The sequence below is a fragment of the Macadamia integrifolia genome, chromosome 6, assembly GCF_013358625.1.
Source record: "Macadamia integrifolia cultivar HAES 741 chromosome 6, SCU_Mint_v3, whole genome shotgun sequence".
In the NCBI taxonomy this organism is placed as follows: domain Eukaryota; kingdom Viridiplantae; phylum Streptophyta; class Magnoliopsida; order Proteales; family Proteaceae; genus Macadamia; species Macadamia integrifolia.
In genome coordinates, this window is record NC_056562.1 from 14527794 (window position 1) to 14599882 (window position 72089).

At 40.3% G+C, this 72089-nt stretch overlaps 1 protein-coding gene and 1 non-coding gene across 2 annotated transcripts; both read left to right on the forward strand.

Annotated features, from left to right (window-relative positions):
• The first annotated feature begins 12865 nt into the window (after positions 1–12865).
• Positions 12866–57860, forward strand: LOC122080810 (trafficking protein particle complex subunit 3). Its single transcript, XM_042647664.1, has 5 exons — positions 12866–13114; positions 13246–13343; positions 14563–14662; positions 30967–31149; positions 57467–57860. The coding sequence occupies exons 1-5, from the start codon at positions 13058–13060 to the stop codon at positions 57587–57589; spliced, it is 561 nt and encodes a 186-aa protein (XP_042503598.1). The 5' UTR covers positions 12866–13057; the 3' UTR covers positions 57590–57860.
• LOC122082906 lies at positions 47638–47744 on the forward strand. The gene has a single exon (XR_006141447.1). It is a non-coding gene; the product is annotated as a small nucleolar RNA R71 (small nucleolar RNA).
• Positions 57861–72089: the final 14229 nt, after the last annotated feature.

Here is a 72089-nt window from a genome sequence, read left to right on the forward strand (position 1 = left end):
GCATATTCTAGATTGTAGAATGATGGTATTTCATCCATGAACATGTAAGACCTTGCACATTGAGAATTGGGGTTTTTTCCTATCATTCCTTACTTGCCATGCTTAATATGCCTTCTATCACATTTCTGTTTTGTCACTTACCATGAATTCCATCCAGAGACTTTCTATCATTCCTCGCTTGTCACATTTTTTATTTGCACGACTTGGGTTTTGGGGCTTCCTCTTATTGCTCACCCATCTATTTATTCCCTTTGTTATTCCTTTTTCCTGACTCACCATTCTTTCCTCTTTTCTTGCCAGGATGTCTTCTCGCAAGGGCAAAGAACCCGTATCCTCTGGCACTCGGCGTAAGACCACCGCTTCCAAACGGAAGAGTGCGGGGACTAGTTCCCCAGCCCCTCGTGCAAGGCGACCAGGACCTGCCCCTATTGATCCTTCTGACTACGACGATGAACTCTTCCACTGTTCAGAGGCAGCAACCAACTGGCAGGCCTTCCTGAAGAGGTCTGTGATGATGGAGAAGACTGTGGTAGTTGACGACTTCCACAAGGTTCAACTTCAGGAGAGGTTCACCTCACTGGGTTGGCAATCTATCCTCCACCTAGACCGTCCATGCTACTAGCAGCTGGTTCGTAGATTCTACTGCAACCTGGAGGTTTCCTACCAGTACGGAGAGTATGCGATAACTAGTATGGTGAAGGGGGTGGATATTCATTTGACTGTGGACACCCTGCCTAGCATTTTGGGTATTTCTTCAGCTGGGCACCGTTTCTACAGTCCTCCCAGGAGTAAGCCCATGGGCCCGTTCTTGAGTTCGGAGATACCAGACCACATTTATGAGACCATCTGTGGCAGTAGAGAGCGTCTAGATTCCGAGACATCATTTTACCCAGAGGTTCGTGTATTTTCCTGTTTGGTCCAGTTCAACTTGCTCCCCAGAGGAGGTCATCGGAACCAGGTGGGCTTCATGCAGCCTTCTTAGCCTTCTGCATTTATATGACCTTAGAGGGAGGTGCCGAGCACTTGTGCTTGCCTTACGTCATCCTCAAGATGATGGAGCACCATACCTCACACCCCGAGGACGGAGGGTTTCCATATGGTAGGATCCTCACTAGGATCTTTGAGTTCTTTGGGGTGGACCTGAGCGGTGAGGAGGGGAAGACTCTAGTGGACAAGTTCGACAGGGGAAACCTACTGAGGATGGGTCTCCACACACTCATGGATGTACCTCAGAGAGCAGGGGCTCAGAGAGGCAGGGACAGGGGGAATGCCCATAGGGAGGATGTTCCCATGGAGGAGTCTAGTGAGGAGGATGAGGACTATGTTCCTCAGTGAGAGGAGGAGCCTCTTGACTCGAGAGGTGCTGATCCTGGCTTCACGAGAGCTGCAAGCCCACAGCACAGGGCCCCACCACCTGAGAGCAGTACCTTTGATTTTGAGGGCATGATGACTACCATAAAGGCCCTGAAGGAAGGGCAAGATCAACTGCTAAGGAGACTGGATGAGAGTGCTTCTAGGGAGGAAAACATCCTAGAGAGGCAGGCTACTTTAGAGAATTCCTTTCTCAGATTGGCTAGGACTTGAATACAACGGCCAATGCCATTTCAGTAGATTTTGCCCGACTTCGGAGAGATGTACAGCTGGTGAACTCGAGGTTTGACTACTATGACCATCGACTCAACGTTAACTCTAGACCTCAGGTGAACGGAGTAGTAGTATTGGACAATGACGATGATCTTTGAGGACTTAGCTAGCCCGTCGTCGCCAGCTTCTCATTTGTTTCTATGTTGCTGATTATGTATTTCTTTCTTTTCTCATTCCTTGTACTTTATCTGTAATTGGACTTATTTGTGGGGTGTTATATTTTGTTGGTGGTTTGTGGCGAATTTGTATGTTTGATAACTTGTGTAGTTTAGTGATGGTGTCATTTGTTAATTATGATCATTGATATATATATATATATATATGTTATTTATCAGGTGTTTGTGTGAAAAAATTTTGGAAATATCGTTTTGTGCCATTATGCCGCCGAAATTTCATTAAATTCGTACTCGATGGGTTATGACATCAATTAATTAATCTTTCATTTTCTCTCATGCATGCCATGAATGCAATAACTAACTACAACAATTATTATTCCTTTCTTTCTTTGGCTTTTAACTCTTTAAAGTTTTTACATTAACCCAATCCCATTTCCTATTATAGATTCTATGGGGTCTAAATGGTATGCTATGACTGAATAGAGCATCACGCTCTAATACCACCGTTGTTACACTCCGTTCACACAAAATCGGACCGGTGACAGGGTTAACTCCGGTTAACCCAAACCTGCCAGGATCATCTGACACAGTATCCAACCACATCATACACACAACTAAGAAAATGTTCAACAGTTCAGCGGAAGACTTAATTTACCTGTAAATATCCCCAATATACTTGATACCCAAATTGTAATACATATCTAAATACATGTGGGCCCGTAGGCATGATATTTACACAAAAAGAATATAATTTACATATCAAGTACACAAAAGGGATCATCAAAAGAATAAAAAAGTAACCCTGTATGGAGTCACTGTTGTGGTCCCACAGCACAACCCTCGCACGTGCAATCTGTGCCGTGCTTATAGTCCTTGGGGACCCACCAATCCTCCTCGGGGAATTCCACTGTGGGGCCCGACCCTTGATCCTTAGGCTGATGACCTCCAAAATCATATAAAAGAGGTGCACACGTGGGATGAGCTCACTAGCTCAGTAAGTGAAAAGAAGGACCACACAGCAGTCCACACAACAATCACAACTATATGCACTATATGCTATACAATTTATTTTTAATCACATCCACCTAACAACATTACTAAGTCTTTGGTTTAGTGCTACTACAACCACAGTGCGCATATACTCTGGGTACAAGCCGAGAACTCCATCCCGCGATACGCCTATAGGGCTGTCGAAGAAGGCCCACTGTGAGTACTCGAAAAATTAAAGCACGCCGACCACTGGCTCTCAACATAAAAGTAAATGATAGAAAATAAAGGTGTTGACTCCAGCAATTTAAAAGCAGTACGATTGGCCCTCTTGAATATACCACCGGGGTTGCCAACTGTCCTAATGACCAGCCAGGCGTATGTCTAACCACCACAGTGACCCAACAACCGAGACCACTGCTTCCCCCCAAATGGTAACCCAACACCTCAACCCCTGTTAGGAAGGGTCGTAGCACGGGAAGATGATAATCCTACACCGTATGCTCCTAAATGACATAGTATGATTGCATAGTGCCTCTGCATCCCATTCCACTGGCCACCAATGCACTCGTTTCCAAGCCGACTATGGCATCTAGTTTATTAATGCATTACGCACAATGATGTCATCATTCATCATATAATCACATCATCATTTGACATTGAGAAAATAAACACAACACACAAGTCATAATAATATGAGGATGGCTAAGTTACACAAGGTTTGCATGATGACATAACTAGTCTAGATACAATTAAATGAATGCCAAACAAGCCTTAAAACAAGGTCAAACATCCTCTCCCCACTTACCTGAAGTGTACAAAGACTCACGCCTGGTACGGGTGAGATCCGGTGCGAGAAGCGTAAGTTTTGGTGAACCTATCATGAGTGAATGGGGTTAGCATTTCAGCACTTTGGGGTCAAAACTAACAAGATTTGATGACAAAATCATGTTTAGAATCCTAAAAGAAGGTCGCACGTCCGTTTTGGGTCCATTCGGACGTAAAAATCACGTCGGGAGCCTCTCGGATGGGTCAAACAGCCCACCTGTCATGACCCACCAGTCATAACCGGTGGGTAGGTCGACCCACCGGTCCCGACCCACTGGTCATGACTGGTGGACAGGTCAGCCCGCCTGGCGGCCCACCTGTTGGGCCCGCCGATTGGCCCCGAGGGCCTGCTAAGATCGGCAGGCAAGTTGGCCCATCGGTCGGCCCATCGATAGGGCCCACCGATTGGCCCTGCTAAGATCGGTGGATAGGTTGGCCCGCCGATCGGCCCGTCGATTGGCCCCGAGGGCCTGCCCTCTCAGGCGGGCCATTTGGCCCACTGGTCTTGGCCCACCGGTCTTGGCGGGAAAATACCATTTTCCCCAAACCTTCCCTAACCTTTGGGGAATCAAATGGGGCTTTTCCAAATCCATTATCCACACATTCAAGGTCTCATAAGATGGTTCTAACCTAGATCTAGGTTAGATATAAGGAATGGAAGCCATCTTACCTTCTTTGCTCAAAAACTCTTTCAAAAACCCCAAAATCACCTCAAATCACCAATGCTCCTCCAACCGTGGAAACACTTCTTCAAATCCTTCAAAGTCAACACATAAACCATCTATTAAACCTTAGATTCATCATCTCAAGGGGGATTTACAAGACCTCAAGAAACACTACCCAAATCAAGGGTTTTACTTGGGTATGGTGAAAGTTTAGGGAATATAGCCTTCGGTCACCTCTAAACGCAGATCTCGCGTTGGGGATCACTCTTCCGGCGTCGGAATGGAAAGATCAAGCCTTGACGCCGCTTAAATCCATTCCTTCTTCCTCTTCCTCCCCTTTCTTCTTCTCTGTTCTCTTTCTCCCTCCTTTTCTCTCTCCTCTTTACTCTTCTCACCGAACGCCCGAGTGTCATAAATGAGAAAATAAAAACATAATAATAGCTATTTATACTTTTTGAAAACTATTAGTAACACATGGGTGGGTCACTCAGGTGGGCGGATGCGCCCACCTGTGACCGCCCACCTGAGGGCCGAAAATTGGCCAACAAGTGGGATTTTTGATGGAATTCGACTCTCGACACGAATCTCACTCTCGGCATAAGGTATATTATACGTATGCGCTTTAGGATACGGCTACATACCTACATTATCCATACATGGCCTTATGATAGGTGCATGTACACGGCTTGGGTACACCCGTCTCCTTTGGGACTGACTCGGACTTGTCTGGCCAACCGGTGTTCAAAGTTACCCTTGCCATCATGGTCCATAAGGAACCCGTCGTAACCCTCTCCGGTTCGGGTCTTGCATGGTTAAACCGGGTCAATCATGTAATTAGACCGGGTTTAAAAAGTAGGGTATCACATTGCCCCTCTAGCATACCCTATGCCACTACTTCCTATTGGCCCAAAAAGGCATCTTTTTACCTTATTGGCCAAAAAAAAATTACTTTTCCCCCCATTGGCTAAAGAAATTTACCTTTCACCCCATTGGTCCAAATATTCATATTTTCACCCGATTGGTTTAGAAAAATCACCTTTTTACCCCGTTGGCTAAGGAAATTTCTCTTTCATCCCCATTAGTTCAAAAATTCTATAAATACCCCCTTCCTTTGGTTTTACACACAACAAACACTCAAGCCTCCTAGGAGCATCCATAGTAGAGAAGCTCTACCCTCTCTCCTCCCCTCCCCCTTGAGGTTTTTCAAGTCTTCGAAGAGATCTTCATAAGATCCGAAGAGTTCTTCAGATATTCGAAGTGTTCTTTGAGCCTTCGAAATTCTTCAATCCTTTGCTTTCTTTGAGTGAGTTTTTTGTGTAGGAAAAGTTTCTCCTTAATCTCCCACCCCCCTTTGAGGTTTGTCTAGTCTTCGAAGAGATCTTCATATTCTTTGGATCTTCAAAGAGTTCTTCGGGAGTTCGAAGTTCCTCAATCCTTAGAGTTTAACCTATTCCTAGCGAAAGCTCTACCCGAGTGCCACCTCAGCCTAGCCCTCCCATAGCCTATCCCCAGTGGAAGCTCTATTAGAGTGCCACCTCAACCTAGCCCTCCTATGGCCTATCCCCAGTCGAAGCTCTATTAGTGTGCCACCTCAACCAAAACCCGGAAGTAACCCATCCCTAGCTGAAGCTCTGTCGAATCAATACCGCAGTCAAAATCTGAAAGTAATCATTCCCAGTCAGAACTCTATCCAATCAATATCTCTCGAGAAAGGAAGTTTGAAGTCAAGACCATCTTCCCCTGAGCCAGGAGAATCCAAAAGACAGTCCGTGCCAGTACTGATCAGGGGTCCACCCCTCTTGACCCAGAATAGGGGTTAAGCTTAGGTATAATTTCTCAATCGAATCGTCATAATGTAGACTTTAAATTGATTTTGTTTTAGTGTGTATAGTTATTTAAATTCAGTCCATGTATATATGTATGATAACTTAGCCATGCATACGGAATAGGAATAGTCATGGAAAATGTTCGTTCTTAAGTATCTAATGGGAAGACCGGTTGAACCGGGTAGATTGGGTGCGTAACACCTTCCCAATTCTACAACCTGACACTTACCCTAGATCTCTAGACCAGACCAACTTTTGGGCCCACTTCGCAGGAATTGGGCTCACCCTCAGGTCTTAGGCCCATAATTCTAGGTGGCGACTCCAAACCCTTTTTATATGATCCCAATCCCCCGTATTAGACCATCATCAAAACCCCATCTCAATGACGAACTTTACACTCCTACAAAATAGGCCTCCACGTATCTCCAAGCGGTGATACGGTGCTGCGGGGCCCACGGGTAAGCACATATGACACTCCCCTCCCTAAGAAAGAGAAAGTGAGGAGAGAGGGTTGAATGCAAAGTCCTTTCCCCCCCTAAAAGGGAAGAGAGAGGATCTTTGACCACTACCTCAAACTCGTGTGATACTCGATTGACTGGTCCTATAGTCCCGCACGACTCTGGCCAACTAATTCACCTTGGATGGAATGATCTCCCACCCAAAATTTAAGATTCAGAATTCAAAATTCAAAAACAAGATTTGCTCGGTTTAGGAGCCCTAGGAGGCCCAGACCATATTTGATTACCTAGTCCCACAGCCCTAGGAGGCCTAGACCAGATTCAATTTCCTGATCCCGCGATCCTAGGATGCCCATACTAAATTTGATTGTCCAGTCCTGCGGTCTAATAGACCTAGACCAGATTTGCCCAATCCTATAAACCTAGGAGGCCTGGACAAAATTTACTTGGTCTCATGGCCCCAGGAGGCCTAGACTAGATTTTCCCGATCACGTAACCCTAGGAGGTCTAGACTAGATTTGATTGCCTTGTCCCACAATCCTAGGAGGCTCAGACCAAATTTGATTACCCGATCCCATAACCCTAGAAGGCCCAAATCAAACTTGATTAATTGGTCCCATGGTACTAGGAGACCTAGGCTAGGAAGATTGAATTGTATGTTTGCTAACATCTTTTGCAGGATTGAAGCATCACAAGTTTCCATCTCACGGCCAATGATCTAGGTAAAATTTTTTTCTTTCTATAGTTATAAGATTTAGCTAATCATGTATGCATTTGAACCTCTATCACCTCTAAGCAAGGTGATAGCAGTACATGCTTCGGGTGACAAAAAGTGATCATTCTTTTCTTTTTCCTTCGGTTGTGGCATAGGCCTTGGCCAAAGAGGGGCATTTTGTAGACATCTAGGTTTTTCACTCTCCCCTGGCATGATGACTCACAGATTGTGGATGAAGCCTTTGCTTTCGATCAATAGAGAAGATGGCTTTCTAAGGTGGTCCGGGCTAAAAAAAAACCCCCCACACCCAAACCCAGAAACCCTAGAACCAGGGGAAAGGGGTCTGGTTATGGCATGACATATACGAAGGAATCAAGTCTAAGTAATCATACGGATGGATAATTCTCAAAACCACGATTCCGACAATATATGGTACGCTAAAATCGGACCATCGAATCTCTCGTAATCCCCTCCAGAAGATAGAAATCCTGCAGATAACCAAATCAGAATCTAGGATATCCCAAGAATATTCACTTGCCGCCTCATGAAAAAATTCGTAAGGCCACGAGCCCCGCGACCCCGCACCAAAACTTTGTAAGACCGCGAAGCCTATAGCCCCATAAAGAATTTGGTGGTCTCACGGACAACCCTTAGCCAATAGGTGACCAAATTCGGCAAGGTTGGAAATAGCCTTCTCCAGCCGACGCTTTGCTGAAGTCTTAGTCCAAGAACTAGCCTTCTCAAGCCGAAGCTCTGTCGAAGTCTTAGTCCAAGAGATAGCATTCCCTAGCAGAAGCTCTACCCAAGTCTTATTCCAAGAAATAGCCTTCACAAACCGAAGCTCAACTGTAAGTCCTAGTCCATTAGCTGGCCTTCAAAAACCAAATCTGTATCTGAGCATCTGGAGGACCACTGAAGTCAGAATATCTGAAGAAAGGAAGTTAGTGGCCAAAGCCACTTTCCCCTGAGCTGGGAAAACCAGAGAGACAGCCCGCATCCATTTTAGTAAGGGCCCTCCCCTCTTGACCTGAATCAAGGGTCAAGCTCATAATCATATCACTCAGCTAGCAAAATGTAGACCTTTTATTCATCCTGTGGTATGGGTGCCTAGCAACACATGGTGGCAAGCAGCAGTGTGCGGTAGAGGGGTTGACCATCGGGACAGACGCGCCATGTACTTGTTTTCACATGCCAAGCCTTTGTTGGGCTTTTTGTGCAGCTACAGGCGCATGTGGTAGTAGCTGTCAAGGCATCGCAGCACATGGTAGGCAGCCATGCGCGCCAAGCAGCACTTCCTTGTGGTATGATTTCCTGTGGTGTAGAGCTAGACAAGTAGCTGCCTGTGGCTGTACTGGTGTGGGAGGTCCTACAAATGGGTCACCTGGTCTCCTTTGTGGGCAAATCCTGGCAATGTGACTGGTCTGTTGACATATGGAGCACTTATAGGGTAGCACTTGTGGTTGTGCTATAACAGGTCTAGGTGGTTGTGAAGCTTGACCTGCCTCTAGCCTTCAGAATTGGTTAGGAGCTACATTGGGATAAGCTCCCCTACCAAACCTACTAGGTTTTGCTGCCCTTCTCCATTGTTGTGCTAAATAGTTGTCTCTCTATCTATCCTCAATGACTTGGTTGCCTGAACAACTTGGGCATAGCTCTGAAGATATTGTGCTGCCAACATGGCACCAATCTCTAGCCTTAACCCCTTCTCAAATCTCTTGTCTTTAGCCCTATCTTCACTTAGATGGTCAGGTGCAAAGAAAAACAACTTCTCAAACTCTTGTTGTTATTCTAACATTGATCTTGACCCTTGCTTTAGGTCTATGAATTCTATCTCTTTCCTTTCCTTCACACTATTAGGAAAATAATTGTTATAGAGTATAGTCTTCAATTGCTCTCATGTTGGATTTGGGTGCAATGCTATTAACACAGGCTTGGTGGCCTTCCACTATGCATTGGCCTCATTTTGGAGTTGATAGTTAGCACATATCAACTTTTGTTCATCTGTGCTGGCCAGCACCTCAAATGCTTTCTCCATTCCCTCAACCCATTTGGTAAGTTCCAAGGGATCTTGTGCAATCCCACTAAAATAGGGAGGCTTAAACCTTGAAACTTCTCCATCAGTTTTTGCAGTGTCCATCACTAGAGGCAATGTGATCTAGCTCTGTTGTGTCAATTTCCCTTTGTGGTACTGGTGAATTTGGCTATGGAGCTAAGTGTGCATTGGATGTTACTGGCTATACTATTGGGAGAATTTTCGGTTCAAGAACTTGATGCACTTGGGGAGGAGCTTTTTGTGCAGTAGTAGGTCATTGTTGCACCTATGAAGGAGCAGTCTGAACCTCATGAGCCTGAATCATAACATAAATATATGCGTTTAAACCCACCGTAAAGTTCATCTGTTAATGTTGTAGCCCTTGCAATATGATATTTTTTTGCTGCTACAACCCCAACAACATATTACCCATTATTGAGGTCACACCTTGAGCATTCATAAAACTGGTGGGGCAGGAGGAGCATTAGGCACTATATTATCGGGCATTACTTCCCAATCAGGTTCAGGAGATGGTGACTGGTTAGCAATGGATATAGTGACACGGCATTGCCTTTTAAGCGATTGTCCCGCTTGTGTTCACGCTTTCCTTGCTGCCGTCAGAGTTTCTTGTTTTGAGAAAATACAATCAATTCCATCCCACATTACATCATATTATCATTAAATCGGCATGCATGGGAACAACCCATCCAATCATGCATATAGGATCGAAACAACTAAATAGTAGTAAGAAATACCCCCACTGGTAGATTGTCTAAATTCACCGGCTGGGCGGTGGGTGAAAATGCTGCATATTTATAGCATCTCGAGATTCACCCCTTTAATTCAAAAATTTGATCTTTCCCACCAAGAACGACAGGAGAATCTCCAAGAACTTGAGGAACTTCAACTGGTGATATTTTACCACAATTATTCGACATTCTACGCAAGAGGTATGCTCCAATCACTACTTTTGTATTAGTCCTTAATTTTCCCCAATTTCATTCTCTATGAAACCCTAACTAGCAACTCCGTGTCAAAAATTTGAATTTCTTCAAAATTTATAATTCTAATTGCATGCATTCACTTAATATAATATATACATATATATTATGCATGCGTGTGTGTAGCTATGGGTTCCAGGAGAAGCACAAGCAGTTAGAATACTGTCGGGCAAGGTCAGGCACCTATCAGTGACCATCTACCGGTGGAGTTGAGTTTTGTGCTTTTGCCCATATTCATTTTCTTTGCCATTTGGGTTCTTTCGGGTGTCTATGTATGTTCCTAGTTCCCATCCATGGTGCTGATCACACCCTCACTTCATAAACCTATTTAGGTATGTTTGCATGTTAGGGTTATTTTGCACATGTGTAGTTCATGTACAACCTAGGCAACTTAGGAATGACATGGTTAGCCTTCTAAGTTGCATGCATTCTAGTGGTTTGTCTTAATTCTCCAATTTAGGGTTTAGGTTACTCAAATTTAGAACTTGAGTTGCTGTTTTCATACCTTGGGTTCCCAATTTAACTCGTGAGTAGTTCAACTCCCTAATCTAGGTATTCTATATAAAATCCCCCAATTAATTGGTTAATAAAGAAAGTAGGTTGTGGGGATTTTGGTGGGTTATCCCAATTTAGCTTAGTATGAGACATTGAGAGCAAGAGGGGAAAAGAGTAAGAGAGTATGAGAGAGATGCACTCACCTTGATTTGTGTGAGTGTGTAGATGTGCTCCCCTCCCCTTGATCTAACCCTCCTTCTCCTCCTTGCCTTCCCTTTTTCTTTCTTTCTTCTTTCTCCCTTCTCTTCTTCCCTTGCATTCAATATGGTAGTTATGAAATAAATGAGGTAATAGCTTCTTATATAGTAACTTTAGTTTACTAAGGCCTGTTTGGGAAATAAATGTGTTTCTCTCATTACTAGGTTAATTCCCTAATCAACACCAGTGGGCCCACCTCTAGGTGATCTAACAGATTAATCTACTAGTTGGTAGGTTGTATAAGCTAGTGAAGGTGGTATGAGGTGCACGGGTGAGACGGCTCGGGCCTCATGGGCAATTAACCTTGCTGTCAAAACATTCTTACCAGTGGGTCTCACCGGTTGGTGGTGACCCACCAGTGGGCATCAACTGGTGCGGGTAAAATGTTCCCAATGTAGTTGGGACATCTCCACTTTGGTGCATTGATGGTCTCTAGGGTCTATACAAGCTTGTAGCCCAAACCTCAGTGTGTTTCACTACTTGAGTTTAGGTGAATCTTCTTAAAGGTAGAAGATTGGCATTGGCTTCTTTAGTGGTTTGCAACCTTTGTTCCGACATGAGTAAGATTTGCAGGTAAGGTCATTTCTTCCCTCATGGCAGAAAACTGCTGCTACCTAGTAGTCATTGATACTGTTCCCCTTTTGTGGTTCATCTATAGTCAATCATACGAGGAATGACTAGGGCTTGGGTATAACACATAGTCATACCACAGAAAACTTTCTCCCAAAAAAGAAAGGAAAGTGTTTTCTATCCATGAGAGGCCCCTTCACCTAGAAACAAGGGCACACACCCCTAGAAAGGGCACGGTGGTCATTGTGCATCCCCTATGTCTGTGGCATAGGGTCCTCTTCCAGATAACGAAATATAATTAAGTCTCCCAAATATAATAAATAAATGGATATAGAACATGCTATCAACTTGCATTCCCCCACACCCAGACACAATAAGGTGTGGAAAGATCATACTGCCCCAACCCCAACCCCAACACATGTTGAAGATGCTCCCGTGTTTCTTCCCATTGATCCATGCGCGAGTGTGCGGGCATCAACAGAGTAGCATTTTTTTTCCCATGTTTTCAAACACGATGTACTTCTTTTTGGTGTAAGAACATGAGGCACCCCAACAATAGTTTCTCTAATGTTGGGCTTGTACTTTCCTCTATAATTTTTGTTTTAAATGACCAGAATGCCCTTAATCGCCGCTCGTGCTACTGTATTCACGAGTCACAACCATTGTTAGTTAAAACGGGAACGACAAAAAAAACAGAAACGAACGGTATGGGTTTTAAACAGATAAAAACGATGAACGGTACGGTTAAAAAAACGGTTAAAAAAATAGGGAACGGAAAACGGACGAAAACGAACAGTACGAGTATTAAACGTGTAGTTTTAAAAAAACGAAACCAAAAAAAAGGGTAGTATACTCATGCAATTTGAGAAATTATTACCTGTATACATGCATCTAATATTCCAAAAGCTCTAGGAGTCCCAAGATAAAATAGCCCAATGGGCTACAAGAAAATGAGATTTTGCTAGCTTTAGCTTCTCCTTACTCATTGGGTTATAAGAAGATGAGATTTTTTTTCTATAAATAGTATGGAAGTTAAAAACCAAAAACCAAGTACCAAGTACCATATTGTCTTCACTCTTCACTTTTACAAATAGATATATATATATATATATATTTTTTTTTTTCTTTTTAAATTAATTATTTTTTAATAAAATTACTATTTTACTCTTAAAAAACGGATACGCGTTTAAAATGGCCGTTTAAAACGCATTTAAAACGGATTCTTTTGCCGTTTCCATTTTTTTCGTATTGTATAATAGCATACGAAAATGCGTTTTAACTAACAGTGTCTCACGACTAGGATGTACATCTTCGTTTTTTGGTCAGCTGCAACCCAGCAAGAGTTCGATGTGCATAACCCCAGAAAAATTTCCCACTTGGTCTGCCACTGTTCTTTGAGGAGCTTATAAACCGTCGAGCAGAGGAGAAACTATATAAGTATTCACAACTGATTCTAAATTCAATGGCCCCTGTCGCTCCGAGGTCTGGAGATGCGGTCTTTGCCAATGTCGAGCGAGTGGTGAGAAGCCCTAATTCTTATTTTTCCCAAGTCATTGTGAAGTTTGATCGATAAGCTATTATGATTTCTGTAGTGGTCTTCTATCCTTCACCTGCTGCAATTGATTGCTTCATTTGTTTCTGTGCATTTAGAATGCTGAACTGTTTACTCTCACATATGGGGCGATCGTACGGCAACTTCTTACGGATTTGGAGGAGGTCGAGGAAGTCAATAAGCAGCTGGATCAGATGTAATGGTGTCTTGTCTCTTGCTTCTTATTCACTTTCTGTTCGTACTTCTGACTGTGCTTGTTACCTGATTGATTCATTGTATCTCAATCATTTTATTACCATTTCAGCCTTCTTCACTTAAGCTCTCGTTTTCTTTGAGCCATACCCTTGACATTGTTATGCGTTTGCTGTGGACGTATGAGTTTTCTTTTTGTTGGGGGTTGGGGTTTCAGATTTTATTTCTGTTTTTGGATTGGTGAAGTATCAGTTGTGGTAATTGTTAGCAACAATGAACTGGGAGGCCATGCTTCAGATGTGATTGGGGAATTGCTGTAAAAAATTTAATTTACTTCATGTCTGTGGTGTGCCTGAAATATATATTTTTCTTTTGTTCTCCAATATGTAAAGTTGGAAGGAAACAACAATCACATTATGATTGAGATCATAAAAAAGAAGAGCATTAGATGCAGGCACTCTTATAGTTTCTCTATGTTTTTTGGTTTGTTGTTGGCAAAGAGCCTATTGGTGCTAATCTGCATTTGAAATTATGTCCCTTTTCTTCTCCTTAACTCTCTCGATAAAGTTTCCCTTGAAAAAGTAACTATACACTATTGGTTGTAGCATTATATAAGAGCTGGGGAACACCAGAACAATATTATGATGATCGTGATTTCTATGGTCAATCTTTAAAGGAATATATTGTCCAAAAAAAGAAAAGAAAAAAAGATGATATACCTACTCCTCAATTTAGACTATTCAATTTGAAGGAAACGTCCTTTATGGGCATTTCAAAATTTGATTGATGGCAGGTCTTTTGCCCTTAGCTTCCTGATCATGATGCTAAAACATGCATAGGCAAAGAAAGAACATGTATTAATTGGTTAGAGAAATTTTATTCTCGAGGTACTGAAGTGTACTTCGAATTTGATTGTTGAGCTAGAAATCCCCCTACCGGTTGAAGCATCTACTTTTCACAATTAAGGGGCATTGAGCCAGCAAATGGTGTTGGACTTTGGGTCGCCTGTAAACAGTTTGTTTCTGATTGGTTCTCTAATATTTTGCTCTTTTCTTCCTAGATATACTGATATTCTTCTTGTTTCTAAAGTGCCTCCATGAGTCACAATCACGATAATCTCCATAAACGTTCATGAACTGTTTCTCCTTAGTTATAGTCAGCTATATAAAATCATGTACAGTTAATCACTCTTAGTGTCTATTGGTTTCTTGCATCTTCTACAGGGGTTACAATATTGGAGTTCGATTGATTGATGAATTTCTTGCAAAGTCTGGTGTTTCCAGATGCATTGAATTCAAGGAGACAGCTGAAGTGATAGCAAAGGTCTCTTGATCTCTCTTGTTTCATTTTGTCAACATTTCTTAAAATTGAAGTCATTTTTTAAGATTTGTTCTATTATTTGGATATTAATAGATCATATATGTAGCGGGGTTGTTTATATATGTGTGGTTTTGGGTTCGACTCCTCTTACCTCCTTGGGGACACTCACACAGGGGTGTTTAGTGCTCTTCATTGCTTTCAATGAAAGTTGAGTGGTTCCTCATTCAACCTCGGTATGATCCAATCCATGCGGCTGTAGGGGCAATATGGGCCTGCGGGGCTAGTCAGGCAGAAGGCCTGGATATCCGTCGTTAGAAGAAAAAAAAAATTACCAAGGAATCCCTCCCTAGGCCTCTAGGTTCTTTCTTGGGTCCAAGGCGATAGCATGCCTTAATTTACAAGTTTATGCCGACTTATGTTTGTTTGTTTTTTTTTTTTTAAATGAATATGGTTATATTAATATCTGATGCAGATTAATCACCAAATTAAGCTTGTTTTATTAGGAATAAACCTAGGGTTGGATTCCATGCATGTTGGGCCTTTGATCCCATGTGTTTTGAGTGTAATAGACCACTTTTATGGGTCTAAAAGAAGGGCTCTAAGGTTGCATACGGGATTGCTAGTTTGTTTCCTTTTTTATTAGTTTCATTTTTAGTTGGGTTTGATTTTTGTTGTATTTGTTTCCTTAGGAGTTAAGTTATTAGTTGAGTCAAATCATTAGTAGTTAGTTTCCTTTTTCAACTAGTTTCTAATTTCAGTTTTTAGTAACTATTGTATTAGGAGAATATTTGGTTTCCTTTTTGAGGAACCTTCTATTTGTAATTCCCTCTCCCATCAACATTATAAATAAAGAGGAGGAGGCTCCTAAAGGAAGGATGATTTTGATAAAATTAATGGCTGCTGGTGCTATTGTCTTCTCCATGAAGAATTTTATTGTGTTTGATCAAGGCTGACGGAATTGGTGTTTGATCCAATTGACCCTCTACGGCGGGAAGCCCGAGGGGTTATTTCTCCTTTATTATCTTCTTCTTCTTTATTGTCCAAGGTGTTCAAGACCTGGAACTTTTACCTCAATCCATCACAGGTAACTGAATCTGGTCCTTTCTCAGTTCTGCCCAGAAATTCTAGAATTTCTTGCTCTCCATTCGTTCTCTCTCCTGGACAGAGCAACCATCTGATTAGGCTCAAATTTGGATCAAAGATGCACCTCTCCTAGTGTGAGACTCAACAAAAATTGCAACTCTATTGGACCACCTGATTTTGAGTTATTAAAATCCCCCCAATTCTGTCCTAGTGACTGTTATTCCTTTTTCAGACCTAAGACCAGAATCGATGGAACTAATCTGTTTGCTTCTGATTCTATGGATGTGTGTTCATGATTTATGATCTAATATGACCCTGTACCTATATCTGATTAGTCCTTTCTGCTGGTTTATGTTCTGATCTCCTAAGCTCCAGTTTCTGAATCTGAAATTCTGATTACAAATCTGATTTTCTTAGTTCTGATCTATTTGTTTTGCTATTCTGTTGTGGTTATATAGTTGTTCTTCTGATAAAAAAATCATGAAGTTGAAGGCTTGGTTAGTCTACCTATCCTAACCTACATTAATATCATATGCTTTGTTTGTTATATGTTGGTTTTTTCATATTAAGTCATTACTACCATAATTATATCACTTCTATGTTGCATATAAGCATACTTATATAAAACTATCATTACTATAGTAGATGTAGTCATATACAGCACGCCTAGGTGCTGCCCTTGTCGCCTAGGTGCCTCTCCAATGCCTTGGGTCGCCTAGTTGCCGTGACAACTATGGTGCACAGCCAACTAGCATTAAGTTTCTTCTTAATTTTTTTTTTTTTTGGGGGGGTTTGAAGGAAGAAAAATTTTCTGAAGGAGAGGGATCAAATGGATGAATAGAGCTGGGAACACTTTCCCATGTGGATGCAAACACAATGATATATTACATGAGAGAATGATACAAGACTTGGCTGCTTTTCAACTTACGTTTCAATGTAAAGGAATCAAATTTGTTCCTAGTTTGAGATTTCTTTCTTCAGGGGTTCGTAGGCTTTTGTCTTACAAAATATAAACTCAAAACATGTTTCTGGGATGCTTCACTTCATGAAAGAAGGGAAATTAAACTTGTTCATAAACCCTGAAAAGAAAAGGGAAATTTATCCCCATTAAACTGAGGGAACTGTGTGAAATCTTCCTGGAACTCTGTATATTAGGTGGAAGAGTCTGGTTTGTTATATAGCATTGAGTTAATAACTCCGCTAGCTTTTGTAATGTCAAATTACGTGTAAAATGAACTAATCTATGAACAACTATCTGCCATTAATGCTAGTTCACAATAAATAGAATTAGAGGAATGCTAAATCTTATTGCAGCTGTATATAATGACACATTCAGTCATATCAAATGGCACATGGTCTCCATTTTGAATGGGAAAGTCTTAAGATTGGTGTTGCAACATCATCCCGTCTTTACTTTCCATTATGCTCCTCCTTTCACTTTCCATGAGCTCATCTCCAAATTGGATCCTCAGTATGCTGTGTCTAACTTGTTTTCCTTGTCTTTGGATCTTTACAAAAGGGATCTGGCTATTGTCCTGGGTGAAAGATAATATCATCAATCCATAGATTGTTCAAGTTGAACTTGTTGGAGATTGCTTATTTTTCTTTGAAGGGAGAAAAATGTTCACTCCAAGTAAACATCATAGTTTGTTTTGTGTGAAAAGTGACGGTTCTACATGTAGAAACTATTTAAACACAATAGCTCTGATCATTGCCCCTCACTAACTCCTGGTTTCTTAGTTTTTCAAGAGAGATCTAACTCTGTTTCAAATCGAACTGCACATCTGAATTCTATGTCGAACCCCTTCCATACATGTGCTTTCCTTATCTTATTGATAAAGTGTCCCAAAAAAAGGTAGGGAATGGAAAGAAATGTTATCCTCTTCATCATGGTAAACACCAATTTCAAAATTCTGAAGGCTTGTGGATTGATCTTGCTTGGGCACATTATATTCCTTAGACTAATTAGATATTCAACTTTCTCATATATTCTTCAATAATCACCCCCCAATCGAGAAAGGAAAAAGAAAAAAACACATTTTTTTTGTGTGCTTTAGGAAGCATGTAATGAAGCTCATCCCAAAGTGTCGTATTAGGTCAACATATTGGAACATAGGAACTTTAACAGGAAAGAATTTAGAATTGATAGATATAGTGAAAAGAAGAAGAATTAATGTAGCTTGTATACAAAAATTATATGTATGGTTAAAAAAGCGAAGGAATTAGATGACTATAAACTTTGGCACATTGGGGATATTATAAAAATAATAGGACCGTATGAATAGTAGTAGATAAATATTTTTAAAATGATGTTGTAGATGTTAAAAGAATTGGTGATAGGATTTTGTTTATCAAACTTGTGTTATGAAAAGTGTAATCTATATAATTAGTGCTTGTGCACCCCAAATCGGATTGGATGAAAATACACGTAAAGAATTTTGGGAATACATGTCATAGTTTTCAAGGCATTGCTTAGGTGACTGCCTTGGTATCCAGGTGCCTTGACAGCTAGTGCTGCCTCGGTCGCCTAGGCGGGTGTTTTGGTCAACTTGGTCACCTTGTGTCTAGACCCCCTCCAATGTCTTGGTTCGCTTAGACTCCGTGACAACTATGATACATGGATAGATTACTATGAGGAACTAGTCAAGGAGAACAATTTTTAATAAGGGGGTCTAAATGGACATGTTGGAAGAGATTGTAGAGGTTGTGAAAGAATTAATGGAAGACATAGTTTTGGAGATAGAAATGAGATGCGGAATTCAGAATTAGAATTTGGTGTGGCTTATAATTTGTTAGTAGTAAACACATGCTTTGAAAGGAGAGGATTATTTAATAACCTTCAAAAGGTGGGCAAACTAGTAGCCAAGTCCACTTTTTTCTAACTAGAAGTTATGATAGATTATTATGTAAATATTGTTAGGTTATACTAGGGAGAGCTTAACCACGCAATATAGATTAGTAGTGGGTTGTACTGGTGATCTGTAGAGCGCCAAATTATCTTTGCAATGCAACTGGAATCGCATCAATCCGACTTTGGATAAGGGAGATATTGCCGTTTCGGTATAGTTAGTCAAGAAGGCTTCAATGTTTGACTAATTGCCTCAATGAGGTGCTATGGTGATGTGGGCCCCTCTTGATGAAGTGGCCACATTGGTTTGGCATGTGGCACAACTAGGTGTCAATATGCTGAGGTGTTCTGTGGAATGCTGACATGGTAGAATGATAGGTGAGGTGGGAGTTGAAGGGGCATAGATGGTAGCCCAGCTGGCTTGGTGGTGGCTGTGTAATGTAGAAATAGATTACAAAGTAACTACCCCCAATGTATGATACCCCAAACAAGACAAATAAGACTCACTAGCTGCGGTTGGCTTTATGGAGCTCCGATGGAGTTCCAATTCTGGTCGATTACAGGCCTTAGTATGAAGGATAAAACCTCCAAAGTGATCGGCTTCTGATGGCTGTGTTGAAAGTTACACAGTTTCTTGAATTCTGACCTTGGAGAGAGAAATAAGAACTCTTCAAGAACCGAGGCTGAACTGCTTGGGCAGTACTGAGATGATGATCGAGTGATCCTTGGACTGTTTAGAACACCCTCTGAAAAGGGTTTTCGAAACTGAATTCAGATGTGAGTAATGTAAGGAATTAATAATATAAGGAATTAAGGATCGACTGTCTTCAATTATGGTCGGTTCTTGACTGGTTGGTTCTAGTCTTTGAAGGCTTTAAACAGATCTGAAACTCTTCTCTGGATTCTCAGAAAAACCGTAAACAGTAAACAGAAATCAATATCAGAAAATCAAGAGGACAGACAAGAGGAATGTGGGTGGGGGTGGCTATCTTGGACCGGGCATCTCACCCACAGCTATCTCGGCTGTTTAGAGGCAATTGACTGCAAATTTTGTTTTTTCCAGTATGAAATTCTGAGTACAAGAGCTCCTCTATAAATAGAGGGCAGAAACTATGCTATTAGCAGTCACATTAGAACTAGGAGTTGTACTCCTACTAGGACTAGCATTAGAAACCTAGTTAACTGAGGGAACTAATTAGTCCCTAACTACTAGCCACTAATGGGCTTCATTACGTAAATCGATGGCCACTATGGGCCTTATTGACTAACTTAAATTGATGGGCCCATTGGGCCTTATTAACTAGTGAAATAAATTAACACTTTAATAACCACTTAAGTGGAGATCGATTAACCCTATTTGGGTTGGGGTTACTCCTGCGATAGCTCAGTCCAAAGTGGGGATCTACATCAACTCCCCCCTCCTAAAATCATTCATCTCTGATAAATGGATGAGGGACATGTAACGCTCGTAGAGATCCATATCAAGATGCTGAAAATCATTGGCATGGATCCAAGTGCAATCTTGCTGAGGTCGTCCTTTCCAGTGGACAAGGAATGAATAGTAACCCTTACGATCATGAACAGTAGTAAACTTGTTGTCAAGAACATCTTCAATAACATCATCTATAGGGGTCACAAATCGGGGGAGTCTCAATGCATGCTCTGTATCTTCATCATCAGAATGATGGCCCACAGAGTGTAAGATCGGCAACATTGAAGACATTGTTAATCTTCGGAGTAGGAGGTAATTCCAACATGTAGGCATTAGTACCAACGCTTCAAGGCCATGTATGGACCCATATTCCTATGATGGAGCTTGTGCACAGTATTGAGAGGGAACCGCTCAAGTGGAATTCGAACCATCACCATATCACCAGGTTGAAATTCCATGTAACGACAATGTTGGTTAGAATTTGCTTGATACCCCTCATTACTAACAGTTATGCATTGACAAACATCAGCATGCACCTCTGTGATATGCCTAAGGAACTCATACGCTTCAATGCTAACACGGGCATGAGGTGGCAATGGTACCATATCAATTGGTCATTGTGGTTGCAGTCCAAGAACAATCTTAAATGGTGTACGACCGGTGGTGTGGTTAATGGAACTATTGTATGCAAGCTCTGTTATGTCAAGAATAGAAGGCCATGTCTTCTCATAATCACGAACTAAGCAACGGAGCAAATTGCCAAGGCTTCTATTCACTACATCCATCTGACCGTCTGTTTGAGGATGGAATGCCATAGAGAACTTTAACTTAGTGTTAGTTTTTAGCCATAGGGTCTTCCAGAGGTAACTTATGAATTTGACATCCCTATCTGAAACAATTGATTGTGGCAAACCATGTATACGCACTATCTCTTTGAAGATGAGCTTGGCTAAGTGACTTGCATCAAGTGTCTTTCTGCATGGGATAAAATGTGCCATCTTAGAGAATCGATCCACTACAACAAATATGAAATCATACCTTTCCCGTGTGGGTGGTAACCCTAGGACAAAGTCCATGCTTATGTCTAGCCAACGTGCATGTGGAATGGGCAGTGGTGTGCACAAACCCTCATTCTTCTTCTCTCCTTTAGCAAGTTGACAAGTACAACATCTTTGGATAACATGCTGAACATCCGTTTGCATTTGAGGCCAATAGTACAAGTCCACCATCATAGAATATGTCTTGTCTTTGCCAAAGTGTCCACCCATTCTTTCTCCATATAGCTCTCGAACCAAGTGGTGCCTCAAATAGGTGTTTGGAATACAAAGACGTGTGCCCTTGAAGAGGTATCCATTATGAATGGAATACTTGTCATCTCGACCTCCTTGTAACTTTTTGAACACTTCTGAAAAATCAACATCATTAGCATATTCATCTTTGATATGTTCCACCCCTGTGCTTTGTACTGTGAAGGTATTCATTATTAGCACTTGCACTAAGTGCATTAGCCACTTGATTATCTTTTCTAGCCTTGTACTTGAGAACAAATACATATTCTTGCAGGTATGAGATCCACTTAGCATGCCAATCATTAATGGTCTTTTGGGAATGTAAGTATTTGAGTGCTTCATGATCCGAATAAAGTACGAACTCCTTATCGATCAAATAATGTCTCCAATGCTTGAGAATTTGGATAACGACATAGAGTTCTAGGTCATAAGTCGAGTACCTTCTCTTTACATCATTCACCTTTTCATTGTAGAAGGCAATCAAATGGCCCTCTTGGATTAGCACTCCTCCTATCCCAACATGGGATGCATCAGTAGCCACTTCAAACATGAGATCAAAGTTAGGTAGTCTAAGCACTGGTGCTTCTGTCATCTTCTGTTTGATCAAGTTGAATGTTTTGGTGGCATCCGGGGTCCATTGGAATGGCGTTGTTCCTCTTTTCGTGCACTCCATGATAGGTGCTACAATAGCGCTGAAATTCCGTATGAACCGTCTATAGAATGAGGCAAGACCATGGAAACTACGAACTTCTGTCAAAGTTTTGGGTATGGGCCAATCTACCATGCTCTTAACCTTCTTTGGATCAGCTTCTATACCTTGAGAAGACATAATAAAGCCAAGGAATACAACCTTGGGCAGCATAAAGGAATACTTCTTCAAGTTGATATAGAGTTTCTCTTCTCGTAGCAACCTCATCACACGCCTCAAGTGTTCAAGGTGCTCATCTTATGCCTTGTTGTAAATTAATATATCATTAAAGTATACCACAAGAAACTTGCCAATAAAGGGACGCAACACATGAGTCATCACCCTCATAAAGGTATCAGGTGCATTGGTAAGGCCAAAGGGCATGACCTTCCATTCGTATAACCCTTCCTTTCTCTTGAAGGCTGTCTTCCATTCATCCCCAGGGCGGATCCGGATTTGATGATACCCACTACGTAAATCAATCTTTGAGAAGATAGTGGCTCCTGTCAGCATGTCTAACATATCATCCAAACGGGGAATGGGAAATCTGTACTTTACTGTGATTTTGTTGATGGCACGGCTATCAATACACATACGCCATGATCCGTCCTTCTTAGGTGTTAGTAGGCTGGTATGGCACACAAACTCATGCTTTTAACTAGAAAACCTTTTCGCAACAGATCATCCACTTGTCTCTTGAGCTTGGCATGCTCTGTGGGGCTGAGATGATAAGTGGGCAGATTTGGGAGTACTGATCCAGGCACTAGATCAATAGCATGTTGTATGTCCCTCATAAGTGGTAGCTCATTTGGTAACTCATCAGGCACCAAATCTGAAAAATTAGTAAGCAAATCTCTGATGGGTTGAGGATGTGTTACCTCTTTCACCGGTTCAGCCTCTTTAATAACTAGAGCCAAGATCAGTCCGGTTTCTTCACTTGTAGCGAAGAATTCTCTATGGGGCAGCACACACAAATTCTTGTCCAACATGTGTTTCTTATTGGTGTTGGCTTTGTATGGCTTTTTCTTTGGGTTAGTGGTCCCATTGGAAGAGATCTTTTCAATGTTCTTCAAGACATGGTGTCCTCGTACTTGGGCAACCCTCACTTTAGTCTTTCCTTGAGGTATGTTGAGTGGATTTAGTGAGTGGCTTGCCTTTATGATCCAAGAAGCATTAGTTCTTGGTACCACCAACTAGAACATTGTTGTCATAGAGCCAAGGTCTTCCAAGTAGCACATCAGTGAGAACCATTGGGATGACATCGCACCACACATTCTCCTCATAATCTGAAACCTTCAGTGGTGCAGAACATCGTTGATTTACAGCCATAGTGTTGTTGTCTAGAAGTGATACTTTGTATGGTTGTGGATGGGGTTTAGTTTTGAGCTTTCCCTTCAATCACAAAAGCTTGAGATACTACATTCACCCAACTCCCACTGTCCACAATTACTTGAGCTTTAGGAGGTCCACTAGACATTAAAGTGTAGAAGAGATTGTGCCTTCTCCAATCTTCTCCCTTTGCTTCACCACTAGAATACTTGCAACCACATTAATGGAAGCATATGGATCGTCAGCTTCTTGTGCATATTTAGCTTCATACTCATCTTCCATTCCTTCAACAACGACATTCACAGCCCAATCATCATCTTAGGGTTCATAGACTTGGATGTCTGGATTGGACTCAATTGCATTGATGATGGAATTGGTTCTTCCACGCTTAGGGCAGAATTTTGCATAGTGTCCAGTTCCACCACAACCGAAACACTTCAAGGATTCTGACTCTCCTCCAACCATAGGACTCTTACCCTTATCTTATGTAACTTGCAGATCTAGGGTAGGAAATCCACTAGGTTTATTTGGTGCGAATGGCCTCTTAATGTCAGTAGGCTGATAGTACCTTTTAGGGGATGATTTGATCAGATCTTCTGCCTCTAAGGACTTTTCAATACATGCATTCAATGATGGCAGTTCTATCACACTAAGTTTATCACGAATATCATGTCGTAACCCCAACTTGAATCGGGATATAAACAGTACTTCATCTTCATGATATGCACCTGTTCGTGAGAGTAAATCATTAAACTTATCAACATATTCCTCTACAGTCGTGTTACCTTGTCGGAGGGTGTTAAGCATTTCAAAGAGACGACGTCGGTATGTTGGGGGCAGGTATCTCTCACTGAGTATTAATTTCAATTCCTCCCAAGTGCGAGGCTCTATATGTCTACGGTGAGTCTACCTTCTGTTGCTTTCCACCAATCCGTAGCATCACCTGTCGGCTTAGTGATAGCAAGCTGGACCTTTCTTTCCTCAGACATACGATACCATTGGAAGTAGTCGGCAAAGGAGTTCAGCTAGTCATGGAAGTATAGGGGGTCATGCTTTCCATTATACTCCTTCAATTCCAATTTAACCTTATATGTATCATCATGGTGAAATTGGTTGCCCTCATGTTCGTCACAGCCTTCACCTCAAGCTGGTATGTTTCTTCGAGTTTGGTTAAGTGAACTTTCTTGGCACATTAGTGTTATTGTTGACTGTAGGTTGTGTATGAGACTGGGCAGCAGTAGTCTCTTTCAGTTCTACAATTTGTTGGTCCATGGTATCCATTTTTGTATTCATTAGTTGGAGGGATTTCATCACATCTTCCAGTGAGTATTGTTTGGAGCTCTCTTCAGCCATAGCTCTGATACCACTTAATGTAGAAGTAGATTACAAAGCAACTACCCCCAATGTATGATACCCCAAACAAGACAAATAAGACTCACTAGCTGCGGTTGGCTCTATGGAGCTCTGATGAAGTTCCAATTCTGGTCGATTACAGGCCTTACTATGAAGGATAAAACCTCCAAAGTTGATCGGCTTCTGCTGGCTGTGTTGAAAGTTACACAGTTTCTTGAATTCTGACATTGGAGAGAGAAATAAGAAGAACTCTTCAAGAACTGAGGCTGAAATGCTTGGGCAGTACTGAGATGATGATCGAGTGATCCTTGGACTGTTTAGAACACCCTCTGAAAAGGGTTTTCAAAACTGAATTCAGATGTGAGTAATATAAGGAATTAATAATATAAGGAATTAAGGATCGACTGTCTTCAATTATGGTCGGTTCTTGACTGGTCGGTTCTAGTCTTTGGGGGCTTTAAGCAGATCTGAAACTCTTCTCTGGATTCTCAGAATAAAAGTAAACAGAAAACAAAAATCAATATCAGAAAACCAAGAGGACAGACAAGAGGAATGTGGGTGGGAGTGGCTATCTCGGCCCGGGCATCTCACCCACAGCTATCTCGGCTGTTTAGCGGCAATTGACTGCAAATTTTGATTATTCCAATCTGAAGTTCTGAGTACAAGAGCTCCTCTATAAATAGAGGGCAGAAACTATGCTATTAGCATTAGAACTAGGAGTTGTACTCCTACTAGGACTAACGTTAGAAACCTAGTTAACTTAGGGAACTAATTAGTCACTAACTACTAGCAACTAATGGACTTCATTACATAAATCGATGGGCACTATGGGCCCTATTGACTTACTTAATTCGATGGGCCCAATGGGCCTTATTAACTAGTGAAATAAATTGATACTTTAATAACAACTTTAGTGGACTTAAGTGGGGATCGATTAGCCATATTTGGGCTGGGCTTTCCTCTTGCAATAGCTCAATCCAAAGTGGGGATCTACATCACCATGCAGGTCAGCCACATGCAGCCATGCCCGCAAACAGCAAGGGCCACATACTACCACGCCCGCAATAGGTTCCAAGGTTGTGCGGCCATACCCACAAGGGGCATTCAGCTGTAGCAACAACAATAGCCAGCCTAGGCTAGCATGCCATGCCACATACGCAAGGGTTCCAAGCTGGGCCACAGGGGCCATTTGGGGTCGTGTTTCAAAAGATACTAGGCATTAAATGCCTTGAAAGTATTCAGCGGAAAGCCTGAGAGAAGCACCCAAAATCACTGCACTAGGAAAAGATTAATGGTCTTAGGGGTTGATCATTAATTTCTCAATGTTTGGGGGCTTGGTAGCTATTCCCATGATTCCATATCATTGGCGAAGACATCGCCACTTCGCTAGATTTGCTTCCGAGGGTTTTAATAAATGCATTGACACATCCATGGTTAAGGTTCTCGGGCACACAATCTTATTGGTCGAGAGTAGAGATCCTAACTGCACTGCACAATACAGGAGCTTAACCATGATTTGATACGTTGCATGCGTATACGCTCTGTGTTTGGGATTCCATTGTGCGTGATCTGAGGTATGCCATATTCGTCAATTTTGATTGAGTGCTTCTGACTTTTTCCTGCCTATTTGAGGCACCTGCTTCTGCGCATCCCACCAGAGATTCCTTTTGGCTGGCCTAGGGAAGCCCCACATTTTCAAGCTTTGCTAGGCTGATCTGTCGAGATCGGAGGGTTCAATTCTGACCCATGTTTGGAGTACAAAATCTGATGGCCATTGCTAGCCCCCCCAAGCCATGAAGGATCGAAGTGTCATGAGGTGCATCTAAGATGCCATTTCGGCTAGTCCTGGCCCTCCCCTGGTCAAATCTGATGGCCAATTTTTGACTGGGCATAACTTCATCATTTCAAGTCCAAATGAGCTCATTCAAATCGCTAATTGCTCCATTACGTGAGTAGAATGTGGCCAAGTAAATAAGAAGAGCTTTTGGACCCTCTAAGCCCTAGTTTTCAAAGAAAAATCTGAAAGGGAAGATGGGGATTTATTCGTTGCATTTGAAGCCTTCCAAGCCTTCCAACCACCATACTGGCCTTGTTTAAAGCTCCCTTGAAGGTGTGTGAATGGTAGGTGAGCTGTATTGAAGACAAGAAAGTGCTTTAATAGTAAAGGAAGAGAGAAGGAAAGGGGGTTTCATGTACAAGGACACTTGAAGATTCAGGTTTCCTCGCCATAGGGGGTCAGTTGAAGATTCCAGTGGACATCACTGGAGACCACAATCAAGCCTCTTCAACTGTGATTACCAAGGGTAAGGTAATCATTTATTTTCAACTCCAAATTTGTATGACCTAGGTTGTGTTTGAAGCATGTACATGTTTTTAAACTGTAAGCTGTGGGACTTGTATAATTTCATATAAATGTATTGGGTTGTTTCAGTTGGGGATGGATGCTAAGAGGTGTTGTAGCAGTAGCCTTCACAATTGAAGCTGTGAAAAGTAGGTTGTAGCCCTTTTCCGTGTTGTAGCTCTGACTGAAGTAGTGCTAGTGCTAGTGCTCTTGGATTGTTGTAGTGGTAAAAAAGAGTCAAGTATTGAGCAATATACAAAGCCTGGTTAGGGCACTACACTGTGGATGTAGGCGACTTGCCAACCACGTATATCCTATGTGTGCATGCCTTTTCATTTCAATGGATATGTAGCTATTGAAGTGCTATGGCGTGGTGTTAGGATCCTCTCTAGCGACTGGGAGTGATGCGGAACCGGGGTTCAAAAACCCTGTTCAGTTTGCTTATGGACCAACCTGACCATGTGTTGGGATACATGCCCGATTCGTCCTAGCCGCCGGAAGTCTCTAGGCAGCCCAGCCGCTGGAGAGGATCTAGATCCTGGTGTGTGTGCTGCAGAATGGGTATGCGTAGTCTGATAGACCTGGTCACTTTGTGGTTGCGAAGTGGGCTTGCATATGATTGAGAAAGTTGAGATAGGCTCAACAAGGCAGCAGTTGTAACTGTGTCAGTTCCGAGAGTGTGTTGCAATCACAAGTGGACAATCGGGAAGAGTTTTTGTGGATCCTGATTCACTCCCCATCTCAGTGTCAACCTGAAAATATCATGATATATTAAAAGTGAAAATAATAATATATTAGTAAGTGATGTGGAGATTAAAAAGAGCTGGAAAAACTATTTCTAATTTTCTACGACTTACTAAATGAAAACAATACAATTAATAGTGTTGCCTTAGATATATCTGAAACATTGGGATGTCTGAAGCAAACGAAGTTTTAAAGAAGCTGCAAATAGGTACTGTAGTAGGTCTAGACGGTATTCCAATAGAGGTGTGGAAGAGATTAGAAATTAGTGGAATACTTTGGCTAGCTAAGTTGTTTAATAAGATTATGACTTATGAGTACAAGAAAAATGCTAGATTAGTGGAGAAGCATTGTGGTTTCGATTTATAAAAATATACAAAGCTATAAAAACTATAGTGAATTAAAACTTGTGAGCCATACTATGAAATAATGGGAGAGAGTGATCGAAACTCATCTGAGACAAAAACTAATATTTTAGACAACCAATTTGGTTTTATCTAGAAAGATTAACAATATAAGCTATTTATTTGATTAGGAGACTAATGGAAAAATATGGAAAATATAAAATGATCTCCATATGTTCTTTATTGAATTAGAAAGGGCTTATGATGGAGTCCTTAGAAAATTAATTTTGCAAGTGTAGGGAAAAATGTTTCTGATAAATATGTGGACATAGTTGAAGATATGTATAACAGTGTAGTGACTATTGTAAGAGCTACTGGGGGGGGGGGAGGGTAGTGAATTTTCAATTACAATTGATTAACATCAAAGACCAACTCTTAACCTATATTTGTTTATGGTAATTATATATTAGCTGACTAGAGACATTTAAGACGCTAAATTGGAATTATGGAGATTAACCTTGGATTGATAAGTAGAACAAGAATATATGATGTGTTACTTTAGTAAAGATAGGATTGTTAAGTGGGATGGTAAAATGATAGGGAGAGGCCACAAAGGAAAAATTTTAGGTACCTAGGCTCAATCATATATAAAGGAGAAATAGAGGATGATGTTGCATAACGAATTATAATAGGTTGGATGAAGTGGAGGGGTTCCTCTTAAGTGTTGTTTAGTCAACGCATTCCTTAAAACTCAGAGAAAATATTTATAGGACAATTGTATGACGTATGCAGTTGAATGTTGGGCTGTAAAGAAGCAACACATAAGCAAACTTAGTGTATCTGAAATGAAGATGTTGAGCAAGGTCCGAAACTCGTTTCATTTTGGTGGTTTCATAACCACCAAAATATTGAAATCTTGTTAAGATCTTGGTGAGATGATGTATTTTTTTTTATGCCTTGATTACTTGTTTCAGTGGTCAGTCATATTATGGCCTGAAACACCTCACACAATCAAAGGAGAGGATTTCTCCCAATTAATCAAAGACCAACATGGCAAGTTTATCTTGAAGACACGTCACACAACCAAAGGAGAAGATTTCTCCCAATCGAAGACTAACTTGGAAAGTATATTTTGAAGATCCCACTGTTGGAAGGAGTATTTGTAATTTGAATTATGGTAAGCATTGTGATTTAATGCCACCTATAGTTTTCTTCTATAGAAGAAACTCTCCTCATATGCATTGTAAATCATCCTTATATATGGAGAGTATTGGTTGGGAGAGATCTTCTCCCTTGATTGTGTGATGTATTCTTATAGGTAGTGAAACAAGTAAAGAATGTCCGTCCTTGTTTTTGAGGTGAAGATGTGGCAAAAACCAAGCCTTGGAGCAGCTTCTACAGAGCAAAAGAGACGAAACCAAGCAAGACTAGTGAGATGAGGTCGAAATTTCGACCCCATCCCTCGAGTGACGTGTTTTAAAGGGTGTTTGGTATCATTTCTCCAAAACTGACTGAAATATCGACCGAGATGATGCACATTTAGTAATTTGTATGACATTTTGTTATGTCAAAAAAAAAAAAAAACCCAAAATTACCAAAATCAGATTTTGACAAGATCTTGAACCATGATGTTGAGGTGAGTGAGTGGTAAAAATTGAATAGATAAAATAGGGAATGCATAAATTACAACTAATTTTGTAGTAGCTCTGGTACATGATAAGTTGTGTGAAAGTTCTTTAAGGTGGCATGGACATTTGCAATGAGGCCTTTGAATGCTCCAGTATGGAGGGGTGATTTGATTCAGATTGAAGGATCCGAGTGTCCGACCCCATTTAGTTGGGATAAGATAGAGTTGAGTTTAGGAGGCTCTGTGAATTGGGGGAGAACGGAGGGTAAAGGTGATACCCATGGTTTAAAGTATTGGTGCATATCGTACTATATCGGCTGATACATATCGGTATCGGTCGGCATCGATACGATACATGCATTTTAAAAAGTTTTTATGTACCGAGGAGTATCGAAGTGCATCGCAGAGTATTGTACAATACTCTCGATATATACAATTAAGCCCCAAACAATTGAATTACATGTGTATCGGTTTGTATCGAACTGATACTCATCGATACTTAAGACAAATATGTACAAAACCCATTTCACGTTCGATACAAAACTTGTTCTTCTCGCTGGCAATTCTTAAGTTTACAAAATTTGAAGCACAACTGCACTTACCCAACAAATTTTACAATCTTGATTCACCATTTTTTCATATCCTCCAGTTTACATCTGCAGAGTCCTTGCAGCCAGAAAAGTGTCTTCCATTTGATTTCTCCATTCTATTTAATTCTTAATTTCTATATGAATCATCAAGAAGTTACATTCCATTTAATGTTGTTTGCTTTTGTAACAAACCAAGGTTACTTGGTGACACCCCATATTGGTGACCAATTTGACTGTATCTAAGTACATGGTTGGACCTCTCTGTGATTAATTATTGATGTTTTGATTTGAGGGGATTTGAGGGAGAAATAGTGACAAAGACAGTAGAAGGGAGCTGTAATAGAATAATTGGCTATGATAGCTTCAGACTCAGCCTAAACCATATTGATTATATGTTGAACAATTATGGTACAATTAACTCCTATTATGTCATAACTTACACTGGATTTTAAAATTGGAACATGCATTTAATGTGTTCTATGTTGAAGTGGTTGTGACTGTTATCGAACTCCACATTTCAAGATTTTGATTCACCTTCTCTACACAAGTTTCTTCTACTCTATTTCCCAAACTTCTTGTAAAAATGTGTTGTCTTGAGTGGAAAATTTTATTTATGGAGGTTGTGCTGATACTCTTGAACAGGTGGGGTTTAAGATGTTTTTGGGGGTCACAGCATATGTCACCAACTGGGATGCTGATGGAACAAGTTGCAGTCTCGTATTGGAGGATAATCCGTTAGTAGATTTTGTTGAACTTCCAGATACATGCCAAGGTCTGTATTACTGTAACATCCTAAGTGGAGTTATCAGAGGAGCCCTAGAGATGGTGAGTACCTAAATTTCTGAGTTAGCACATCTACTGGCTGGTTATATAAACCATAATGCAGTCAATAAATTGTTGTTTCCTTTTATGAAATTGTGGTTTCAATTACTGCAAATTATTCAACATTAGTGTTGTTAAGTGTAAACACAATAGGGGAATCCACCTATCATGGTGTGTGTTGAGTGATATAGTTAGTGTCATAGGTTTTCGTATATTTTAGTTATTTACTATAAGTTGTATTGTGTAAGTAGTAGACTTGGACTGAATCTTATTATTTTCCTGCTAAGTGTCTGATTCTGGAATATATTATAAAGACCATTGCTAGTCCATGATAGGCATAATATTGGATTAAAGAACAACACCCAAAGGGGAGTGAATTGGGTGTGAGCTTTTTAACTTCTTTATCCTTCAAACTCACAGCTTTGAGTGATCAACTCTTTCATGATCAAACTCAAACTCCTTGAACAGTACATTGAGTGATCAAAACATCCTTGTGATCAAACTCATGTACCACGGAAGATCAAAGACTCACACCTCAAGAAAGTGTATATTAGGATTGAATATTGTCAACAATTCTTGCATGGATATTTACAAACAACTTGCAAGCAAATGCGAGCACTTAATTGCAAAAGAAGATTTTGCAATCAATGTATTGCAAGCAAAAGGTAAGCATTGAAATGCAAGGTATGAAGCAAGTTGGTGGACAGAAAAGTAAAGAAAGAAATTCTAGAAGAAGGGATGAGAAACATTGAAAGACAATCGATTTTAGAGTGGTTTGGATCCCAATCCTTTGTACACTACCTTAGTCCCACCGAACTAAAGATTTCCTTTCTACTATGGGGATTCCTTTACAAATGGCAAGAATCAAGCCTTACAACATCAATCGCAGTCCGTTGGGTTGGGACCCAGACCATGCATGGTCAAGTATTTTGTCCCAACTCAATCAGTCTGTTGGATTGAGCACCCTGTCCAGTAGCCAAGGATTTCTTCTTTGTGTCTTCCATGTAAAACAATGAGCTTGCTCTAAGCTCACCCTCTTTTGCAGCTAGTGACTTCTTCCTTCAAGTCTGAAACTGCACCTTTTAAGCTCAAATGCATCTTCAAAAGACCATCCTCTATACCTTCTTTGTCAAAATGATTTTTCGATGAAGCTCTTGTCTTGTGAGAAGGTACACCTTTTGTAGTGTAACTTAATCCTTGTAGCCATGACTCAAGCTTTTATAGGCACCCAACTAACTGTTAAGCTAGCCATTAGAGTCAATCTAAGTCAAGTGGATATTTGAATTTAAGCTCCAAACCATTAATCGAAAGTAATTAAACTTCACCATCAATCAAGGACTTCCTAAGTTCCAAGATAAACTATCCGTTTGCCTTCTTAAACACCATTTAAGATGCTTAAAGAACACGACAGTTGGTTACCCACTAAGCCATGCATCAAATGATTCAAACCTTTAAGTTTGGATCATTAAATGTCTGTTCACAGATGACCACACACCACGACGGAAGATCCATTGCTTCTGTTTGGACGGATAATCACACAGATAACCATCACTAGCATCCACCTGGTTTTAACTTTTAATTAGAGTAGTCATTAAGGCTCATACGACCACAGCTTCACAAGGATAACCGTGGACAAAAAGGTCTGTGTTTTTTTAGTTAAATCTCATAGTTTCTTGATTTTTCACTTAGGTCTCACTTTTATGGGCTTATTCGATCTTGTAGAGATCCTTACATCAAGATGCAATATATATAACAAATCAACTCTGATAATCTTGATCTTAACAAAAGACTTGATCTTCATCTTGATTTGTTTTGATGTTCGCCGTCTTTCATGGATGTGAACGATTGTAGCTTGCCACATACAACAGTCAGCAGTAATTCTTAATCATCTCAACATGCTAGCTTTCGCTCCATAGGATTGTTCTCACTGCATTGGGTACTACTATTCTTACATGCCATCAACACATTTTATAATACCCAAATACACATCAACAATGATTTTTCGTATCCAAAACATATTATTAAAATAATAGAATCCTTTAGATTCAACATAGTCCTATCATGTTCTAGAGTTTACCTCATTCTCTCTTGTTCCTGCTTTCTTCTCTCTCCATCTGCTTCCTTCTCTTTTTACCTTGGAGGACTGATATCCTATTCTCTGTTGCTACAATTGCTAATATGTTAAGTTACCCAAATTGCTATTGTTTTAAGGTAAACTGATGACATAATTTTCCTGAATTCAAAAGGTTTGTCCACTTTAATATGCTTTTATATGCATGGAAGGTAGACATATGCTTCACATCATGTAATTGATGCATGAGTTTGTTCTGTGCCTCTTTTTCTTTGTGTGGAGTACTGTAATTACATGCAATTACCCTTGTGCCATTTTTTTTTTAAGGGGGCTGATATTGTTCACGAAGGTTTGCTAAACTTCCATCACACCACCTATCCATTTTGACCTTAGGATTAATGTGGTGGAGAATTACTGCTACCTGCTCCTCTGAGTGGCAGCCACCCCTCTTCCTGGCCTCTCAATGATCTCCTGGACCATCTGGAGTGTTCGAGGTCTCAACTCCTCGGCAAAACATTCTGACATCCATTCCAGTTTCAGGTCCTTGAGCTCCGACCTCTGCTGCCTCCTCGAGACTAGAGTCCTTAAGGGGGTGTTTGGTTCGGTAAATCTTTGGGATGACATTCTTTAGAATGATAATTCTTAATTTTTGGAGTTGTTTGGTTCCACTAGGATGACCCTCATAAGTGAGCACCCTACTTCCCATGAATGGCCATATTACAAAGGATGTGTTCCAAATCTGAGTTTACCTCAACACTTAAACTCAGATTTGAGCAACTTTTTTACCACCTAGTATAAAAGGAGAAAGCGGAAAGAAGTTCTCTACGGAAGCCAATATCTCAACCTGCAAGAAACATGTACTAGCCTCAAGGCAACCAAACGATTGTTCAGAAATAAACATAATTCAGAAGAATGTCTATCAAAAGATTGACATTCATATCCGATACATACACCATTTGATTTACCGAACCAAACACCCCCTAAGAACATTGTCTCTAGCATCTTCCCCCTCTTGGCCATTCATCTCCAATTATGTCTTCTGCCCCAGTGGTCAGATCTGAGTCCTCTAGAACCTGGACAAGTTCTCCATCTTGGTAATATCCTCCTCCCCTCAGTCTATTCACGTTTCCATTTTTTATTCTAATGGTGTCTTTAACACTTTCTTCACTATGGTCTATGCTTTAATCGTGCTGTTGATAGATCCCCTCTTTCGGATGATCTTCGTTCATTTGTGTCCTTTGTTGGTTCCTTCCCTTGTGGCCTTGGAGGGGACTTCAATATGGTTAGGTTTAGCTATGAAAAGCATGGAGGAACCTCCATTGACCTTGCCTTTGGCAAAGCTTTCAATGACTACCTTAATAACATAGCTATGAGTGACTTAAGGTTGTTAGTTGCCAAGGTCACCTGCCACAACCGTAGAAGTGGTCCCAAAATAGGAACTGCTTGTAAGTTGGACAAAGCTCTTGTTAATGAAGCCTGGCTAGCTTCATTCCCTCCTCTCATGCTTCCTTTGACCTCCCGGATATCTCCGATCATTTCCTATTTCCTTCCATATCCAACCCTACATCTCCTTCAGACCCAAGCCCTTCAAATTCTTCGACATGTGGACTTATCATCAGGATTTCATTCCTTTAGTCAAAACTGCTTGGCTTTGCCATTTTGTACGTTCTCCTCTCACCTCATTGCCTTCTCGAGGAAGCTAAAAAATGTTATAAGCTGTCTTGGAATTCTGGAATGCCAACTCTTTTGGCAACATCTCTTCTCATGTCTTTGTCTTTAGAGACAAGTTGGCTACCATTCAGACTAGCCTTCAAATGGATGTTCACATCCATTCCCTTGCCGATGAGGAAAAAATCATTTCTTCCGAGCTCTCCTCCTTGATTACTTAAAAAGAGAGATTCCTTTAGAAAAAATCCAGGACCAAATGGCTTGAGCTTGGTGACTCTAATTCGGCTTACTTTCACCACTCTCTCAAAGCCAAATAATGCCAACTCCATTCCCAATCTTAATTCTAGGGATGCCTCACCCCTTCTTTTCCCCTATAGCATTAAATCTGAGGTTGTTGATTACTTTAAGCATATCTTCAATCCCCCTTCTTCTTAGTGCCCTCTCCTCCCCATGGTTTAAAGTATCTCCGATATCGATACAATACCCTCCCATACGTATCTTAAATTTAGCTGACTGATACGATACACAGCGATACGATACATGGAATTTTCAAAATCCTTTCGTATCGATATATATCCTATGATACATACCGATATGCATCAATACACCATTGATACACATCGATACGATATGATATGCACCGATACGACTATGGAAAATATAAAATCGAGGTGAGTATCGGTATGTATCGATCGGTACGTATCGGTGATTATCGGTATGTACCGATACAGTTCGCTATGGTCATATAATGGCCAAGATGGGTAATTTTTCAGAAAAAACACGATTTTTTGAGGGGTTTTTGTTCCAAAGTTGCTGCCAGCCATATTTCTCTCCAACTAAAGTCGAAATCAAGGTTGAGAATAAGGATTTTACATTTATGGGACAACTACAAACCTTGAATTCTTTGTGCGATACCCTCAATTTAGTGTTTATGCATAATACATGTTATCAATAACTTTTTTTAACAAATTCTTTATGCAAAAGTGTTTAAAAAAATGTTTCCTATCCATTTATGTGTGTATCTTTAGCGTATCTTAGCGTATCTCCGATACGATACGATACCCTCTGATACGTATCTTAATTTTGGCTGACTGATACCGATACTTAATCCTTGCAGTCCTCCCCCCTTTCCTGCTCCAAAAATTCATCTGTAATCATCTCTTGGACTCCCTCTAGGCTATTCCCTCAAATGGAAAAAATCTTGTCGGCTATCCACTCCCTTAAGCCCAACAAAGCGCCTAGCCTTGATGGCTTTAACATGGGATTCTTTTCCTCCTGTTGGGATATTATTTATTAGGATCTCATCAAATATATTCGAAGCATCTTCTACGATCCTTACCAAATCAAAGGAGTGAATTATGCCTTCTTGTGCCTCATCCCTTAGAAAGATAGAGCCTCCTCTATGTCTGATTTTAGGCTCATCTCCCTTTACAATCTCGTCGACAAATTTATCACCCAAATTTTGTCCAATCGTTTGCCTGTCATTGATTCCTTGGTTATCCCTAATCAGTCTGATTTCATCACTGGGAGGAGTTCCTTTGACAACATTATCCTCTGCCATGAGATTGTAAGAGGTTCCGATAGGAAATCCCATCCCCTGTTGCCCTCCTCAAGATTGATATTCACAAGGCTTTCGATTACATCAATTAGGGATTCATCTTTGAGGTCATGCTTTAGATGTCTTTTCCCTGGTCTTTGTGCATTGGATCCACTATTACATTTCCTCCCCCTACTTCTTTGTTATGATTAATGGTAGTCCGGATGTTTATTTTCCTTCCTTGAGGGGTATCCGCAAAGGTTGTTTGCCCTCTCCTTTCCTCTTCTGCCTTTCCCTTGAGGTCTTCTCCAAATCCATCTAATCTAGCACTGGCCTCCACCACATTCCTCCCCTCCCAAGCAAGGACCTCAATATCACTCATCTTGCTTTTGCCAATGGTCTCATGATTTTCTTCAGAGAGGACTCCCCCTCCATTGAGTCTATCATGTCCTCTTCGTCTCTTTGAATCCATATCCGGTCTTTGCATTAACCTCCTTAAATCCCATCTTTTTCTTGTTGGAGTCTCTAATGCCTCCAAAGCTTACCGCCTCCAGTTGACTAGCTTCACCCTTGGCTCTCTCTCGGTCAAATATCTTGGCCTTCCTCTCATCACTGCTTAGCTATTTTCCCACCACTACTCCCCATAGTTGACCTTATGAAAAAAATGATCCAACTTTGGAATGGTAAGCTCCTCTCCTGTGTGGGTCGCCTGTTATTTGTCATATATGTGCTCCAATTTTGCTATCTTTACTGGTCAGCTGTCTTTGTTCTACTCCAATCCACCATCAAGACCGCGCAATCTCTCCTTTGCACCTTCTGATGTACAGGTCTCAGAGGAGTTCCTAAATAGTTTGGACTGGCAGAAGACCACACAATCTGGGCGAAGATACTGACTAATCCTCCCTGAATTTTCAGCATTTTCAGCAATACTGCTAGAACCACATCTTTTGACTAGGCTAGTGTCACGGGAGCCGTAACCCCAATTCGGAAATGGCAGGCAATGCTCTAGAGGCAAAAATGGCCCAATTTGTCTGGAAAACTAGGCCAACACAAGATTTATTCGATTCATCCATTTAGGGTTTTACTAGTTTTCTGTTTTGTTTACCTTTTGTTTTACCCTAGTTGCTTGTTTTTACATTTTTGCCCTTCCTTAGAAGTGACCAAACTATATAAGGGCACTTCGACACATTTGTAAGACACTCCGTTTTACTCTTCCTCTCTGGAATTAGGGTTTTATCTACCTTGTGGATTTGAGGGTTCGTTTGTGTTAGAACAATATCTAACCCACCGCATTTTCACTGCGTCAAATGGTTTTAGAGCTCTTCAGTGACCTGGTATGTCAAACGACGGAGAAGTTTCTCGAATGAACGTTGATCGTGGAATCGAAGCCCTATGGGTAGCGTTGGCACCAATCAGCAACAAGCTATGGAGCATGGGTTTCAGGAGATCTGTGATGCTATTACAGCCTTCAGAATCAACGAAAATCAAGGAGGCGGGAATAATCGTGCTAATGGTCTTCACCCAAGTTGACCTGTCGTTCCTTCGGCTCCTGTTCAACCTTGTAGACATCCCGTTTATGATGATGAAGATTCAGAAGATGAAATCAAGGGATTTGCAACTCAAATTGGTGCACATCGGCAAAGGCAGAATTGCGATGCTGATGGTACCGTCTAAAGGTGGATATTTCGAACTTCTCTGGGAACTTAGACAGTAAAGCTTTCCTTAACTGGGTGTATGAAGTTGAGAAGTTCTTTGTTTTCCTTGACTGGGTCTATAAAGTTGAGAAGTTCTTCGATATGATGGTTGTACCTGAGGAGAGGCAAATCAAGATAGTGGCGTACAAGTTGCGTGGAGGAGTTGCTTCTTAGTGGGACCAAGACCAAAACTCTAGCCAGTGGCAACAAAAGGGGCCTATCTGAACTTAGTGCCTGATGAAACAACTTCTATAGGCTAGGTTTTTAACCCCAAGATTATCAGCAATACCTATTCCAGCATTACCAAAACTGCATTCAAGGTGAAGGATTTCTTCGATTGTCGTCCTGTTGCGGCCTGTCAGATATGGAGGAGCAAAGTGGCCCGATATATCAATGGGTTGAAGTACTCAATCCAAGATCGCATGGGGCTACAAAACGTGTTTTCAGTAGGGGGAAGGCTCATAATATGGCTTTAAAGGCAGAACGACTATCTACCAGGCAACCTGGACGTCGACCCCCGATGGAGGCCCCACGACAATTCCCTAGTACAGAAAATCGATCACCTACCATTCCCACTTGATCTGTTACCCCTAGCCCTAACTGAAGCTCTATTAATGGTGGTTTTAACATCACTCCAGCGGTTGGGAACAATGCAGGGAGTAGAGGAGCCTTCGTTGATAAGTGTTACAGGTGTGGAGAACCAGGCCATAGATCTAATGAGTGCCCTCAAGTGACATCAGTAGGGTTAGATGAACATAAAGAGGGGATTGATTAGGAGAACCAGGATGAAGATGAGTTGGAGAATGCTGAGTTCGTTGAAGAAGAGGCCGAGCTATTAGCGTGCGTCATTCAGAAAATACTCTTGGCCCTTAGACAAGCCAAAGTGTCTCAACGCCATCAGATTTTCCACTCTTAGTTTCTGTCAAGCAGAAGGTGTGCAATCTGATTATTGACAATGACAATTGTGAAAAGATCGTTTCAAAGGCACTAGTCAAGCACTTGGAACTACCTACAGAACCACATCCTCTTCCTTATCAGATTGGCTAGATTAAGAAGGGGACATCTATTGAGGTAACTAAAATTTGCTATGTTCCTATTTCTATTGGAAAATCTTATAATGAGAATATTACCTATGATGTGGTGGGTATGGATGCAGTTCATCTTTTGCACGGTAGACCATGGCAACATGATGTTGATAACACCCATCGGGGTCAACAAAATATTTACACCTTTTGGTGGAATAAGAAGATTTCCATTCTACTAAGGGAGAGCAAGGTCAACCAATCCGACACATCCACAACAACGAAGAAAGCCTTCCCCTCCATCTCTGTGTTGCGAGTTTGTTGCAGATATGAAGAAGGTTGGTATGGTATTTGCCCTGGTAGTGAAGGGGGGCTTCAGCCCAACTAGTTGATACACCTATGGTGTGGAGCCCTTGCCTAAGGAATTCAGAGAAATCACCCCTGATGACCTTGATGATGTGCCCAATGAGCTACCTCCTATAAGAGACATCCAGCACCACATTTATCTAATTCATGGAGCTAGATTACCAAATTTGTCACATTATAGAATGAATCCGAAAGAGAGTTGTTTGAGATTTTAAAATATAACCGCAAGCTTACGGATCAGTGTAGCTACGGGTCGAACACAGGAAGAGCAGCCACTTTATTTTTTTGCTTCTTTTAATAATACGAAAGTGAACCGATTAATGATTGTGATCTAATTCTAATTACCATACTAAACATATGTATCTAAAATAACGTCCTAACCATTCGTCATCTAAGAATTTAAACACGCAAGCCACGCAATTAAAATTAAATAAATAAATAGCTGAAAATAAACACCCCACGCAATTGAAAAGCAATGAAGGAAAAATAATGCTGAAATAAAAATAAAGTAAAAGAAAGGGGATAAAGCTAGAGAGAGACTTACAAGTAGGTTTCTCTATTTAGCTCGAGGGATGCATTATAATATGAGTTTCCCTACTTGACCAGAGAGTCACTTTTACAAGGGTTACTTTACTTAGCTTTAGGGAAAGGGAGACAATTAAAATAAAAACAATAAAATGATGGTTCTATGGCTAGGAGGGGCAAAGCCAACACATACACTAGCCATGAACCTTGGGGGAAAGGGATAGCAATAATGTAACGACTGAAATTAAAATCCTAAATTAAGAAAGAAAGGGTAGTCAGAAGAGGGAATGAGAGGGGGGAGAGAAGACTACTGAAGGAGCCTAATTACGTGAACTTCAACCCTTGAACTGAAAACTTGATCGATTTGAGATACTATCAGTACTAAAAACCAGATCTGGAATAAACCAAATCTGAAATTTCTAGTACTAGAGAAAACAAATCTGAAGAAAAAAAAATTGAACTTGAAAGACATGCTTCATAGCTTATTCTCGTCACCTAGAACTAAGTCTAGAACTAGAATTTGAAAATTACAACTTCAATTGTTTAAATAATAAAAATAAAAAGACTGAATAAAAAACAAGAGTGCTTGCATTAATTGAATAAAAAGAACTTACAAAAGTGTTTAAAACATAAACCTAGAACTAAAGCTAGAGAAAGAGAAAACTAGAAAAAGAGAGAGCAACTAAGAAAAAACCCTAGAAGAAGAATGAATGCTCTAAGAAAAAACCCTAGAAGAAGAATGAATTGCTTCCTCCCCTTGTGTTAATTCTATTATATAGAGAACGGAGGAGGGAAGCTAACGATTTTAGCTTCTAAAAAAAAAAGATTTTTTTCTTCTTTTAATCTTGTTGATGAAGTGGAGGAGAGAGAAGAGAGAAAACGTGTGGAGAGAGATCTCCCACTATTTTTCTTGCCTTTTTTTTCTTATTTTTTCTCCCTTTTTCTATTTTTCTCTCTTCTTCCGCAAGAAATCCCCTTTGGCCGATTTTTCTTGCTTGGATTTGGATAATATTTTATTTTAATGGAAAATTCCATCCATGCCCTTATCTTTTCTTTTTGCTAAGAGGTTCGAACTTGAGACCTCCTAATAAGCAAGGGATTTTGCACACCACAACTCACCAACTATGCTAGGTAGTTACAAAAAACGAATATTCAATCACTTAAGGATGTAGTCCATCGATCCTTGTTGGCATTTGAAATATTCTTTATACCCTTGGGACAACTGCAGATGGGCTAGTTCTGCATCTCGGTTCAGTTCTGATCCATTATTCTTTTTCTAGCCCGAAAAGAATAATTACTTATACGGTTGACCAAACGAATGTGTACTTGCAATTGAACAAGTCCATCTTGCTCAGAATTTCGTCCTCTTCGCAACTATGAAAAGAAATAGGATATCTTTACGTGTAAAATTGGAGATATAGCGCCCGATAGTCCTTAAGGCCTTGAAATTATAAAACCTGCAAAAAGAGAGTAAAACTCAAGGTAGTTCCATTCTAAATATGTAAAATGCATGTTATACTACACTAGATTTCACACATAAATGTGCTCATCAGAATTCCCCACACTTGGACTTTGCTAGTCCTCGAGCAAAATAAAAACAAAAAGAATAAAAACAAAAAAACCTAACTCACTTTCGTAGGAATCATGGTTGCACTTAGTATGTGCAACAAGCCTTTAAACCCCTAGGTCACCATAGTGGACGAGTTGTATCTCTTGGGTGTTTGCAGTGAATATACACTCAAAATTCAGAATAAATAAATCCCAACCTTGACTAAAGGTAAGGGCCATACCGATCCGGAGCAAAGATAATTCCTCTTACAAGGGACCCTCACACTTGAACTTTTATTACCCTTTATCAATTCCAGGCACTAGCATATTTCTTAATTTGGAACTCACTTCGTCTCTTCCGAAACATCCTTATCTTAAGGCAAAACCACTTGTGAAGAAATAGGGAACCAATAACTAAGGCGTTGGAGTTTTTTTGACCAAACATGTTACCTCGCATTAATGACATTTGCATATTTTTTTCTCCTTTTTTTGCTTAATAAACTCTATTCTACTCCACTACTTTTGGCCTGAATGACATGGTGGAGCAAACACCAGACACCCAAGTTACTATGTAGCTTTGCTTTTTTGCATATGCCCACAAAGACAGTGATGCTAGAGTTCTTTCAGAAGTTTCCTCCCTAGGAATTTCGATCAAGACACCACGCTTCCTGAGGCACAATGCCCTGTCTAGTTCCAAGGGAATCAACTCTTATTTTTCTTTATACTGCGTTCCACACTTGTGCATTTGTCAACTTATGCCAAATTAAAAAGAATGTCTCAACTCCAAATCAAAAGTACAAGGAACCCACAGACTTACATCTGGTTCAACATCATAAAACAAGGGTCTCTTATTTTTCAAAAGAAAGTCCCATCTCAAGACACAAGCTTGTTTCTTTTTTCTCAACAAGGTTTTTATACGTTCAAAATGGGTACCTTAATCAAAACTTTTATTTTCATACATCAAGCAACTGAATGGTATGATCATTAGCCAAAAGCCAAAGTAGGACTTCATCCTTAGCAAGTTCAAAAATAAAAAGAAAAACAAACAAAACAAAGTGGAAAAAGCAAAAACTGGTTTCCCTCCCCCACACTTAAGTTATGCAATGTCTTCAATGCATGGAAAGAATTAAAAGCGAAGATAATGCAAGGGGGTCATACCTGATTAAAAGTTAGTCATCAGTGTAAAGAGGTTCATGGAGATCCATGACCTCTTCACTACCAGTAGTAGGAAACTCGAGGAATGGTTTCAAACGTTGACTATTAACCTTCGAAATTACCCCTGTTCCTGGATTCAGAATCTCCACAGCCCCATGGGGATATACATTATGGACAATAAACGGTCCATCCCATCGGGATCTAAGCTTAACAGGGAAAAGATGCAATCGAGAGTTGTATAATAAGACTTTATCACCAATTGCAAAAGATTTACACAGAATGTGCTTATCATGGAAAGCTTTTGTCTTTTCCTTATAAATCCTAGAACTTTCATAGGTATTATTCCTAAGTTCCTCTAACTTAGATAGTTGGAGCTTACGATGAATTCCCGCATCAGACAAATCAAAGTTGAGCTTCTTGATGGCCCAAAAGGCCATATGCTCCAACTCAACTGGTAAGTGACAAGCTTTCCCATACACCAAACGGTAGGGGGACTAACTAAGGTCAGTCTTGAATGCAGTCCGATGGGCCCACAAGGCATCAATGAGCCTAAGGGACCAATCCTTATGGTTGGGATTAACAGTTTTCTCCAAGATTTGTTTGATCTGCCTATTAGACACCTCCACTTGGCCACTAGTTTGGGGGTGATAAGGGGTAGATAACTTATGGGTAATTCCATACTTTTTCATTAAAGCCTCAAAAGGCCGATTACAAAAATGAGTACCCCTATCACTAATTATTACACGTGGTGCACCAAATCGGAAAAAAATGTTCTCTTTGAGAAACTGGACCACCACTTTGTGGTCATTAAATTTACAAGGTATGGCCTCTATCCATTTAAAAACGTAATCAATAACCAAAAGTATGTACAAATTCTCAAAGGAATTAGAGAATGGTCCCATGAAATCGAAGCCTCATACATCAAAGATCTCAACTACCAAAATAGGGTTGAGGGGCATCATATTCCTCTTATTGATACAGCCAAAAGACTGGTAGGCGAGACAAGCCTTGTAAAAATCAAAAGCATCTCTAAAAGGAGTGGGCCAATAAAATCCGCATTGGAGAACCTTTGCGGCAGTCTTTTTAGGTCCAAAGTGTCCACCACATGCATAATCATGGCAAAAAGAGAATAGAATGTTGCTCATGATCAGGAACACATTGTCGGATAATCTGATCCGGACATATCTTAAACAAATAAGGATCATTCCAGAAAAAGTGCTTAACTTGGGAATGAAACCTATACTTATCTTGGGTGGACTAGTGATCTGGAGTCACACTTGAAACTAAGAAGTTGACAATGTCAACAAACCATGGTTCATTGGACACTGCAAATAACTGTTCATCTGGAAAGTTCTCGTTGACTGGCGAATTGACAGTCAAGGAATTGGGAAGCCGGGATAAACGGTCTGCAACTAGGTTTTCAATTCCTTTCTTATCCCTAATTTCTAAATCAAACTCTTGCAAAAGTAAAACCCACCTAATGAGACGGGCTTTGGCATCCTTCTTCTGAACTAGGTATTTAAGAGCATAATGATCCGTATACACCACCACATGTGAACCAACTAAGTAAGACTGAAACTTTTCTAATGCAAACACAACAACTAAAAATTCTTTTTCAATGGTTGTATAATTGAGTTGTGCATCATTTAAGATCTTACTAGCATAGTAAATGACAGTGGGCAACTTATTAATCCTTGGACCTAAAACCGCTCCTATGGCAAAATCCAAAGCATCACACATCAGTTCAAAAGGTTCAGTCCAAACAGGTGGTTGAACAATGGGTGCATTGGTCAACTCCTTCTTAAGTTGTTTGAAGGATTCTAAGCACTCTTTAGAAAACTCAAAAGTTTGAGCTTTGACAAGTAATGAAGTGAGGTCGGGCTAACCGACTAAAGTTCTTAATAAACCTTCTGTAAAAGCCTGCATGCCCTGGAAAAGACCGGACGTCCTTAACAGATTGAGGAGGTGGTAAATTACCAATTAAATCCACTTTGGCTCTATCTACCTTAATTCCCTCCTTGGATATTACATGGCCTAAAACAATACCAGATTTAACCATAAAATGACATTTCTCCCAATTCAAAACCAAATTCTTAGATATGCACATTTTCAAAACTAGGGAAAGATGATGAAGACATTCAGAATAGGAATTCCCATGAATTGAAAAGTCATCCATAAATACTTTTAAGAATTTTTCGACCATGTTAGAAAAGTTGCTCATCATGCATCGTTGGAACGTAGCAGGGGCATTGCAAAGCCCAAAGGGCATACGCCTATAAGCAAATGTTCCATATGGGCAGGTAAAAGTGGTCTTATGTTGGTCCTCTAAAGCAATTGGGATATGGTTATAGCTGGAATATCCATCAAGAAAACAATAGTATTCATGTCCAGCTAATCTCTCTAACATCTGGTTAATGAATGGCAATGGGAAGTGGTCCTTCCAGGTTGCTACATTAAGTTTCCGGTAGTCTATGCACACTCTCTACCCTGATTGGACACGGGTTGGAATTAGTTCATTATTGGCATTGAGAACTATAGTCACCCCAGACTACTTAGGCACTACGTGAACTAAGCTTACCCATTGGCTGTCAGAAATTGGATAAATTATTCCATGATCCAAGCACTTTAGGATCTCTTTCTTAATGGCTTCCATTATTATTGGATTAGCTCTTCTTTGGGGTTCCGTGGATGGTTTGGAATCCTCCATAAGAGGTATATGCTGTTGCACAATAGAAGGGCTTATACCCTTGATATCAACCGTAGTCCAACCTAGGGCTTTCTTATTATCTTTTAACACTTTAAGTAACTCCTTTTCCTGGCTAGAAGTCAAATTTGAAGAAATTATTGCAGGAAGAGTCTGGTCAGGTCCTAGGAAAGCACACCTCAAATTAGATGGCAACTCCTTAAGATCTAACTTAGGGGGCTCAACTATGGAAGGTTTGGGAATGGAATTGGAAGGGGGTCCTAAGGGCTCCACAGGTGTCTTAAGACTTAAGAAAATAAATTTTCACTATCATCATCCAACTCATCCACACACTCTTGGAATTCTGAATCAAAATCAATATCAAAGTTGGTAATTAAATCATCAGAAAATCTAGAAAATCCTCAAGCATATTGATCTCTTCTTCCATATGTGGTTACTTGCCTATACTAAACATGTTAAACTCAACAGTTTGGTTGCCAAAAGACAACCTTAGGAAACCATTCTGGTAGTTGATTAATGCATTATTGGTAGCCAAGAATGGTCTTCCTAGAATTATTAGGATCTCATCCTTGGTTGAGAAGAGCTTGGTATCTAACACAATGAAATCAATAGGAAAAATTAATTCCCCTGCCTTTAGTAAGACATCCTCAACCATCATTTTAGGAATCTTAACAGACCTATCTGCCAACTGAAGAGTAGTTTCAGTGGCTTTCAATTATCTCAATCCTAGTTGCTTGTACACATGGTAAGGTAAAAGATTCACACTTGCGCCAAGGTCAAGTAAGGCATGCTAGGTGTTGCCTATGACATAGGATATTGTAGGGCTCCCTGGATCCTTATACTTAGCTACTATGGGCTGAGTAATTATGGAACTAATGTTATCTACCAAGAATGCTTTTTTGGGCACACTAGTGATACGTTTGTGAGTACACAAATCTTTCAGTATCTTTGCATAGGCGGGGATCTGGGATATGGCATCCAAAAGAGGGATGTTTACTTCTACCTTTTTGAAGACTTCTAAAATTTTATCCATGGAAGCCATCTTTTTGTCTACCAAGCGATTAGAAAATGGGACAGGAGGAACATAAGGACTGTTAGGGATTTGTCCTTTTTCAGAAGAATCATTTTTTGTTTCCTTTACCAAATCATCTTTAATTTCAAAAGAATCTTTAGGTTCATCAGACGAACCTGGAACAAAAGGCACACTTGTGTCCTCAACTGAAGGAGAGTTAACAGGAGTAATAGCTGGGAAAGGTATAGGAACGCTCTGTTGGTACTCTTTTCCACTCCTAAGGGCATAAACAACATTACATTGGTTAGAAGGCCCTTGTTGGATCTGACCTTGTACTACATTCAGTTGTGCATTAGTTGGTGCTTGTGAACTAACAGGCTGATGATGCCTAGGGTTAGGCTCTGGCTGACTGGGTAAAGTTTCTTTCTCCCTCTCACGTATAATTGAGATAACTTGGGTGAGTTTTCTTATAAGATTTTGATGGCTTGTCATGAGGAGGGTCATATTTTTTTCTAAGTCACTTATTCTACTTGCCTCTCCAGTGTTGGTAAACCCAGGGGGTTGCTGATAAGTGATAGGAGAGGGGCCCTAGGAAAACTAGCTTGAGGTCCTACATTTGACCTAAGAAAAGTATTTTGGGAAAAAGATTGTTGTGCAAAGGGAGGCCTTTGGGGTCCAGGTTGACCTTGATTATGAAAATTAGAAGGCCCTGCTTGGTTGCCCTGATTCCAAGAGAAATTTGGGTGATTTCTCCATCCTGGATTGTAGGTGTTATTATATGGATTATTCTGGTATAAGGCATTAACATTATCATTAGAAGTGCCCCCAGAGGTGTTGGGGCATTCTTCTATGACATGCCCAGGGGTCTGGCACCAAGCGCAAATCTTAACCAAATTGACTGATGATGGCTCTCTAGGAACAATAGCCTCAATTCTCTTGATTAGACTGTCCAAATGGGGCTTCCTTGGCTACTATCCCATCCACAAAATATCCTTTTCATCCTATGGTTCTTTCACTCTCTTAGGTGGATTCCCACTCACGGGTTTTGTCAGCTAAGTCAAGTAAGAATTCCCATGCCTTTCCTTCATCTGTAAAGGATGTGAATCCCTCAGGGCACATAGACTCTATCATTTGTTTAGTTGGGTGATCAATGCCCTCATAAATTATTTGACATAAATGCCATAAGTCTAGGCCATGGTGAGGGCATTCTTGGAGTAGATCCTTGAATCTCTCCAGCAGTTTGGAAAAGGACTCACTAGGCTTTTGCCTAAACTGAAGGATATCACTTCTAAGCTTATTGGTCTTGTGAGTTGGGAAAAACTTCTTAAGGAAGACAACTGTGAACTGTTCTCATGAGGTTATGGAATTTTTAGGTAACCCATACAACCACTTCTTAGCTTGGTCTTTTAATGCAAAAGTGATAAACCTAAGCTAAACAACATCATCAGAAAGCTGTTGGATCTTAATTAGAACACATACCTCTTCAAATTCCCTTAGAAATAGGTATGCATTCTCAGAGGCCATAAAAGTGGGGCAATATAGTGATGTATTGAGATTTGAGTTCAAAATTGTTACCCTGGGCTTGTGGTAGAACTATGTAGGAAGGTTGGGCTGTTCTAGCAGGGTAGAACCTATCTTTTATAGATTTAGGTGAAGGGTTTTGATGTTGGTCTCCCATATTGAAAGGTTTTAAAGAGAGCAAACATATAGGGTTACTACTTGTTGGATCTCTTCTTTTTAGCCGATTCTTAGGATTACGTACCCACCTAACACTCATGCAACAGAAAACTACCCACAACTAGAGTAAGACAAGCACAAAAGAATGGATAGCAAAACTTTTTTTTTATGACTTTTTATGATTTTTTTTGGAATTTTGGGAGCTTACCGGCAGGTATCCGGGGTTGCTCAGGTCAATTCCTGAGGTACTGCTATAGGGCGAAACCTGTCTTTATCATACTGTGAGGCATGACGACCTCCACCGATACAACTATTATTGCAAGTTGTTCTTCTTAGGAATTCAATAAAAGAAAATGAAAAACAAAACAAAACAAACAAAGCACTCCGATTTACCAAAAAAAAGCGAAAAATAACATGGAACTGTCTCCCCGGCAACGGCGCCAAAAACTTGTTTGAGATTTTAAAATGTAACCACAAGCATACAAATTAGTGTAGCTACGGGTCGAACACAGGGAGAGCAGCCACTTTATTTTTTTGTTTCTTTTAATAATACGAAAGTGAACCGATTAATGATTGTGATCTAATTCTAATTACTGTCCTAAACATATGTATCTAAAACAACGTCCTAACCATTCGTCATCTAAGAATTTAAACATGCAAGCCACGCAATTAAAATTAAATAAATAAATAGCTGAAAATAAACACCCCACGCAATTAAAAAGCAACGAAGGAAAAAAAATGTTGAAATAAAAATAAAGTAAAAGAAAGTGGACAAAGCTAGAGAGAGACTCACAAGTAGGTTTCTCTACTTTGCCCGAGGGATGCATCATAATATGAGCTTCCCTACTTGACCAGAGAGTCACTCTTACAAGGGTTACTCTACTTCGCTTTAGGGAAAGGGAGACAATTAAAATAAAACCAATAAATTGATGGTTCTATGGCTAGAAGGGGCAAAGCCAACACATACACTAGCCATGAACCTTGGAGGAAAGGGATAGCAATAATGTAACGACTGAAATTAAAATCCTAAATTAAGAAAGAAAGGGTAGTCAGAAGAGGGAATGAGAGGGGAGAGAGAAGACTACTGAAAGAGCCTACTTACTTACACTTCAACCCTTGAACTGAAAACTTGATCGATTTGAGATACTACCAGTACTAAAAACCAGATCTGGAATAAACCAAATCTGAAATTTCTAGTACTAGAGAAAACAAATCTGAAGAAAAAAAAATTGAGCTTGAAAGACATGCTTCATAGCTTATTCTTGTCACCTAGAACTAAGCCTAGAACTAGAACTTGAAAATTACAACTTCAATTGTTTAAACAATAAAAATAAAAGACTGAATAAAAAACAAGATTGCTTGCATTAATTGAATAAAAAGAAGAACTTACAAAAGTGTTAAAGCATAAACCTAGAACTAGAGCTAGAGAAAGAGAAAACTAGAAAAAGAGATAGAGCAACTAAGAAAAAACCCTAGAAGAAGAATGAATTGCCTCCTCCTCTTGTGTTAATTCTATTATATAGAGAATGAGGGAGGGAAGCTAACGATTTTATCTTTTAAAAAAAAGATTTTTTTTTTAATCTTGTTGATGAAGTGGAGAGAGAAGAGAGAAAATGTGTGGAGAGAGATCTCCCACAATTTTTCTTGCCTTTTTTTTTCCTATTTTTTCTCCCTTTTTCTATTTTTCTCTCTTCTTGCGCAAGAAACCCCCTTTGGCTGATTTTTCTTGCTTGGATTTGGACAATATTCTATTTTAATGGAAAATTTCATTCATGCCCTTGTTTTTTCTTTTTGCTAAGAGGTTCGAACTTGAGACCTCCTAATAAGCAAGGGATTTTGCACACCACAACTCACCAACTACGCTAGGTAGTTGTTACCAAAAACGGATCTTCAATCACTTAAGGATGTGGCCCATCGATCCTTGTTGGCATTTGGAATATTCCTTATGCCCTTGGGATAATTGCAGATGGGCTGGTTCTGTATCTCGGTTCAGTTCTGATCCATTATTCTTTTTCTGGCCCGAAAAGAATAATCACTTGTACGGTTGACCAAACAAATGTGTACTTGCAATTGAACACGTCCATCTTGCTCAGAATTTCGTCCTCTTCGCAACTATGAAAAGAAATAGGACCTCTTTACGTGTAAAATTGGAGATATAGCGCCCGATAGTCCTTAAGGCCTTGAAATTATAAAACCTGCAAAAAGAGAGTAAAACCCAAGGTAGCTTCATTCTAAATATGTAAAATGCATGTTTTACTACACTAGATTTCACACATAAATGTGCTCATCAAGAGTAATGCCATGAAAGAGAAGATTGAGGAGTTGCTACGAAAGGGACATATTCGGGAGAGTATGAGTCCATGTGCTGTCCCGGCTTTGTTAACACCGAAGAAGGATGATACCTGGAGGATGTGCGTAGATAGTTGTGCTGTTAATAAGGTAACAGTTAGATACCGATTTCTAATTCCTTGGTTGGATGGCATGCTTGATAAGCTGGGGGGTCCAAGTTGTTCACAAAGATTTGTGCAGTGGATATCACCAAATTCGTATTAGGGCTGGAGGTGAATGGAGGACTACCTTCTAGACCAAGGAGGGCCTATACAAGTGGTTAGTGATGCTTTTGCATTATTCAATGCACCCAGTACCTTCATGCGGCTGGTGAACCAGGTACTAAAACCTTTTATTGGAAAGTTTGTTGTAGTTTACTTTGACGATAACTTGATCTATAGTGGCAGTGAGGAAGAACACTTGGATCATTTGAGACAAATATTGACTATGTTGCGGATAATAAGTTATATATCAACCTGAAGAAGTGCAGCTTCATGACAGACCGTCTGATATTCTTGAGATTTGTAGTTAGTGCCAAAGGAATTCATGTTGATGATGAGAAAGTGTGTGCTATCAAAGAATGGCCAGTCCCAACTAGTGTCACCGAAGTTTGCAATTTCCATGTATTAGAAACTTTCTACCGCTGATTTATTCGAAACTTTAGTAGCATAGTGGCCCCAGTAACCGACTGCATTAAGAAAGGGAGGTTCCATTGGACTGATGAAGCCGCCTAGAGCTTTGTGATGATCAAGGAGAAGCTGACAAATGTGCCAGTCCTTGCTCTACCTAACTTTGATAAGGTGTTTGAGCTAGAGTGCAATGCTTGTGGAGTGAGAATTGGTGCTTTGCTGTCCTAAGAGCATCAGCCAGTAGCATTCCACAGTGAAGGTAAATGAAGCTAGATAGAAGTGGTCAACATATGAGCAGGAGTTGTATGCGGTGTTCCGTGCCTTGAAAACTTGGGAGAGTTATTTACTCCCTTAGGAGTTCATTGTCTATTCTAATTATCAATCCCTGAAGTATTTCAAGGGGCAGAAACACATCAACAAAATGCATGCTTGGTGGGCATCTTTTCTGGAACAATTTTCTTATGTGATTAAGCATAAATCGGGTGCCACCAACAAGGTTGTAGATGCTCTGAGTAGGAGAGCTGCTCTCCTAGTCATGTGAAGTGCCGAGGTTGTTGGGTTTGAATGCATGAAGGATCTATATGAGGCAGATGAAGACTTCGTTGAGAATTGGGAGAAATGCTTGTAGAAGCAGCCTACAAGAGACTTTCATGTGTTAGACAACTATCTGTTCAAGGGAAACCAGCTCTGCATCCCATGGATGTCCTTGCGAAAGAAGGTGATTCAAGACTTACATGATAGTGGGCTAAGTGGACACTTGGGGCTTGACAACTATAGCAAGTATCGAAGAAAGGTACTATTGGCCCCAACTGAAGAAGGATCTTGCAACCATCATGAGGAAGTGCCTAGTCCGTCAAGTAGCTAAGGGTTAGGGTCAGAACACGGGGTTATAAATGCCATTGCCAATGCCGAAGGATATTTGGGAGGACCTAAGTATGAATTTTGTACTGGGATTCCTAAGGACCCAGCGAGGTGTTGATTTTGTGCTCGTGGTGGTGGATCGATTCTCCAAAATGTTGCACTTCATTCCGTGTCGGAAGACATCAGATGCAGTTTATGTGGCTAAGTTATTCTTCTCGGAGTTCGTGAGACTACATGGTGCACCTACGTCCATTGTTTCTGATTGTGACACCAAGTTCCTTGCTGTTTTTTGGACCACCCTATAGAGAAGGTTCGGTACCAGTTTGAAATACAGCAACACTGCTCACCCCCAAACTGATGGGTAGACCGAAGTGGTGAATAGAACATTGGGGAACTTAATTCATAGCATATGTGGGGACAAGCCAAAGCAGTGGGATAGTGATCTTGCCCAAGCATAATTTGCTTTCAATAGTGCCATCTGCAGCTTTATTTAGATGTCCCCCTTTTCGGTTGTTTATCGAAAGACTCCATGACATGCATTTGATCTGGCCCAATTACCAAGACTCCTTGATTCAAGTGCGATTGCAGAACAAATGGTAGAGCAAGTTCGTTCTGTCCAAGAGTAGGTTCAAGAGAGGTTGGAAGCATATAATGCCAAGTTCAAGGCAGCCTTTGATCAGCACCGCCGGTCTAAGGTCTTCCAAAAGGGAGACATGGTCATGGTTTTCTTTGTGAGGGAGCGATTCCCAGTAGGCTCTTACAACAAGTTGAAGCCTAAGAAGTATGGGCCTTACAAGATCCTGTAGAAGATTAATGATAATGCCTATGTAGTGGACCTGCCCGATGACATGGCTATCTCAAAGACTTTTAATGTTACAGACCTGTACGAGTACTTACCGCCAGGAGCGCCACTTTAGTGGAACTGTAACTCAAGGATGAGTTCTTCACAAGTGGGAGGGATTGATGTAGAGGAGGTCTCGGAGGAGTTCCTAGATTGTTTGGACTGACGGAAGACTAAATGGTCAGGCCGAAGATACTAACTGATCCTCCGTGAATTTTCAGCATTTTCAACAATACAGCTGGACCTTGGAACCACATCTTTTGACTCGGCCAGTGTCACGGGAGTCGTAACCCCAATTCAGAAATGGCAGGCAGCACATCGGCGAAAATGGCCTAGTTCGTCTGGACAACTAGGCCTGCACAAGATTTTTCCAATTCATCCGTTTAAGCCCGTAATGGAGCCCCAAAGTTTGGTCGCAGAATTTTGGGTTCTAATAGTTTCCTATTATTTTTAAGTTTTTTTACCCTAGTTGCTTGTTTTTACATTTCTGCCCTTCCTTAAAAGTGACCTAACTATATAAGGTCACATTGGCACATTTGTAGGACACTCCAATTTTTAATCGAAAGCAGTTGTTTTGCTTTTCTTCCTCTTTGGAATTAGGGTTTTATCTACCTTGTGGATTTAAGGGTTCGTCTGTGTTAGAACGATATCTCAACCTACCGCATTTTCACTGCATCACTTCCTCTGGAAAGGAGTGGATTCAGCCAAATTCCTTCACATTCTTAGTTGGTCTTTGTTTACCTCAAAGCTAAAGGTGGCCTGGGCCTCCAAAGAATCAAAGATGTCAATTTTGTAAGCATCCACAAGCTTATTTGGAAGCTTGCCTCCAAATAAAATAGTATTTGAGTCTCCTGGGTCTACTCCTCTCTCCTCCTCAAGGAATCCCTTTGGATTGTCTCTCCTTCTACTGATGTTTTCCTGGGTTTGGTGCAATAACCTTCAAGCTAGACCCACTCTCTTGCTGCCATCTCCTCCTCCCTCAGGGACGGTTCCTCCACGTCCCTCTAGCTTGATCCTTGGCATCCTTCGGGTGTCTTCTTTTCCTTCGTTAACGCTAGAACCATCTACTCCTCTGGCCTCCCTAGAGATGCCCCTATTGCATCCATCATCTCCAATGGTGCTTGGAGTCCCCCTCCCTCTGATTTCTCCCCCTCTCTGATCTTTGGTCTGATCTCCCCCTGATGTAGATCCAAGATTCAAGGTATTGGGTTTCGACCATGTTTCAACCCTTAGGGAGACAGAAATTTCGGTTGAAACTTGGGAAATTTTGAGGAAAATAGGGAATTTTTCCTAGTTGGGTGGATACTTTGGTTTCGAATTTTTTTTTTTGCCTAATTTTTTGCATGTCCTATTTTAGACATTTCTAACACATTCACATAATTAGTTTCCTGGAAAAAACACCTAGAGTCATACTTGTGGGGTGAGCCAAAGTTTGGTAATGTATGTTGAGTCGTTGACTGAAAGTCTGAAACTATACTACATAAGTACGTAGTCTACATTATATGTAGTCTACAATCTATATAAGTACCTAATACATAATGCAAAGGATTCAAAATAAATAATAATATTACATAATTGGAAGTTATCTCTCAACATATCACTCAACGCTCAAAAGTCAATTCCAAGTAGAATGTCTTCGCGGTTCCAGCCCACGAGCTGCATACCATTGCAGATGTCGTAGCCGCTCCTTTGAATGCCCACATATGAGTCCCATGACATGTTTTGGGCCAAGTTGTTTTGGTAGTCCGTCACTGCCCATCTATAAAATGCATCATCAACATCAGCTAGGTATCCCAACCTAGGGAATGGTTCAATCACAGTGATAGGATGTGGATGTGGCACACAAGGTTGGATGGTTACCCAAAGATACTGTCAACAAAAGATGACCCACCACCTGAACTACCCTTTTGTCCAAATAAAGTAGAAGATCCACCATAGTGTCCATACGCACCACCATATCCAAACGAATTGGTGCTCTCGAAGGATGGCACATAAGGTTTGGGGAAGATGGGATTTACCTTTTTGGTCCCAACTCCCTTCCTTAGGTAGATTTGCTATGAATGTGCAAGATCCAAGCTTATAATGAAAATTAGATAGCACAAGGGTAAAATTTGGAGTGTTTTCCCAAGTTTCTCACTTCATAGAGAAGAAATAGGGGGAGAAGATCGAAATTTTGAAATAAGAAGACTTAGTTTCCCATTTAAAAAGGTTTTATAAAGGCCGACCCATTGGTCCACTCGAAAATCCCACATTTTGAGGAAAATTCCAACATTTCGGTAGAAATGTGGGAATTTTGGTCGATACTGGTCGAAACCAGTGAATTTAAAAGTCACATGGTATTTGGTATCGGAGTCCTGGGATACCGTCAAAATGTGAGAAATTTCATCAGTTTCGGTGGAAACCTTGATCCATGTGTAGATCAAGCTTGCAAAAGAAGGTGATGGCTGGTTCCATCGACCCAGGTTCAATTTTGGACCAGCCAGCCCAACCCTGCTCAATCGAGCTAGCCCCTTGAGCTGGCCGATTGAGTTTCTAAAAGGGAAGATAGCTTCCATCGATCTCAGCAAGCTGCAGCCTTTTGTCTTCTAGTTTTGGCTGGTTAAACACAGCATGAAAAGTTTTGGTTCACTTTCTAGAAGGCTCCAAGTTTCTAATTTGCTTCTTTCTTAGCAAACTAGTTAGTTAGCATAGGAAGTTTTTGTTTCCAAGTAATTAATTTCCTTTCTACTACTTTTTTTTTTTAATCAGCTTGGTCAAAACTATAAATAGGCCTTTATTTGTAATAAGTGAACAAGTTTTGATTAATATAAGATGAGAGTTTTCTCTATGGATGAGAGTGAAATTGAGAGGGTGACATGCCCAAGAACCTTGAGAGGGTGGGATGCCCGGGGGAAGGTGGGAGGCCTGAACCAAACTATCCTTCTTCTTCCTCCTCATCCCTCCATTGTTTCTGTTTCTTTTGTTTCTATTATTTTTTTGAGAGCTGTAGAGATTCGATCAGCTGTTAATGGAATTCTGAGGAGACATCTGCAGGGCCTGTGACTCTGCTGTACCTTAGGGTTCTGGACAGACCATCGATCTTTCATAACTGTCCAACCTGGGAGCAGCTTCTATCCATATTTGCAGGGTTTGTTGTGCCACCCAAAATGTCCTTTGACCAGACTTTGAAGGTCAACTGTGACCTGCTTCTGTTGCTGATATCTGGGTGACTTTCAAGGCTTGCGGAGCCCCATTCTGGGCTATTTTCTGAGTAACTTCAAGGCCACAGATCTCTCCAAACAGCTGGCCATTAAGGCTGAGATTTTGAGGACCATTCACCATTCAGGCCCTTCCTGAAGGAGACTTCGAGCAGGGTCTTGAGACCTATAGAGGCCTGTAGCTGCTGTACTTAAAATCTCCCTTTTCAGCCCTAACTCTGCCCTAATTCTGTTGGGATCATAACTCCTCAGTCAGCCAGGTTTCATTGGTTTCAGCCTGTTCGAAACCTGAGATTTAGTTCCTTGCTGTTGATCGATATTTTCATTGTTATGAGACCTGGTTGACCAGCAGTAGTAAACTATGCTAGGTCATGGGTTGCCGACTGTGGTTTGGAGTGGTTACAAATATTTGGATCATAATATATTAATTTAAGTTCATTCACAATTTAAGCAGTAGTTGAGGGGTAAAGTTGTTGGTGATTGGTTAGGGCTATGACCCTCTTAAGTGGCTCCTTTAGTTCTCTTCAACATTAAAACAATATATATATATATATATATGGGATTGGGCTTATTGATAGTCAATTATCCAGTTCTCGATGAATTTCCCGGTTCAGAAATATGTGTTGGATGGTAAGGATTAGTTGGCAGTTTTGACAGAGGAGAAGGTGGGTCACAGTGTTGGTCAACACACCTTAGGTGGTTCATCGTCCCAATCAAGCATCCTGTCCACTTCCCAAGATACTGTTTATTTATTAAAGGTGCCAACTTCTTGTGATCTGTGCATATTTGCCTATCTGAGCAAAATTGACATCACAATCAGGCTTATTGCAACCTCTAAATTTTATTAAAGGTGCCAACTTTTTTTTTTTAACTTTCAAGTAGTGATCAATTTTCAGTTAATGGATCTGTTGATTCTTTTGTAACTATGACATGCAGTCTTGAAGGATGGAATTCATATTTCAAGTTCATGTACAGGGGACTGGATCCACTATCTAAGTGCATGCCACCAAAAGAATTTGACCCGAAAGGGTAATAACTGTCAGTAAAAGCATTAGTGGCCTATTTTCTCCCTACTCTTAGGTTGAGAATACAAATCAGTCCAGAAAAATAAAAAACATTAGATGCTTAACTATTGCAATTGTTCTAGTGGTTCTCTGGAAAGACCGACGTGAACTCTGATGATGTTACATGATAGGTTGTATTGCAACTTGTTGGAGAGCTTAGTTACCCATAACTTGGGTGCCTGGTGATCATTATTGTTATTAATTCATGTGTGTTTGTTTTACCTGGTTAAAAGTTAGTCTAGTCTTCTGCTGCATGCTTTCATTATCTGTTCCTTCACTTGATATGCCCCCAACCCACCCCTTCTCTTGATGTGTTGTGTGTGTATGTGTCTATTTGTGCATGTGTTTCTTAGCTTCTCTATTTATTTTTAATCAATCTCTGTTTATTTGTAATATGTATTACCCCCTCCTCCTGTTTCAGGTCTCAATGAAGACTGAAGTCACATGGGTACGTGATATGCTCCGAGGAGATGATGCATATGAATTGCGGGTGAAACTTCTGAAACAAATTCCAGAAGAGTACCCATACAAGGATGATGAATAACCTGTTTTCCACGAGTATAAGCTTAAGTTTTTTATTTTCTTCATAAATGTTAGAAAAGTTGTTCTCATGATTGGAAGTGACAATGCCCCCTTTTTTTTCTTGAAAAATTAAGATTCTAGTTTCATATTTCCATTTGCATAGTTTACGGGGAACTGGTGAAATGGTGATATATGGATCTCCTATTATGCATTGGGTCACATGCCAATTTAGGGGGTGACCTATTGCATGGATTAGTTTCTCCTGATGATCAATGATGCTGCTTTTCAGAAAACGATCAACAGAGCATGATTTTTTTTTTGGTAAAAACAGAGCATGATTGACTATTCCTTGATTCACCCTTGATTGACAGACTACGGATGATACAGAATGCATTTTAGAAAAACATCTGACTCTTCCCTTTTTGACCTACCCTATTTTGGTTTGTAACCAAAGGGTGCTATTAACTTCTTGCACACAGATTCGGGATGTGTTTGGCATATTATTTCAGGGTCGTTTTCATGTAATCGAAATTGGGTTTGAAACCACGAAGCAGCAACTGGGGGCAGAAGCAATTGGAATTCTAGGTCTGTGATTAACGTCTCTCAAAAGGGATGGAATATCACTGAAGTTTGGTTCTCTTTCCATGGTTTACTTCCGCTTTTCCCCAACTTGACTAACAAAGCTAAGGCACGCTTTCTTTTTTTTATTTTTATTTTTTTGGATATTTACTTGAACTACAACACACTCTTTCCATCATAAGTGAACCAGTACCAATCCAGTGATGCAGTATATGTTGATATTGCCAGTGGTATACCAGTGATGCAGTATATGTCTGATATTGCCGGTGGTATACATATCTTAACAGTAGGTCTAGCTTAATGCTATATGATGATGTAAATATATTTCCTTCCTCTTAGTGATATTATTCTTTTGTTATAAAAAATAAAATAAAAGAAGATTAAAATGAGGGGGGTGGTGGGGGCATTGGAAAGCATGGGGGTATCTCTTGACACATTTGAGAACTGTTGTAGGCTAGATCTGACCATTGGATTGAGAGCATTCCATGAATTCTTAATGTCAAATTGTGACACAACTGGACCGTATGGTTTGCTATCTGGTGGGTTTTTCTCCCCTTGTACTTTCAACAATCAGTCAATGAATGGGCTAATATGAAAATTTTAAATGCGAGATGGGCATAGAGGGACCATGAGACTTTATCTATCTCGAATTTTAAATTTGAAGGTGGTCGAGATATTCTGTTGGATTAAGAAAGCGTGCAATGTGGGAATTCTCAAAACTCCTTTGGAAGCATGCCTTTTGCATTTGGATGGATTGGGTTTATGTATGTGGGCTGCTTCTTGTTCATCCGACTCCTCTTTGGTTTTGAAAGCAAATGTTGTGGCTCAAGCATCTTGTGAGGAATGTGATTTTCTCATACATCTATGACAGTTTCTACTATTCTTTGGCTCGACCCTTGGCACTCTCACAGAGTGCTTATCGAGTTCTATGGTGATCGCATTAGGTATGACTTTGGAGCTGATAATATGGCTCTAGTCTATTCGATCTTGGACGGTGATTCTTGCTCCCCTAGCCCTGCCCCCTGTCCTCTTCGCTAATCCAAGCCCTCCCCACCATTTGGAGAAGGCCTCAAGGTAGTGGTGACTTGATGATATGGAATGCTACCTCCGGTGTCTTTTCCTTCGCTTTTGTGTGGGAGTTTATTCGGTCTCATCTTCTTGTGGACCTTTAGACTCCGGTGGTTTGTATCTTGATGTAATTGTGGACCTTTAGGCTCCCGTGCTTATGGATTCCCTCAGCAATTGTGGCCTAGTGGCTCCATTGGCGAGCTACAGAATTAGATTTCCTTTTGATCTTTAGCTTGAGGTATCTCGAGCGCCCTCAAGTGGCTCGGTCGCTCGGTTACACCTACGAGTGGCTCGGTTATACAGTAGCCAAGCCACAATCCGATGACCGTTATATCTACGAGTGGTTCGATCACGCAGTAGCTGAACTACACTTTTGATGATCTGGGGACAACGGACCCGTGGACTATTCCCGGTCCACCTTTGGCTTGGGTCTAGCGATTCAGCCCTACCTCATCTAGTTCAGGCCCTAATCCTACGTTCGAGATGTTAACTAGTGCATATATGTCTACCACACAAAAGAGAAGACACAATAGAACAAATTCTACATTTATGATAAAACAAAGAAAGTTAAAGATACACATAAAACCGAGGCAGGCCAAGAACTTGAAAACTGAGAAAAGATCAAGCCTGAAAAACCATACACTAACAACAAAATTAGATAAAAAAAATCTGTTAATAAATATGGGTCGGTATTCCAACCTGGTTCCTTTATAGGTCGTCCACTTGGGATAATCATAAACCCACTGGGATTGGGAACCCTAGTTAGCCAATTCCCAGTTTTGACCACAAAGCGAATAAGGGTTTTGACCTAACCTCTTTTTCCCTATTTTCTTCTGTCTCTCCCAATAGAGAGTGTGTGTCTCTAAGGATGTTCATTACAATCCTTGGATTTAGAGGGTGGAATATTGCTTAGCGAGATCACCGCATGGAGTAACTCGATCCATTCCGTTGCGAGGAAGGCTACATTGAGTTATTCCCTGATACCCGTTTACTTTCCGTTTAACATTGGCATCAGCGTCACGAGTTTATGGTTACTTTGCGTGTCATCTCACAATCGCTGCGCATCATAGTTGTGTTTCGTGCGCCTAGTTGCAGCAGCCGTTGCCTCTGTTCACGGCACAGGCCATGCCGCCCTTGGCTGTGCCGTATCAAATTGCGGCCTGCTCTTGAAAAAAAATAAGGATGGCTCCATAGGCTCGGTTCTGCGAAGCTCGGGCTGCCTCCCTCTCATGTGAGCACAACACAGTAGCAGCGGCTGCCGCTCAGTTCGGCTTTCCTTTGAAGGCCAGCGCCTGATTGCAAAGCCAAACGTAAAATCCAATTCCACTTTAAGCCTCTTTTGTGAAAGGCTTTGTTTTATTAAAGTGCAATAATGCTTCCGACATTATTTGAGTTCAGTAAAAGCTGAATTCAAATAATATTATATTTAATATTTAACTCTTAATTAAAGACTTGTGTGCGCAAATACTTAATAATATATTGCCCTGATTGTGTCTGACTTTCCTCCTACGGCCGAAACCGATACGATTCAATTAGATTTATATTTTTTTTATGTGGATTGGATTAGGGTTTATTAACCTTACCCCAAACTGCATCTATAATACTATGGTAAGATTATTATGATGCATGCTTTACGTTACTTGCTTTAAGATATTTGGATCTACAAGTATTGGAAAGGAGTGGTTGTGATATATTTTTGGGTTTGGATTTGGGTTTGTGTAACCCTACCTAAAATTAGGTTTTTGCCCCTAATGACTAAGGTCAAATGGGAGGCTGCTTTATATGATTTTATTTGAAGTTATTGATATGATGATGCATAATTATATTATTTACTTTACATTATTGGTTCTATTGGCATGACTCGAACATGGGACCTTCGCATTATTAAGTCAGACATATTATTGCTTTGAAATGTGTTTTAGCATGTATATGTATATGTATTGACAAATCATCATACCCTCCATGATATTTTTGACTTCAGACTAGCTCCATTTGTTGAGATGCGTGGTCGATCTCTACCCACGGACCCATGGATATTTATGTTGTAACCCGGCAGTCATTGAGAGGGGGGTGAATCAGTGAGTCTAATTTCGATACCCAAAAACCTATCCGATGTCTGGCAAAGAAAAACCTGATACACCTGTCCCTATTTGCACACAGTCGTATGCACACTCAATCTCTCATAGGCACTTCCAAGTGTGCACACTCATTCTGCATTCCACGCACTTCAATATAAAATGCAAACAATAAGCACCCACAACATAGGATTTTTACGAGGTTCAGAAATTTGCCTACATCCCCGGAGTAGTACCTGTAAAGGCTTCGTTCCTACTCAATACACTACTTTTGACTGCACCCATAGTCGGGAGCACCCACACCCAAATTTCTCAAGTGGAAGCAAAAATGGCACTCGCAGTGCCAGTACAATGTGTAACACCCACTACACAGGAGCACCAACTCCTAATGCTTAGCACCCACTAAGCACTCAATAAAGAATACAATTAAATTGGGCTTATATCAATGCCCTACAGTCAAGCTTTGCCTAGCATATACATCCACAACTAGCTAACATGCTTATAGTTCATCCACAATTAACCTAGCATGTATACATTCATCCACAACTAACCCTAACATACATACATGCATATAATGTAAATCAAAGGTTAGAGAATCTCACAACCGATTGTCTGGGATGACTGAAAACTTGTACTGATAAGTTTGGTGCTCACACCTTCTCTCTCCTTGGCTTCTTACTCTTCAAAGTAAATACATTCTTGTTTTCTTTTCTTCCTCCTTGATTTTGAGTTAATGTATCATTAACACACCTCAACCACCTCTTTTACCTCCTTTAATGGCCTAAGAACATTTATCATCAAGTATTCATGTTCATTCAAGGACCAACAAAGAGGGAGAAGATTTTCTTGCCAAAACCGTAGTCTTTCTTCACTCAAAACTAATTTTTCTTTTTATCATAGTATAGGGCATGAAAAAATAAAGAAGTAGCAACTTGGTTCACCCAAATCCGAGTTAAAATGAGGGAGATATGACCATTTGAAGTTGGAGCAATGAGATAGCCTGAAATAGAATCTTCGTAGGAGTGGCATAGGCTACGCCGGCGGTGTTTGCAACAGTGGCGCTGATTTGGCCGTAGATCTCATCATAAGGTATTTCTTAATTTGAGCCTTCCGATTAAACCAACGGATAACAGATCTAAACCATAGGTTTTGAATCTCAATGACGTCATCATGACGTAGGCACTGACATCGTCAGAGGTGTTGACGACCATGGATTGGCTACATCAACGCATATTCCGGATCTATGTCGGCTTAACCCATAAAGGAGAATCATTTAAAGATCATTAGATCTGGATCTATAAGATCTACTTGATTCAGATCTAAGGGATTGGAATCTAAGCTTCGGTGATGATGCACATGCGACATACACTAGTCAATGCAATATGGTGTAGTGCCAGACCATCATATCTAATACACTCCACCAATGAGAAGCCTCGGGCAAGCATCTTCAACGCAAGCTTTTGCACGAAACGTCAGATCTGAATCTGACCGACGTGGATCTATCTGAGCCGTGTATTAAGGATCCCTCTGATTCTCTTATATACACATAAGCCCCCTACCTTCATATTTTCAGTGCTAAACACCTCTTATCAACTAAGACCTTCAAAACCTCAAAATTACATAAAAACCCTTCAAATTTTAAAAATAAATTCTAAAATATCCACCCAACACCGAGAGCAAATGATGAATTTTCGGTTTGGATTTTTGAACTAGCTTCACGGAAACACATATAACTTTTTTCATACAATATCTGATAGAGATGAAACGAAGTATGTTGGAACCGTGACTGAATGCTCTACGACTTTTCAGAAGATCCAATCATCTGTCTCAGCCATATAAAAAGACCAAAATACCCCTAGACCTTTCCAATGACTCATATTTCTCATACAAGATCGGAATGCGATGAAATTAGAACCGTTGGAAAGATCAAATTTTTGTCGTAGCGTTACATGGAGAACACTTCCTTTAAAAAATTCATCTTCAATGTCGAAACTGCCCTCGACTATCATAAATATCGTAATTTTTTTATACGGTATCAGAATGCGACAAAATCAGATTCACTGGACTAGATAAATTACAATCTATCTTTTTCATGAAGAAACGATCTTCCAAAAATGTCATTTTTACTGCCAAAAATGCCCCCGAGCGTAAATAGAATAATTTTACTAGTTTGAACCTGGAAACCCGCACCACATACTAAGGATGTATCAAACCACTCCATGCATACCTAGCGGCTCTATTATCTCATCGGTGACACTGAACACTGCCATGTCATCATTTCCATCCACGTCACCCAAACTAGCCATGTCATCACCGCCACGTGGCCGGGTTGCCAACATGGACAATCATAAAACAATAATCTCCCCCTTTGGAGTTGTTAGCAACCACCTCATCACTAATACACTCTAAAGCTCTGATTAGTAACTCTCTCCTCATTTGACAACAAGTACAAAGGGTGGAACTAATGGACTCTCCCTGAGTCCAATATGGGGGGTAGCAACATCAAGCAACTTGCTACCCCTCTCCCAATGTCACTAGTGCTTGGGAAGAACCACCACTCCCAGCTTCTGTTTAAGGAACTCAAACTAATCTTTGGGAAGTGGTTTAGTGAAGATATCAGCCACCTGCTCTTCTGTGGGAACAAACTCCATCCTTGTTTCACCTTCCATCACCTCGTTTCTCAAGAAATGATATCGGATAGCAATGTGCTTCATTCTAGAATGCATCACCGGGTTCTTGGAGATATTGATAGCACTAATATTGTCACAATATAGTGGCACTGCCTGCTCAACCTCCACATTCAGATCTTTCAACATCTGCTTCATCCACTTGTGTACAACAAGATGTAGCTGCAATGTATTCTGCCTCTGCAGTTGAAAGGGAGACTAACTCTTGCTTTTTACTGTACCATACCACTAAGCTGCTCCCTAAATAAAATGCACCACCACTGGTACTCTTCCTGTCATACACACATCCAGCCCAATTTGCATCTAAAAAATCTGACAAACTGAAGCTCTTGATCTTCAAATACCATAACCCAAACTCACTAGTCCCTTTCAGATATCTAAAAATTTTATTCACTGCTGCCATTTGTGTCTCTTTTGGTCATGCTTGGAATCTGGCTACCATGCATACAACTTGTAAGATGTCAGGCCTACTAGCTGTTAGATATAATAGGCTACCAATCATTGACCTATACGAGGTGTGGTCAACTGATGGAGAGTCATCTTCCTTACTCAACTTACACCCAGTCATCATAGGTGTACTAACTGGCTTGCAATCCTCCATGGTGAATCTCTTCAACATCTCCCTCACATACTCGGACTGAGATATGAAGATACCTTCCTACTTTTTACTGATCTACAAACCCAAGAAGAATGACGTTCACCAAATATGGACATCTCAAACTCATCTTGCATCTTCATTGTAAAATCTCTGCACAACTCATCTTTGTGACCCCCCAAAGATGATATCATCTACATATACAACCACCACAAACTAACTGCTTTCTTCAATTCTGATGTAGAGATTACTGTCCACTAAGCCTTTCTCGAAACCCAACTTGCACTAGTAAGAGTCCAATCTGGAGTACCATATCCTTGGAGCTTGTTTCAAATCATACAATGCCTTCTTCAATCTACACACAAAAGTGGGGTCTTCACTCAATTGAAACCCATTAGGCTGCTCTATGTAAAACTCCTCTTCCAAGTTTTCATTTAGAAAAGCTGATTTGACATCCATCTGATAGACCTTGAACCCCTTGTATACTGACAAAGCCAAGAACATTCTAATAGCCTCAAGTCTTGCTACTGGAGCAAAATTTTCCTCAAAATCAATGGCTTCCACTTGAGCATACCCCTTGCATACAAGTCTTGCTTTGTTCCTCACCACTAGACCATCTTTATTAAGTTTATTTCTAAAAACCCATTTAATACCAATCACATTCTTGTCAACTGGCCTAGGGATTAGATCCGAAGTGTGATTACTCTCTATCTGATCAAGTTCTTCATTCATGGCCTTCATCCAACTCTCATCATTGCTTGCCTCATCAATAGTTTTTGGTTCAATCTTCAAAAGAAGAGAGTAGGTGTTGGTCCTCATTCTTCTAGTCTGAACACCTACAGAGGGGTCACCAATGATTAATTTATTTATTCCCTTTTGATCAACTCTGTTATGTATCATATGCTCATCTGAATCTACCTCAGCCTATTCAACATCAGTCTCATCTTTGCTTTTGGGTCTACTATCAACCATGTCATTCTCATCATCAAGATCTTTAAATTCTGGAAGTTCATTTCCTGAGCCTGAAGGAACATCCCTTTTTTCATCAACTGTGACATCAACACTCTCTACAATTTTTCTAAGTCTATTATTGTAGCATCTATAGCCCTTACTTGAAGTAGAATAGCCTAAAAATATATCCTCATTAGCTCTATCATCAAACTTATCCAAATCTTGGGTTGTGTTCTTGATGTAACACTTGCTACCAAGGACCTTGAAGTGTCTTGCTGTAGCCTTTCTTCCAAAACAGATTTCATATGGAGTCTTGCTTTCATGAGGTCTCAACATACATCTGTTATGGATGTACACTACAGTTAGAACTGCCTCCTTCCAGAGTCATTCTCTGTTAATATTGTTCTAGCCTTGTCCTGCACTGTTCTATTCCTTCTCTCTGCAACACCATTCTGTTGGGGTGTTCTTGGAGCTGAAGTTTGTTTCCTGATACCATGCTAATAGAAGTATTCTTCAAAATCATCCCAACTGTACTCACCTCCTCTATCAGATCTCAGACACTATCTTTTTCCCAGTCTGATTCTCAACTTGCTTCTTAAAGATCTTAAATCTTGCTAAAGCCTCTGACTTATGTTTCAAGAACATCACCCACACCATTCTTGAATGATCATCAACAAACAACATGATGTATCTCTCTCCTGAGGTGCTAGGTGTCCTCATAGGACCACATAGGTCTGTGTGAATCAACTCCAATGGTGAACTAGAATAGTACTCCTTAGACTTGTAAGAGATTCTAATTTGCTTTCCCTTCTGACAAGATGCACATATAGGATTGGAGAGCTTCTTCAACTTAGGAACATCTCTCACTACCTTCTTCGAAGAAATCTTGGCAAGGTTCTTAAAACCAATATGCCCAAGTCTTCTGTGCCACAACCATGTCTCCTCATTTATGCTGACCATGCAAGAATCTTTCTCTAACTCTATCAAGATGTACATGTTCCCTGAAGATCTCTGTCCAGTAGCTACAACCTTTCCATTGCTTGATCTTCTTATCTCACACCCATTACTAGTGAAAGTTAGTTCATGCCCTTTGTCACAAATTTTACTGATGCTGAGAAGATTATGTTTGAGTCATTCAACATACAAGACATCAAGGGATTTCGTCTTCCTATGGTTCCGACTTATGGACCCCGTCTTTGTAATTCTAGCACTATTGTTGTTGCCAAACTTCACAGATCCACCTTCAAAGTCATATAATTGTTCAAACCTTTCCTTATCTCATGTCATGTGGCTTGAGCAACTACTATCAAGAATCCATGGAGTAGAGTATCTTTGAGCCTTAAAAACTCTCTGAATAACAAATACTGATGCATCTTCTTCATCTTCTACTCTTTCTCTCTGAACCTAGAATTTCTTGACAGATTGAGATTTTTTTGTTTTCTTTTGTCTTAAGAACTGTCTCTCCATCTCATCATCTTTTGTGTTTCTGAAAACTCTCTGCTTACCTCTGTTCTCTTGTCTTTGTGGGGGAAACATAGTTCTACAATTTCTTGCAATATGTCCAAGGTTATTGCATCTGTAACATTCATCTGTTTCCTCCATAAGGGGTGCAAAAGGATTTCTGTCTACATAAATCCTTAAACCAATGTTAAACTTACAATCTAAGATCTTATGTCCAAAAGTGTTGCATTTGTAATAATAACCTTGTAATGCGTGCCTCTGCATCATAGGTTCCATCTGTCATCTGTAAGGAGCTCTGAAGTTGTCAAATGCTCTAGGTCTCTGTTGAGGACCTTGACTATATCCATAGCTCTCTGCTCTCTTGCTTGGCCTTGCCAACTGTGGTTGTCTAGCATGGTTAGTCTTATGGAATATAGAGGGATTTTCTCTTCTGATTGGATCAGTCTGCACTCTATCTTTTGTACTGCTCTCTTGACATTGCCAGCAGTAGCAACATGTGCCTTCCCTCTTTGAGCATTCCTGTCATTGATTTTGATAGGATTATGTACTGTTCCCTTACCATTTGCCTTGGTATTTTTAGAAGATTCCCTAAAAAATCCAAGCCCAAATTTGATGTGAGCCAGTCTTTGAGCATTGATGATGTCATTAAGCCTCTTACTGCTAGGATGCTTTTTTGGAGTAGAGACATCTATAACATCTTCATTTTCTAAGTCTCCTCTTTCAATCTCAGTTCTCCCATAATCTTCAACATTAGCCTTTAATAAGGCTAGCTCATCTGCATAACCTTCAAATCGTGCAAGAATCTCATATTGCTCCTCTAGTTATGCTTTCAAGCCACTTTCTCTAACTCAAGAGTGTTGCAGTCTATGGTCTTCTATGAGAGTTGATACTCAAGATCATCTAAGGTCTTTCTTAACTTATTGGTTTGATCTCTCAACTCAAGAACTATTTGTTCTTGCCCTTTAAGGTCTTGAGTGACCTTTTTCACTTTCTTCCTTTCTCTTTTAAGCTCTCTAAGGGCAACTGTGAGTTCAACCTCTAAATGTGATTTTTCATCTTCCTCTTCTTCTTCTGTAGAATCTACTTTGCTAGAAGAATCTTCTTTGTTCTCTTTCACATCTATTGAGACCATGAATATAGCCTCATCATTTTCATCAATAAATGATTCTTCAGACTCTTCATCAGATGTGTCACTGCATTTCTTAGAAACCAACATTTTCTTCTTTTCCTTGCATTTCTTGTATATGTTTGAGAAGAACTTCTTCTTTCCCTTGAAATGACTTTTCTTTTCACTTTCATCTTCATCACTTTCTATTTTTCCTTGGTTAGGACACTTGGCTGTAAAATGTCCAACCCTTCCACAGTTGAAGCATTTGAAAGGTAACTTGTCCTTGTATTTTCCTATTCCCCTTTTCAACTTTTTGGTGAAATGAACTGTAACCCCATCTTCACTCATCAGTATCCTCCATAGACTGCTTCTTCTTCTATGTGATTTTCAAGTTTTTCATTGCCTTGAAAGCATCTTGTTTGTCAATGGACTTGCCCCTTTTTCATCTCATTTCAAGAGTTGTGAAAGTGCCATGCACTTGTTCAAGAGTGATAGTGTCTAGATCATTTGCCTCTTCAATAGCTGACACCTTGGAGTCATACTTGGCCAACAAAGATCTCAGTATTTTTTGACAAACAACTGAATCCTCTAGATTGGCTCTCAGACCCCTAATAGAGTTGACCACTTCATTTACCCTGGTCATATAACTGTCAATATTCTCTCCCTCTTGCATTAGTAGACTTTCAAACTGGCCTCTGAAGGCCTGAAGCTTTGCTTTCCTTATCTTTTCATCTCATTCATAAATGCTCTTCAGTCTTTCCCAGATATCATTGGCTGAGTCACAACCCATTACCTTAGCCATCACACTCTATCCAATGCTGAGAATATTACATTCACAGCCTTCTGATTGTAACAATAAGCCTTCTTAGCTTCATTGTCAACCAGACCTCCTTCAGGTTCCTTGTACCCAATTAGAACTAATGCCCAAACATCATAACCTAGTGAACCTAGGTACAACTGCATTCTCCTCTTCCACAAGATAAAATCAGATCCATCAAGCTTTGGTGCATATCCTAAATAGCCTTCACCAACCATACTGTCACTGTCACTGCCTCTGGATCACTCAGTTGTTGATCAAACTATCACTGAGTATCACCTCTGATATCAATTGTTGTAACTCAGCAGTCACTGAGAGGGTGGTGAATCAGTGAGTCCAATTTTGATCCCTAAAACCCTGTCCGATGTCTGGCCAATAAAAACTTGATACTCCTGTCCCTGTTTGCACACAGTAGTATGCACACTCAGCCTCTCATAGGCACTTTCAAGTGTGTACATACATTCCGCATTCCACGCACTTCAATATAAAATACAAACAATAAACACCCACAACACAAGATTTTTATGAGGTTCAGAAATTTGCCTACATCCCCGGAATAATGCCTGTAAAGGCTTCGTACCTACTCAATACACTACTTTTGATTACACTCACAGTCGGGAGCACCCACACCCAATTTTCTCAAGCCGAAGCAAAGATGGCACTCGCAGTGCTGGTAGAATGTGTAACACCCACTACACGGGAGCATCCACTCCCAATACTTAGCACCCACTAAGTACTCAATAAGGAATACAATTAAATTGGGTTTATTTCAATGCCCTATAGTCAAGCTCTGCCTAGTATATACATCCACAACTAGCTAGCATGCTTACAGTTCATCCACAACTAACCTAGCATGTATACATTCATCCACAACTAACCCTAATATACATACATGCATATAATGTAAATCAAAGGTTAGAGAATCTCACAACGGATTTCTTGGGATGACTGGAAACTTGTACTGACAAGTTTGGTGCTTACACTTTCTCTCTCCTTAGCTTCTTGCTCTTTAAAGCAAACACATCCTTGTTTTCTTCTCTTCCTCCTTGGGTTTGAGTGAATGTATCATTAACACACCTCAACCACCTCTTTTACCTCCTTTAATGGCCTAAGAACATTTATCATCAAATATTCATATTCATTCAAGGACCAACAAAGAGGGAGAATCTTTTCTTATCCAAACCATAGCCTTTATTCACTCAAAACTCATTTTTCTTTCTTCCATAGTATAGGCTTAAAAAAACAAAGAAGTATCAACTTGGTTCACCCAAATCCGAGTTAAAATGAGGGAGATATGACCAATTGAAGTTGGAGTAATGAGATAGCTTGAAATGGAATCTTCGTAGGAGTGGCGTAGGCTACGCAGGCGGTGCGTGCAACAAAAGCACAGATCTGTCCGTAGATCTTATCAGAAGGTATTTCTTAATCTGAGTCGTTTGATTAAACCAACAGACAATAGATCTAAATTATAGGTTTTGAATCCCGATGACGTCATCATGATGTAGGCGCTGACATCGTCTGAGGTGTTGTCGACCATGGATTGGCTACATCAGCGCATATTCCGGATCTATGTCAGTTTAACCCATAAAGGAGAATCATTTAAACAACATCAGATCTGGATCTATAAGATCTACTTGATCTAGATCTAAGGGATTGGAATCTAAGCTTCGGTGATGATGCACATGCGAAACACACTAGTCAATGCAATATGGTGTAGCGCCAGACCATCATATCTAATACACTCCACCAATGAGAAGCCTCGAGTAAGCATCTTCAACGCAAGCTCTTGCATGAAATGTCAGATCTGAATCTAACCGACGTGGCTCAATCTGAGCTGTGTATTAAGGATCCCTCTGATTCTCTTATATACACATAAACCCCTGTCTTCATATTTCCAGTGCTAAACACCCCTTATCAACTAAGACCTTCAAAACCTCAAAATTACACAAAATCCCTTCAAATTTCAAAAATAAATTCTAAAAAATCCACCCAACACCATGAGCAACTGATGAATTTTCGGTTTGGATTTTCAAACTGGCTTCACGGAAATACATATATCTTTTTCATAAGATATCTGATCGAGATGAAATAAAGTGCGTTGGAACTGTGACTGGATGCTCTACAACTTTTCAGAATACCTAATCATCTGAATCAGCCATGTAAAAAGACTAAAATGCCTCTAGACCTTTCCAATGATGCATCTTTCTGATACATAATCTAATGTAATAAAATCATAACCATTGGAAAGATCGGATTTTTGTCGTATCGTTACATGGAGAACACTTCCTTTAAAAAATTCATCTTCAATGTCGAAACTACCCTCGACTGCAACAAATGTTGTAACTTCTTCATACGGTATTGGAATGCGACAAAATTAGATGCACTAGACTAGATAAATTACAATCTATCTTTTTTATGAAGAAACGATCTTCCAAAAATTTCATTTTCATTGCCAAAAATTCCCCCGAGCGTAAATAGGTTAATTTTACCAGTTTTGACTCAGAAATCCACACCACATACTAAGGATATATCAAACCACTCCATGTATACCAAGCAGCTCTGTTATCTCATTGGTGACACTGGACATTGCCATGTCATCATTTTTATCCACAACACCCAAACTGGCCACGTCATCACCGCCACATGGTTGGGTTGCCAACAAAGACAATCGTAAAACAACAATTTATTTTATTTTATTTTTGTTGGAGATCATGATTGGTATTTAATTTAAATGGGTATGTTCATGTATGTACGTTAGAGATAGTCTTCGTGTATGATGTAAAGTGCTGTATCTCCCTACTCAGTAGATTGATGTAAGGATGTAATTATTTTTTAGGACTATGCAATTATTTTTTGAGAAGCCTTGTAAAGGGTAAGCGCCTTGCAATGCATATCATACACTTACACTACGTCGACATGCCACTTTAAGTACCAATCGCGTTCCTATGTGGGACCCATACGCATCCGTTTGTATAGCCCAATTTTGTGGATTGGAGATACCTAATTCTCCTTATATTTGTCCGAAATCGATTGAAATTATGTCCCTGACCCACATATGTGAGATTTGATTATAAGCTTAATGAAATTTTTGGTCTCACCTTGTATAGTGAAGAACCATTAATTTTAATTAGGGTTTCTGGAACAAATTCTTAATGTGTACCTAATGTTTACCTTGCACATT

Excerpts from the sequence above, each read along its gene's own strand:
- LOC122080810 (XM_042647664.1), top strand. The coding sequence starts at position 13,058 with ATGGCCCCTGTCGCTCCGAGGTCTGGAGATGCGGTCTTTGCCAATGTC. Across the intron at positions 13,115-13,245 it reads TTGCCAATGTCGAGCGAGTG|AATGCTGAACTGTTTACTCT; the intron begins GTGAGAAGCCCT and ends CTGTGCATTTAG. Across the intron at positions 31,150-57,466 it reads TCAGAGGAGCCCTAGAGATG|GTCTCAATGAAGACTGAAGT; the intron begins GTGAGTACCTAA and ends CTCCTGTTTCAG.